The sequence below is a fragment of the Herpailurus yagouaroundi genome, unplaced genomic scaffold (assembly GCF_014898765.1).
Source record: "Herpailurus yagouaroundi ecotype Mexico unplaced genomic scaffold, PumYag 203, whole genome shotgun sequence".
NCBI lineage: Eukaryota > Metazoa > Chordata > Mammalia > Carnivora > Felidae > Herpailurus > Herpailurus yagouaroundi.
In genome coordinates, this window is record NW_024412434.1 from 7004447 (window position 1) to 7075290 (window position 70844).

A 70844-nucleotide genomic window follows, 5' to 3' on the forward strand; every position below is an offset into this window, starting at 1 on the left:
TAAGTGTTTTTTTCTCTTTTTGGGAGGATAGGCTTTCTAAAGTTGGTCCAGGGACCTGATTCTCGCTTCAGAAGCATCTGGTGAGCTTATTAAAATACAAGAGTTCTGGGCTTTACCTGCAGGCTTATTAATCTGACTGTCTAGGGGTGGGATTCAGGAATCTGCGTTTTTTGGAAGCTGTCAGGTGTGCTAAAACTTGAGAGGCACCGCTGAAGGCCATCACTGCATGTGTGTGTGATCCCATGGAAGTCTAGCTTTTCTGAAGAGGTTGTTTTACCACGTGAAAAACACCTCACATAGTCGAGTTATCGCTAGATTATTGTTGCTTTTCTCCCTGGAGAACAGGCTAATGCTTTCTTGCCATATTCAGAATAACAACGACAACAACAACAATAACAATACTAATAATAACTGTTACAGCTGCTGAATTCGCTTATACTAATTTTTTGCTCGGATTACAAAGAGTTCTATGGATTCACAGATACTGTATGTCAATTTTGATTGTGAAGCCAACTGTAATATGGAGTTCTATGAACTTAGATCCTAACCAGCCCACGCACTCAGACACACAGTCATCAGGGCAGAAAAACGCATTTCTCTTCTTGCCACATTTTCTTTAAGTTTATATTTATTTTTGAGAGACAGAGAAACAGAGAGTGAAGGGGTGGGGCCAGAGAGAAGGAGATGGAGAATCTCAAGCAGACTCTACGCTGTCGGCACGGAGCCCCATGTGGGGGCTTGAACTCACAAAGCATGAGATCATGACCTGAACCAAAGAGTCCGACTACACCTACTGAGCCGCCCAGGCACCCCTCTTGTTGCCACATTTTTTAAAAATTTTAGTATTTATTTATTTTCGAGAGAGAGAGTGACAGAGCACAAGTTGAGGAGGGGCAGAGAGAGAGGGAGACACAGAATGTGAAGCAGGCTCCAGGCTCTGAGCTGTCAGCACGGAGCCCGACGCGGGGCTTGAACTCACGAACTGAGCTGAAGTCGGACGCTTACCCAACTGAGCCACCCAGGCGCCCCTCTTCTTGCCACATTTAATACTGTATTTTCTTTGAAAAAGGAAAGGAAGAAAGAACAAAGAAAAGATCCTTTGAAGAGGGAAGAGGGAAGTGAGTTTGCTTTGCCGCGTTGCTTTCTTCTGTGGGTTGCTCACTCTCAGAGCCATCTGCCACTGGCTCCTTTGCCCACCCCTGAGAAAATGTTGCAGCCACCAAGCTACAGGGAGACTGTCTTCCTGTGATCAGAAATGCCTGCCCCGGGCAGCAAGGCAGAGGAAACCAGCCTCCAGCTGGATGAAGACCATTGTCTGGGAACAGTATGATCCTTCCCCTGGGGACAGAGCCCGCATTTCCCCCCCCCCCCCCCACCTCCTCATCAAGCCACTTCTGCTTGGTCTGTGGCAACCCAGCTGGGCTAGGAAAAGAGAAGCCTGCCTGTTGAGCCTCGTAGCTACAGGCTCCGAGACATTAAAAGTTAGGCTTATTCCAATCTGTCCCAGTATTCTAAAAAATAAGCCCTCCATTCAATTCCCTGAGACATAAACTAGGCCTTTATATGGACCTTTCTAAAGAGGCTGGCAAGACCTTCCTAAAACCTCTGCACACTATGTAAAACATTCAATGATTTCTTAGTTGGGTTTTTCCTTAAAAATGTCCTGTTTCTTATCAATTTTAGATATTTTCCTAAGAACCCTCGGGAGATTTGCAGAGGGATAATCCAGTTTACATGGTAAAAATGAAACCATTACCGCATAACTAATGATGCAAGAAATAAAGTATAATAACAGCAGCACTGAAGAAAACCGGAAGGTTTGGTATCTTAAAAAGAAAAGCCACAGCAAGATTACTTTGACCCACTGAATCGGTTCCCCAGGTTTCTCCACGCACTGACCCGGGGTTTCTGTTCCTAACCAGAGCCCAATTCAGGTGAAAGAAAATCCCAACCACCACCAAGTTCTATTCTATCCCCCCCCCCCCCCCCGGGGAGGATATTAAATTTTTTCACCCTATATGCCATTTTCGTCTCTTACTATTTTCTCCATTTAAACGTTGGAATAGTAACCATATTTACTAAGCATTCTGGTTTCCTGAATAAGAAAACCACAGCTCAGAAGGATGAAGTAGCTTTTCCAAATCACACAGCAAATAAAAGGCAAAAAAAAAAGAAAAAAAAAACACATCTGGACATTACATAGCACGAAATCATGTTCTTTCGCCCCAGACTAGTATCAGGAAAAAAAAGATTGTGCAGTTGATTATATTTGATTACAGTATATTTATGGGAACTAGATAAAGCAACATTTCTTTATATTATTCTTCTCTAAAAGGAGCCCCAGGGGCACCTGGGTGGCTCAGTGGGTTGAGCATCTGACTCGGGCTCAGGTCATGATCTCACAATTCGTAGGTTCAAGCCCCATGTCGGGCTCAGAGCCTGGAGCCTGCTTCAGATTCTGTGTCTCCCTTGCTCTCTGCCCCTCCCCACTCATGCTCTGTCTCTCTCAAAAATACATAAACAATAAAAAAAATTTTTAATCAATAAATAAATAAAAGGAGCTATGTGTTACAATAATAACAGGATTTGTGGGTCTAATAAGCTAGCCTCTGAACACAGTTCTGTTATTTGCCAATAACACAACTCTGGCTAAGTGATTCCCTTGACCTCATTTTCATCATTTACAAATTGAAGGTGTTGGATTAAATCACCTCTAACGTCTTTGCTTACTTTGAGAATCTAGCCACATCAACTAATAACACAATTGAAGCACGGGTTTAAGTGATAAACAGTTATTCCTACATGGCAACTTTTGACCTGTATCAGTTTGCCATAATCTACATCATTATCTTTATGTGAGGTGCACATTCTCAGAAAAGTCCTCTCTGATCTAAGCAAAGCCTAGTCCATAAGCCTCTCTCCACCCCCTAACTTCCTCCACCTTGTTCATTTCTTTCAGGAAATGCTGGTCACAAACTATACCCTTGTATGTGTCTCTTGCTCCCCTAGCTATAAGCTCCCTGAAAGCCACTGAGTTTGTCTAGTGCTATTTCCCAGAAGTTGGAAATGAATTTAATACACACTCAAGGATGTGTTAAATGAATGAATGAGTGAGCAGATTACCTTTGAAATAACGTGGTGGTTATTCCTTGTTTCTCACTTGTAAGTTAATTTTAGAAGCAGTTGCCAGAGATAAAGGCAACAAAATCTTAATTTCTGTGAATGACACAGAAAATCAGAACGATGTTCACTCAAACGCTGACGGTCATTATCTCCGATCTGGGATGGGGCGGGGGTGGGGGAGGGGTCCGTGTAAATTTCACTGTCTCTATTTTCTAAAATGTCTTTACCCAACACGAATTGTGTTGCAATCAGATTTAAGTCTTTAAAAAGTACACGCTTTTGATGCGCTAATCTGGTATTCTCGTAGCGGGTACGCTATAACCTGTGCATTGGGACGGGGGTCTTCATGGGAACTGTGTGGCACACTTGGAGCTTCCCCATCTTTGAGTCACTGGGGGTAGGAAGAGGCATCTCATTATTCCAGCCCCCCTTGGAGGTCCGTGCCGCAGACTTTGCTTAGAAATCCTGGATCTGATGGGTGAAGTAGGGGAGCTGACCTGACAGCAATTCACTTGACTAGGACCCCTTGTGGTGAGAGGTTTTGAGAGCAAGCAAGGAGGTGGGGGCAAGCTGGTGTAGACTCAGAGCAGGGCTGCAGCAGAAGTAGGGCGGATTGGCCAGCGGTTCCGTGGACAATAAATAGCCGCAGCTAGACAACGTGAGTTGTGTTCCTAGAGTCTATCAATCCCCATAAGTATCTCTTGAATCAGTGATTTAGCACCTGCTTACTCCAAGAATATCATAATCTAATGCCTACATAATTCTGAAAGCAACACATCTGGGTTAGAATTTGGACTCTGGGGGCGCCAGGATGGCTCAGTCGGCTATGCATCCGACTTTTGATTTCAGTTGAGGTCGTGATCTCACGGTTTTGTGAGTTCGAGCCCCACGTCAGACTCTGCACTAACAGCTGTGAGCCTGCCCGGGATTCTCTCTTTCTCCCTCCCCTCTCTCTCTCCGCCCCTCCCCTGCTCATGTACACGCATTCTCTCTTTCTTCCTCTCAAAGATAAACAAACTTTTAAAAATTAAAAAAAAAAAAGAATTTGGGCTCGGTATATTATCTGAGTAACTTGGGTCACTAATCTCTAGGTCTTAGGTCAAACTACAGCAGCTTTCAGGGTTACTGTATTAGTGATTAAAAACTGATACGTAGATGAAATTATTATGTTTGTTTCTGAACTATTGTAAAATGGTATAAATTCACAATAATTGCTTTAAGTTTTCTCCCAATGTCAAAGCCGTGGGTTGTTATCAGCTTTTGAAATTGTAAAAAGTAAAATGAAAACAGAGTAGCTTTTGTTTTCCTTTCCATACACACACAAAAACCGAAGGCTCCATGACTTGAAGTGATCAGCACAGGGTCACATGGACAGAAAGTGACAAAGCAGAGGTCGGAATCCCCAAAAGCGCTCTATCCCAAAAGCCCGGTGTTTCCCAGTAACATTCTCCTGGAGCTTTCCAAAACTGAGGTCTTTGAGCCCTCATCTACTAAATGAGAATTCCTCAGGCGATTCCTACAGGCGAATGCGGACTGCTGATCCCAAGCCCAGCCAGGGACAGCGTGAGGGTTCAGATTATGAAAGAAAGTGACTTCTCCCACTGCTGGGGACCAGGCCCACTGTGCCTGGACCATCTGATGGCCACTGGTGGTCTTTTCCCCTTCCCAGCTCTGTTGTTAGAATAGGATAGAACTATACAGGAAGCCCTCTACCAGCAGAAGGTGGAGGCCAACCGCCAGCCTTCATCATTGGACATTTTGCTACTTGGGTGGAAATGAGATATTCAGATGTATCACCGCATATTCAAAAAGCAAAAGTAGAACACAAAAACACAATTAATTGGGGTGCCTCGGTGGCTCAGTCCGTTAGGCCTCTGACTTCAGCTCATGTCATGATCTCACAGTTTGTGAGTTTGAGCCCCACATCGGGCTCTGTGCTGACAGCTCAGAGCCTGGAGCCTGCTTCGGATTCTGTGTCTCCCTCTCTCTCTGCCCTTCCCCGCTCACACTCTGTCTCTCTCGAAAATAAATAAACAGTAAAAAATGTTTTAAAAATACACAATTAATGGGGCGCAGGGGTGGCTCAGGCGGTTGAGCGTCCGACTTCAGCTCAGGTCATGATCTCACAGTCTGTGAGTTCAAGCCCCGCATCGGGCTCTGTGCTGATGGCTCAGAGCCTGGAGCCTGCTTCCGATTCTGTGTCTCCCTCTCTCTCTGCCCCTTCCCTGCTCATGCTCTGTCTCTCTCTGTCTCAAAAAGAAATAAAAACATTAGGAAAAAAATTTTTTAAATAAAAAAAAAAAAAACCCACACAATTAATTACCTGAAATGTATCCGAAGTGCCCAAAAACATAAATTTTATCTATAGGCAATGATGTGCCACTAAATATTTAATAACCAGCCTTCTCAAAAGCTTGCCCTGGTTTGTAGCATTTGCTGGTTTCCGTGGTGTGAATACTCCCACCTCAGCCTATTTTAAGCCACCAATGTGAGGCCACCGAATGCAGAGTTGCAAACAACTGTGCTGAAGCCCGTCATACGGTCATATTTCCACCACACACATGGAACAGGCATGGGTAACCTCAGGAGCCTGGAAAATAGTGAAGTGCAACAAAATAATCAGGGGTAAGTTTTCAGGGTTTTAGGATCTCTTACCTTTGTCTTTAATATCTATCTTACTCACTTTTGATTTCATGTAATTTTAGTTTCAATACTGACGGTTCAGCAACCAGTTCTCACAGATCCTGAAAAGTTTAATACTGGTGGCACTGTGAGCTGGTAAAAACAGGCTCTACTCAGCATGTTGGGGACAGTGCTGGCCTAGGGACTGCGCATCTGTGGTAGAGATGGTCGGGTAAGTGGAACCAGCTGCTTGCTGGCCTTGAGAACATTTTAGGACCCAGCAACACCTCCACAAGCCTACCATCACGCCCAGAACGGGGGTGAGTGGGGCAGGAAGTCTCTCTGGGTTCCTGCAGACCCCAAGAGGAGTTACTTTAAGTACAAGCAAAACTGGTGTCCCATATTTGAGGCTTTCTGAGCTCAGTGATCCCTGACATCTCTACCCCTGGAAGACAGCTAAAATTCCTTCAGAACTTCTCCTGTCACAATTAGAGATAAAAGATTAAAAATATAAGCACCTAGGGGGGCCTGGGTGGCGCTGTCCATTAAACCTCGGATTTTGAATCAGGTGATGATCTCATGGTTCGTGGGTTTGAGCCCCGTGCCAGCTTTTGCGCGGACAGCTCCGAGCCTGGAACCTGCTTCAGATTCAGTGTCCCTGTGTCTCTCTGTCCCTCTCCCCCCTCCCAAAAATAAATATTAAAAAATTTTACAAACAACACACACACACACACACACACACACACACACACACACACACACCTGGTTGAGGTATGCCTGAAATCCATTCACATCTTGAGGAAGGGGGCCAGAGGCTGGAGGAAAGGAGAGGAGTGGCCAGGATAGGAAAGCCATCTGGGGCATTTCACAATGTTGCCAATGGTCAGTCCTGTTTCCTTCCAGCTGGCACCTCAGTGCTTTTGCTGTGGGAGGTAACCACGTGCTGGTTAATGCAGAAAGTTATTATTTAGGTTGGGGGTCAGACAGGCATGGGTCAGAATCCAGTTTCTTTGGACACAATACTTAACCTCTTTAAATGCATGTAAATCGCCCCCATGCAAAAGGAGACACTAGTCCCACGTCAGGACTGCTGTGAAGTAATCTAGTTAAAGGGAGTGCCTGGGTCATGGTAAGTGCTTGAAACACAATAGCTATTATTATCGTTATTTTCATATGGTCTAAGCGTCTAGTGATACTTCAGGATTATGAAATCCATCCACCAAAGCATCTTGATACTAAGAAAAAAAGTGATGAATAGTAATCTATGGCTTTAACTAAGGGAACAAGGGTGGCTCAGTTAGTGGAGCATTTGACTCTTGACCTCAGTCCAGGTCTTGATCTCATGGTCCTGAGTTCGAGCCCCGCATGGAGCCCACTTAAAAATAAAGATAGGGGCGCCTGGGTGGCTCAGTCGGTTAAGCAACTGACTTCGGCTCAGGTCATGATCTCACGGTTCATGGGTTCGAGCCCTGTGTCGGACTCTGGGCTGACGGCTCAGAGCCTGGAGCCTGCTTCCGATTCTGTGTCTCCCTCTCTCTCTGCCCCTCCCCCGTTCATGCTCTGTCTCTCTCTGTCCCAAAAATAAATAAAAAACGTTGAAAAAAAATTAAAAAAAAGGGGCCCCTGGGTGGCGCAGTCGGTTAAGCGTCCGACTTCAGCCAGGTCACGATCTCGCGGTCCGTGAGTTCGAGCCCGGCATCGGGCTCTGTGCTGATGGCTCAGAGCCTGGAGCCTGCTTCCGATTCCGTGTCTCCCTCTCGCTCTGTTCCTCTGCTGCTCATTCTGTCTCCCTATGTCTCGCAAAAATAAATAAGCGCTAGAAAAAAATTTTCAAATAAAGATAAAAAAATTAAAAAGTGAGAGAGGAGTATACCCCTACCCCCTGCACACACACTAAAACAATGGAATCTGTTGGCAATTATTTCTAGCGCAGTAATGTAACCACGAGGGCAAAACACAAAATGCACTTAACTCACCTGATTTTAAAAAATCACATGGGGGCCACCTGGGTGGTTCAGTCAGTTAAGTGTCAGAGACTCCTGATTTTGGCTCAGGTCACGATCTTACGGTTTGTGAGTTTGAGCCCCTTGGCACAGAGTCTGCTTGGGATTCTCTCTCTCTCTCTCTCTGAAAAAATTATTAAAAAAAAATCACATGAAGATAAGCATGCCATAACTCTCACAGGCTGTTGAAATAACACGACCTGTTTCCTAACATGCTGTGTGTGAAGAATACTATTTCAAAGGAGGAGTGTTAAAGTGTTTGGGCGGGGAGTATGCTATTCTAGCATGTTTCTTCTACTATGCATTTCCATTTGCGATTATTATTTTTTATTTTCGAATCCCAGTATATTTAAAAGGTTTTTTTAATTCCAGTATCGTTAATGTACATGTTACATTAGCATCAGATGTGCAATATATTGATTCAACATTTCTGTCCATTACTCAGTGCCCATCCCTGTACTTACCTTTTTGAAGCAATGCCTTCCCTCAGCAAACAGTATGTTGTCCACACTTCCCTCACATCACCGGGACGGCCTTTTCTCTGCAGCATTTGCAGGCGATTGCACAGTCCCGGGGGGGGGGGGGGGGGTGGTGGGGGGCTGAGGTTAATAAAACAAGTGACAGGCGGCACCTGTGGGTAATCTACACAAATCCACCTGGGATTCCTCCAGGCAGTTTGGGGGAGCTGCACGGCTGAGCCTTTCTCCTCCTCTTAAAAAAATTGAAAAATGGGGGCACCTGAATGGCTCAGTGGGTTTAGCATCTGACTTCCGCTCAGGTCATGATCTCCGGTTAGGGGTTTTGAGCCCAGCATTGGGCTCTGAGCTGACAGTGTGAGCCTGGTTGGGATTCTCTGTGTCCCTCTCTCTCGGCCCCTCCCCTACAGCCTCTCTCTCTCTCTCTCTCTCTCTCTCCCAAAAATAAACATTTTTTTTTTTAATGTGAAAAATGAAAGCACTCGCACCAGCCTGAAGGACAGAGCTTTGCACAGCTCCTGGGGGGCATCCTGAACCATGTGGCAATTTCGGAAGCCCAAGATTAAGAAATGCTGTACCAGGACTTTCTATCTGGAGGTGGAAGGGAGAAGCATAGGGCAGTTTCTATTTTCAGAGTATGGTTCCAGGACCTCAAATTTGAGGAAGTCATAGCACAAAGCAGTTAATAAAAACATAATACATGTCACACAGAATTACACAATTCAGGCACTTTGAAAGACCTACGTTTTAGCTTTCTGCACAGGAGAGCAGAAGGTCTCTGATTCACACACAGGCCCAGTTTTACACACAGCCCTCCTAGAGAAACAGTGGCCACAGCTCAGAGTATTCCGGAACTTCCCCTCCCTCCCCGTGGCTTACTGGGGGATTTTCCTCCCCTTCCCCCCACGTGAGGCCCCATTTTCCTTGTTCAGTTGCTGTTCCCACTTTGCATACTGCTGACCAAAGTTGATGAGTACAGTATTCCAAAAGGTGAGAAGGCAAAAAGAAGGAGGGGGACAGAGACACGGTCCCTTTCATCCTTGGCTGCACTCCCCCACCAAGAGTCCTAGGGAGCCGGGGAGAGGGCTGCAGGAGCTGAGGGCACAGCCTTGCACACAGATGTGTCCTGAATGCATCATAGATGCTCACTCCTTGCTTCTTAAGGTAATCACGCGCGGCCCAGAGCTCCAGGGATGGAGTTTCATCTGGGATGGGTGCTGCCGGGGCAGAGCAGAATTTAATGACTCACCATGCAGTCTCTACAGGTCTAAGGGGCATCCCTAATCCACCTCAGAGGGTGAGCGAGGCCAAGCAGGTCCACAGCCAGCAGCTGCAGCGACCCAGGCTGTGACAGAGGAATCGGTTTGTTTCAGGTACCAGAGAAGCCTGGCCAAAGGCCCCAGAGCAGTTGGCCGTGGGGGGCAGGGCCTGAGGTCTGGAGGTCCCTGAGCAGGGGGAGTCAGCCCTGAATCTCCTCCTCTACTGGATACTTCATCCTTTAGGCTAATGTGTCTTTTTAGTGTTGTCCAAGCTAACTGCTTCGACGGGGCATGGCTGTTCTGCAGATTGAAGCTTTGTCACTTTGAAAGACTTAACATGAAAAAGTCCAATTATAATTTGAAACTCTCACACTTACCATGAGAAACTTACATACGCCCATGAAGGAAAAAGAGTTACTGGATTTTTAAAACACCATTTCAACTTTAAAAAATTGTTTTAAAGGTCAGGGAGCCTGGGGGGCTCAGTCGGTTAAGCAGTTAAGCGTCCAACTCTTGATTTCGGTTCAGGTCATGATCTCACAGTTGGTGGGTTTGAGCCCCACATCGGGGCTACGCACTGACAGCGAGCCTACTTGGGATTCTCCCTCACTCCTCTCTCTGCCCCTCCCCTACTCGCACTCTTTTTCTCTCTCTCTCAGAATAAATAAGTAAGCTTAAAGAAATTTGTTGAAGAGTATAATGATTCTAAATTTACTCACGTGTCTGCCTGTATAGGGTCTCATCCGAAGTTTATTATCAGAAGTTTGGACAGATCATTATTCAAACATCTTAAGTGGTAAATGTGTAATTGTTACAATATAGAAAAAATTAAAAAGTTATGCTCATGAAATCAGTCTCAAGTTCCTCTTAACTTTAAAAATATCTTATTTAGGAGCATCTGGGTGACTCAGTTGGTTAGGCATCTGACTTCGGCTCAGATCATGATCTCGAGGTTCATAAGTTCAAGCCCCAAGTCAGGCTCTGCTGATAGCTCAGAGCCAGGAACCTGCTTCAAATTCTGTGTCTTCCTCTCTCTCTGCCCCTCCCCCACTCACACTCTATCTCTCTCTCAAAAATAAATCAATAATTTAAAAATATGTAAACAAAATATTATTCAAAGCTTTATTCAAATTCACAAATTATCTTCAAATACTTTGTATTTTACTGTTATTATAATTTAAGAAAATGAAACACATTTTTCACCAAGTGATCTATAGATATCCCCCAACTTATTCCAGTTAATTCCAGGATTCTCTAATCATTATACTTTATGAATATGCAAAACGTTGGAAAGCAGTGTCCTATATTCTGTTTATTAGTAGAGAGCCCCATTGGAGTTACCTAAGGTCAATGCTCTGACTGCTGATCAACCCATAGTTAATCATTTTGTTTCCATGAGTAAATGAGTTCTGATTTGCAAACTGCAGATTACAAACCCATTATTGTCCCGACCTGTAAGTGGAGAAAGCGTCAAGTAAACTGTAACAGGTTGCAACTCAATTTTAAAGTGCATTTTGTTGGCTGCTGAACAGCTTCAAAAGACCTGTTTTGTAATGAACTTCATGATGGTTTCTTGGGTAACTCTCCTATGGGTTGTGCACACGTTGGGTCAGGTGGTTTCTCCTTGTCAAGTTTAAACCTCACTTGGGGGGCGCCTGGGTGGCGCAGTCGGTTAAGCGTCCGACTTCAGCCAGGTCACAATCTCGCGGTCCGTGAGTTCGAGCCCCGCGTCAGGCTCTGGGCTGATGGCTCAGAGCCTGGAGCCTGTTTCCGATTCTGTGTCTCCCTCTCTCTCTGCCCCTCCCCCGTTCATGCTCTGTCTCTCTCTCTGTCCCAAAATAAATAAACGTTGAAAAAAAAAAATTCAAACCTCACTTGGCTAGCAAGCTCCTAAAAAAAGCAGGATTGCTTTTGCAAGACCGTGTAAGCAAGTCCTGACCAAGTAAAATGCAAGGAGTCTGCAAACTTTTTCTTTCCATTCCATTGTTCTCTTTCTTCAGTCTCTTCCAGGACACCAGATCCAATCTTTGTTCGACTTAAAAAAAAATCTTTTTTTTAATAGAATACTTCCTCTCAATTCACCCCACCAGAGGAATTCTACCATCCTAGAAGTCATTAACAGCCAATCAGAACCTTCTGGAGCAGCCATTTCACGGGCTCCTTAAAATGCAGCTGTATTTGGGAGTCTTCTTTGTAGGAAGTACAAGGCTAATACTTAGTTCCCAGAAGATGAGGTGTGGTTTTAATGAGCTCATTCAAAGGGGTGGAGGCGGGAGTGGTTCCATGTTTCTATTTTTAAAATGCTTATAAACATCATCCCTTGCTGCTCAAAGACAACAGATGAGGGAAAGACATCTTTCACGTTCCCACTGGAGATAACAATCGCGTCAACCGTTCCCAGAGAAAAAGCTGGAGAGCAGTTTCTACTTCGGTTTCTGCACACGTTGTCTCTCCCGAGTCATAGCAGCGAAGTCGGTCCCTCCCTCCAAGAGCAGAAAAGCCCGGTCGTCCAGAAGGGCTTCTCCTTACGGCGCTGGGGACCCCTTCACTGCCCGGGACCACCGGGACAGTTCCAGAGGTTCGCATACATCCCGCATCATTCATGTCACAGCACTGCAGTGGCTAAAATAAGGCGGGGGGGGGGGGGGGGGGAGTTAGTGACCAGTCAATCAGTCCTGCCCGTTTTATTTGCTAGCTGGGCTCATTTTTACTGATGGGCTCAGCTACTTGTCAATCACTTTATCAGCCTCGTCCCTGCCTGACCGGAAGCACAAAGAGATTATAGGAGTCAAGGCCCTACAACGAGGGCCGTGCTTCCCGCCTAAGCAGGCCTAGGTCCATCAGCAATTTTCACACGACTTCTTTGCATCGGAACAGCAACTCACTTTCCACAGAAGAAACATGGAAAACTCTAGAGCGGGTCCGATGCAGTTTTGAAACCGCGGGGGTAGAATGAGTGTGGGGACTGGAGAGGACAGGGCGTGGACTCAAAGTCGTGGGGCGTTTGAATCTGGGCTACGCCCGGGACCCCCAACGTCCAGGTCTGTAAGACCTAGAGAATTCCTACCTTACATTCCCTCTCTTTCTCTGGGCTGTCTTGCAGAATATCTAGCTGATAGTAGGTGCTTGATACTAGGGAAGTATTGAGGGACGAGAAGGTGGTGAGTTGCAACTCAGGTACTGTGAAAGGCCGGCAAAGTGGATTTCGTGGACAGACGCGCTATTTTCCCTGGAACTCGCTTCCCGCTTCCCCTGGAGGAAACGCTTTCCCCTCGAAAAGGAAGAATGCTACAAACAAACTTTGATCTTTCCAAGCTGTGCAGAAAACCCCAGACTTGCAGCCGGGGTTAGGAGGTGGAGAGGAGTACAGGTATATTTCCTAATGGGACGGTGCCACCAAATGCCCAGTTCCAAGACTGCCGAGAACAAGACCAGGTTTTGCTGGCGGGGTACACTGCCCCTCTCCGGGTGCTCCTTCGCCAGGTTCTCGCCCACCTGGCGCCAACCTCTCCCAAACTTTAAACGGGAGGCCTTGCGTGCGAACTACTACGGATCACGGCACTCATTGTACGTGGACGTGAACCGAAACCTGGCCGGGTATGCCGCGCTACCCGCAATCGGGTGCACGGACCCGGTTCTGAGAGAAAGAAATCCAGAAGCCCACCTCGGCTCAATCCTCCCGGAACGTGGGAATGGGCACAGGGAAGGGGTGGGGCCGCTCGCCCTCCCCGCCGCGGCCTGGGATTCCGGGGTAGCGCAGACGGCTGGAGCACGCTAGGAAATACGATCTTCTTTCCGGGACTAGGAAGGGGTGCAGTGACACGGCCGCGGGGCATCTTACGCCACCAGGTGGTCGGGTCCCCAGCCCGAGGGAAAATCCCTAGGTGTCCCAGGCCACCATCGGGAGCCGCGGCTACAGTCCGGGGTGGGGGGATGGGGGTGAGGGTAGCGCTCCCCAGGTGGCGTGGCGAGTCCCAGCTCCAGTAATCCGCCAGCGCCCCTCCCCTCGCGGCGCTCCGCTCCTCCCTAGTCCCGCCTTCCGCTCCGCCCGGGCGCCCCGAGGACAAACGGGGCGGTGGGGGGGGGGGGGGACGGAATTTCCCAGAGCGGGTGCTCCGGCTTCCCCGCAACGCGGCAGTCTCTTTCTGTTTACGGAGTGAAAGGGGAAATGGAAAAGGCGGGGAGGCGGCGGCTGGCGTCCGCTGCACCGCCCCTCCGCCGGCTCAGACGCCGTGAGTCAGGGGCCGACGAGGGCGGCCAGGACGTGCGGCCTGAGCTGGCGGCCCCGCGCTCACTGGTACGCTCGGGTCCGGACGACGCGCCACGCTCTGGGGCCGATCGCCCTGGCTCCGGCGTCTGCTGCCGCCGGATCTCGCTGCCCCTGCGCGCCCGACTCCGGTGGGCCGGCCACCAGCGGCGCACCGAGCCGTCGTGGGGCCGAGGCTGCAGCGCTCCGTCCGCCAGGTAACCCTGCATTCGGGGACTTCCGGAGGGGGGGTCTTTGTGGTCGCAGCCCTCCTAGTGGTGCGCCCTCCCCACCTCCGACTGAGGGGCAAACTGCGGGGCTCTGGGAGGTGGGGGCGTGGCCGGCGCCCGCGCTGCTGCGCTTCCGCGGTTCGCGCGCGTCCCGGCTGCAGCCGGCACAGCTGGAAAGCACCTTGCGCAAGGGTCTCACGGGGTGCAGACTCCGACTCCTCCCCCTTCCTCCTCCTTCCCGGATCCCTAGCGCGCGAGCAGGTTAGATCCGAGCAGTGAGCGGGGACCCAGAGACCCGCTGTCACCGCGCCTCCCGCTGCGTAAGCCGCCCGGCCGGCCGCACTCTCCCCGCCGACCCCGGCGAGTGCGCTTCGGAGGCTGGAGACCCGGCAGCCGCCCGCCCAAATCGTGGGGGCTTTTATCATTTACAAGTCCTGGTAGGCTTCCCGGGCTTTGGAGAATAGGAGGAGGGGAGACGGGGTTGGCGGTTGGCGGAGCAGAGAACTTTTTGAATAGCTGAAACTTAATTTCGTGCTTATGTAACCCGGACGCTCTTCTGCGATTAAAGGGTCGTTGTAGCAGAACGTGAATGCTGGGCTTTTGGTCTAAGAGAGAGTGTTAAGGAAAAAGTTATTTCACGGATGTTTCCCGCTGGTCATGCGATATCAGGGCTCCGAAATTCTTCTGTGTCTGGGCGGAGAACGACACTTAGAAAGAACGGCGTGCATAGGATTGTCCCACAAATTGACAAGGAAGGCCAGGAGGTGTCTTTAAGAGAAACGTCTATTTCACTTTCGGGAAGAGATTTTGGCACAGAATTAAGAAGTGCTCCTCATAAAAACAGGGAAAGAAACACTACTACAGTTGCATTAGGCGTCTGTAGCCTGAGTCTCACGTATTTGCCAAGTGGAATATAATCTGATCCCAACTCTGATGGATTGAGGTTTGTATGCCTTACTTCCGGCAGATGACCCTTTAGGACTTTTTCTTTCTTATAAGGCAAACTGGATAGTTGGGGTATCTAGAGGTTTGGAAGCAGATTGGCTGTGCTCGTCTACAGCTAGAATGTGTAATTCTGGGGCTTTTGGAGAAGATAGATATAATAAGAGGTGGGCCCCGAGGGGCAATGTACCGAAAACTGGCAGAAAAATCTTTCGAGTGGGAGGTAACACAAGGTGTAATTATCCTTTGTTAGGCAGAGGCATATGCCGACAACCTTGGCCATTTTTCTTTTTTTTAATTTTTTTTTTTTAACGTTTATTTATTTTTGAGACAGAGAGAGACAGAGCATGAACGGGGGAGGGGCAGAGAGAGAGGGAGACACAGAATCTGAAACAGGCTCCAGGCTCTGAGCTGTCAGCACAGAGCCAGATGCAGGGCTCGAACTCACTGACCGTGAGATCATGACCTGAGCCGAAGTCGGACGCTTAACCGACCGTGCCACCCAGGCGCCCCCTTGGCCATTTTTCATTCACACTTGCTGGGGATTTCTCAACTTTTGTTTACATAAATAGAAGTAGCCAAGAGGGTAACGTTAATGCTTAGGATAGGATTTCCTCTTGCTGATTTCTGAAATAATTCAAAGCAAATAATTTGGGCTGTATCTGCCCATTTCTCCATATCTAAGATTGTTGTGTTTGTCCCCTCCGTTGACAAGTGGGGGCGTCATGAGGATTTTTATAGTAACCTCTGTGGGGGAGAGTCTTTATTGGTGAAATAGAATAGCTTCACAAGCCACGCTTTTTCTACATGGGTAGTCATCTGTAGAACTCCGAAATCATTAAGCGTGTTGTCTGCTTAATTAAGGCCTGAAAGTGCTGAGGCTTTAGCAGGGGCCTTTAGAGGCTGCCGGGTCCTGGGGTTGCTGGGGTGCACTGATTTGCGTGGCAGGAGGCTGTGTTGCTAAGGAATTAAGCCTGGCTTCAGTGTCCTGCACTCCTCCGCCTCCCCTGCCCTCCCTCTCTCCTTCCCCCTCTCCCTCTCCTCTCCTCCTCCTCTCTTCCTTCCCCCCTCCCTCATCAGGAAACTTAGGAGTGTGTGCACTCAAACCTCGTAGGCTTCGGGTATGAATGCTTGAGACTTTCTGCACAGTGTAAAAATCAAAACCTGTCTTTCCTCTCTGGATCATCTGACTTGTAAACTGCGTGGACTTTTTTTTCTCTTTCTTTCCTGAGTCACGTTGCTACTAGGAACTTTATTTTCTCTCCAGTCAGCCATTTGCTAAGTCCAGGAGCCTTGGAACTTTTCAAGCCAGCGGGGGTCCTCAGTCAGGCTGGTTTTGCTTTAACTTCCTTTTCTCAGTAAATTCTACGGGCAGAAACTGCAACCGAATGGCCCAAGGAAATTCAGGGCGAATGTTCCTCCATTAACCTAAGAAATTCCTTTCATAACTCAAGACTCCAAGAGCCTGCATCACAGTCTCACTCAAAGACACAGGGAGGTCTCTGAGAGGAGCTCTCTAGATATAACTGTGGTGGTAACAGCTATCAAAGCATTTCAGAGGTTTCTACCTTTTTTTTTTCATTTTGTCTCTTATTCTAGATACAGCCTTTAGAACCTAACCGTGGGGGCGCCTGGGTGGCTCAGTCGGTTGAGCGCCCGACTTTGACCTCTAGGGTCATGATCTCGCGATCCCTGGGTTCGAGCCCCGCGTCGGGCTCTGTGCTGACAGCTCAGAGCCTGGAGCCTGCTTCGGATTCTGTGTCTCCCTCTCTTCTCTTCACCTCCCCCACTCGCACTTTGTCTCTCCGTCTCAAGCTCTCTCTCTCTCAAAAATAATTAAGCATTAAAAAAAAAAAAAGTGAAGAAGCCCGGGGATTGGTAGCCACATCCCATTTGCAGATAAGAAAGGCCTAAGCGTATCTGCAAAGCCAGGAGTCTGACTCAGTACTTCTTTTATGCAGGGACCAGCAACCACAGATGACAGAGCTTATTAACCATGCAGCAGATACCTTGCACACCTGAACTTCTTTAAACCTCACAACCGCCCTATGAGGTAGGTGCTGTTATGCTTCCATTTTGCAGATAGGGGAAGTAGAGGTGCAGAGTGGTTCAGATGCTTGCCCAAGGTCGGGAGGCAGTGAAGGAGGCGCTGGGAGCCCATCCCCAGCAGTCTGAGCCAAGTGGAGCATCAGACTGCAGGGTGTGGGATTGCTCTCTGCCGACACAACTTCCGCAGCAGAAAATGGTCACGGAGTTAAGGGACTATCTAGCGACACCAGATTGCCTGGTTCTTTTCTCAAATGAAATTCACTCCGAGGCCAGCGGTGGGTTCCTGTGTTGCAGGTGGGTCCCCGAGGTAGAACATTTCCTGGAGCTTTGTACTTGAGCTCCAGTTAGGTGGAGGCCCGTGGCTTTAGCGTGGAGTGTTGGAGGTGTTAAACGGTTGTGCTTTTAAGAACCAGAAACATGGGGGCGCCTGGGTGGCTGAGTCAGTTGTGTCTGACTCTTGATTTGGGCCCAGGTCATGGTCTCGTGATCTCATAGTTCATGGGTTTGAGCCCAGGATCTGGCTCTGCGCTGACAGTCAGGAGCCTGCTTGGGATTCTCTCTTACTCCTTCTCTCGCTGCACCTCCCCTACTTGTGCTCTCTTTCTCAAAATTAATAAACCTAAAAAAATATTAAAAAAGAAAAGAACCAGAAACATCTTTCAGAGAGGCTGTGCCTTCAGGAGCACAATAGTTCAGGGAGACATTCATGCCTCTGAATTCTCTTAGATGTCTTAGGTAAATCTTTTTATCTTTAATCCTCTGGCTAGAACGGAGTTGTTCTAAAATCCCGAGGAACAGCCTCTTTTTTTTTTTTTTTTACCTTTGCTTTACCTTCTTTTTCTCATTTATGGATCCTGAGGTGTAGCCCCCGATTTGCATATAAGAACTGAAATACAATATTAGCAGGTATGTAGTTAGCTGGCCTTACCCGTGTCTTGCTTAGGACTGATTCAGCTTTGCAGGCCTCTCCATAACACCACGACTTCTAGAGGGTGATCAATCGAAGTATTAGATTAACTTTCTTGGGCCATTGAGATACATGTTTTGTGCTGTTAAGGAATTCTGGTCTCAAGAGGAGACGGCTGATTTCACAGGCTAAAAGAAATCTTCCCCTCTCTCACACTCCTGGCTGGTAGGATTTGAAGCTTGTGGTCCCCAGTCTACAGGAGCTGTTTAACTCATTTGCATCAGAATTATTCCTGAAACTTGACCTATCACCATCAGCTTACTCACATTAGAATCCATTTTACATGTTTTTGGCTCCAAGGCCTGAATTGTATTTGCCAAGTGAGCTCCTGAATTTGATAAAATTGTTCTTTTCCTTTAAAGTCACCCAAGGCTGGGAAGCCACAGAGATCTGTGCGGGGAGGGTTGGTCTCTTGGGGGAACGGTAGGGTTGGAAGCTGTCAAGGGCCAGGAGCCTTGGTATTTCGTGAAGGTTTGTTTTCAGTGGCTGTAGCTGATGCCACCAGTTCAGTGAGTGAGTGAGTGAGTGAGTAAGGAGTAAGCTCTCTGGATTCAGGTTTCCCCTCTGTAAAGTGAACAGCTGGACTAAAGGTTATCTAAGGTCCCTTTCTTCACTGTCAACTTGAATTTACACTGTTGACACAGAGCCCTCCTTTCACCAACAGGCGCATGGAAGCCTGTTCCCAATCCTTTTATGTCAGTTTCCCATTGATCTTAGTCGCAAATACAAACACCGTCACTAAGCGTTCGTGTTCTCTTTTGCAGATTCTCTAAAAAGCGCAACAGTGATGGAGTACATGAGCACTGGAAGTGACGATAAAGAAGAGATCGATTTATTAATTAAACACTTGAACGTGTCCGATGTCATAGACATTATGGAAAATCTTTACACGAGTGAAGAGCCAGCGGTTTATGAGCCCAGTCTGATGACCATGTGTCAAGACAGTAATCAAAACGAGGAGCGTACAGAATCTCTGCTGCTCAGTGGCCAGGAGGTGCCTTGGTTGTCCTCCGTCAGATATGGCACCGTGGAGGATTTGCTTGCCTTTGCAAACCATATATCCAACACGGCAAAGCGTTTTTACGGACACCGACCACAGGAATCTGGAATTTTATTAAATATGGTATGTTTTTTCCCGATCGTTGAGTGCTCTGGGTTCAGCTTTGCTACGGCAGCTTCACTTAATGCAGAGGGGCATTTGAACCAGGCTTAGACTGGCTGCCAGGTATGACTTTTAAAAATGTGGTGTCCGTGAGAATCACCTCTGTGTTAAAGATGCAGGAAAGGTCTTCATTAGGAGTTCCACTTAAAGAACCTTTTCCATCTGTCCGTTGTACAAACAGGCCATTAAGAAGAATGTATTTTAACCTAACAATTCATTAACAGGTTCATTCGTTAGTTAGGCAGAAGAAAAAGCCTTAATGAGAATCCTTCATCTGAGAGGGGGATGCCGACTTTAATTAATATTTTTGAAAGCTGAATTTTTTGCTCGTCTCTTACCACATCTTGGGAATGTCCCGATGTTAATACTGGCTAACTTGAGTTCTTGCAGAAATGTAGTTTGCAGGCCACAAATAGCTATCCACAGATTCACTCTCTTTAATTGGCAAAGTATGAATGACAAATGAAATACCTCGTTAGTCATACCAGGTATGCAAATAATCCAAAATGTTGTGACAGTACTTTGTCACAGAGGTTGACCAGATGACGTGTTTGGGTGGGTCTGGGATTCTGGCAAGCTTAGTGGGTCAGAGGTGAATGTAGGTGCTGGGTAAAAGTCACTGAATTTTTTAAAAAGAACAATTGGCAAAGGAGGAGGTAATTAACGTGCAAAGTGTGTACATTGATGAAAGTAACTCCTTTTCCTTTGGTGCATCTGTGTGGCAAAATGCATAATGTCGGGGGAAGGTCAGTGTTGAATGATTAGAGTCTGGACAAAGTACTTAATCATTTCGTTGTTGGGTTTTGCTTGCTTGCTTTCTTTTTTTTTTTTTTTTTTTTGTTTCGTGTACTGCATTCAATTCAAAAACAACACAGCAATTTAGGTCAGCTTTGTAGTGTACTGTTTTGTTAGAAACCAGTCGTGTTCAGCTCCAGCTCAGTTTGGAGCAAGGTTACGTTTTGCATCCTTGCGTGACTTGCTTTGGTTCCAAGTTGTATGTAACAGTTGACGAAGTACTTTACCTTGATAATATTAGTTCTTCTTCTACATGGAGGTAATCCTCAGCTAGGAGCACTACGTGTTTTCTTAACTAAAATATAGGTGGAGAGTTCTGGTTAAAGAGTACCTATAATGAGAAATAATTGTATGTTTTTTTAATCTATGCATATGTTAAGATGGGTATTTTAAAGGAACACACGCAGAATACACAAAATTCTTTTGCTTATAAATATGTAGAGACTTAGGTACATTTCCTCCGGTCCGTCAGATTGATGAGAGATGGGCCATAGAAGTTCATTGGGGGTGTACAGAAAGGAATTCAGGAAAATTATAAAGAATACAAAGAAATAGCTTCTGGAAGGGTTTGAGTGTGGGGGGGGGAGCCAATGCAGAAAAGGGGAGAAACAAAGACATTCAAAGGAAGTAGCAATTTTATCAGCAAAGGCTGAGAGTAGTATGTTGCCAGTCCCTGCCATGGGGCCCGTGCTCTATAAATGAACGGATGCTTATTCAGGAGAAAATTTAAGAATAGGACAGATGATAAAAGCAGGGACCTTTAAGACTTTAGAAAGCTGTTCAATTTAAAAATGATCAAGAACATAAAGCAAGGAGATTTAAAACTGGAGTAGAATAACAGAAGAACCTTAAAATCCACAGGAATGTAGACCAGGCCTCCCTGGGCAAATCAGCCCAGTGGTCGGTGGCTCTCGGGGCTGTGGTTGACTTTTCTGTCACTAAGCTTCAGAATCGGATACCTCCCGTGACTGCTAGTAACCTATGCCAGGCCTGTGCTTTATAAATAATGGCTTAGGAATCGTGATTTGCAGTGCTTGGTCTTTGGCAGTCGGAGACAAGATGAGGAAGGAGGCACAGCTGGCTTGTGACTCCCATTCATCCTCATGTGGTGCTCCCCTGGGAACCATCCCCTGGGTAAGACCTTTGTCTTCCTGTGGCCCTCCTCCTAATACCCTTATCAAAGCTTTTCCACTCGGGGCTTCATTTGCTGCTGTCCCTTTGCTTTAAAAAACGATAGCTAATTATCTAACAGCCGGATAGATTCCGAAGTCAAATTGATCTATGAAGTGCATCTACACATGGACCAAATGCTTTCCTTTCCAGTATTCATCCATTCATTCGCTAGACGTAGGTCAAATATCTGCAGCGTATCAGGTACTTTTCCAGGTGCTATAGATCCAGTATGGAAGAATCTGTGCTCTCGGGTAGCTTACTGTCTGGTGAATGTGGGAGAAAAGTAAACAGGCAATTGCAATGAATGCAGTGTGCTACTTCCCAGTACAACTACACCTTGATTGCAGTGGGGCTGCTCAGACGGGACGCCTTGACTTTACATAGCCATGAGGGTGGGGAGGGGGAAGAGACAATGCCAGACAGGCTTCTACAAGGAATTGGTGCCTGAGCTCTCGAGTTGGAGTCCTCCAGATAAAAGGGGATGGAGAGAGGAGGAGAGTGTTCGAGGTATAGGGAATGGCACATACGAAAGCCCAGAGGCATGGAGACGTCGTGTGTTTCTGGCAACCAACAACAATAAAGCCCGTGGAGTTAATGAGACTGGGCGGAGGACCAGGAATTGCAAAAATATCCCCCAGCCTAGGCATCTAATTGGCCTGCACGTGTATGCAAGTGCGTGCTATTTTTCTAAAAATAATATTCATAAAGATTCCACCCACGTCCAGCAGGACCTGGAGGAGAAGCTTTTGTAGACTAACCTGGGCATTGCTTTGTATGACAGTGCTGTGAGTTGTTTACACTCCAGACCAATTCATAACCGGAGTGGGGGATGAATAACCAAAAATGGGTTGCCAACACCAGACTCATTGGTGATTGTATGGGCGCTGCAGGGCCCCAGAGGGCTTGCTCATGATTTCCCAGGCCTGAAAAAACCCTTAAAGATACTTGAGTCAAGCCCTTTGTCTGATGCTGGAATCACCCCGGTCTATCCAATAATTGTTGGAACATTTTGGTCTGTGCCTGAAAATGTCCCGTGACGAAGAGTTGATCGCATGCTGGGGCATTAAGTTTCATACTTAGCCCATTCCGACTGTAGGAAAGTCCTTCCTTCTAGAGAACTAAAATCTGTCTCTGAGTCCCCTTAGCCCTAGTCCTACTTTTCAGCCATAAAAAGGTGTATATGTTGGGTAGTGTGAGGGTGCAGGCCCATGAATGAAAGTGCCTGGGTGTGTATTTCAGCTCTGGCTTTAGCTCTGTGATATGGGGCTAGTCATTACACCCCTCGATGGCTCAGTTGACTCATCTGTAAAATGGGCAGCATCGTAACACTTACTCTGTGGGGGTGTCGTGTGGGACAAATAATGAAGGCACGTGAGCTGTTTATGTATTGTGAGTGTTGAAAGGATGCCAGCTGTTGTCATGGCCGTTGTTGTCCACAGCTGTTACTCTCCTTCCTTAGGACAGTCTTTCCTATATTTTATTTATTTATTTTTTTAACGTTTATTTATTTTTGAGAGAGAGAGTGACGGAACATGAGCCGGGGAGGGGCAGAGAGGGGGAGGAAGACACAGAATCCGAAGCAGACCCCAGGCTCCGTGGCGCAGAGCCTGACATGGGGCTCGAACTCACGAACTGTGAGATCACGACCTGAGCCAAAGTCGGTTGCTTAACCGACTGAATCACTCAGGTGCCCCAGTCTTTCCAGTATTTTGAAACTTTAATGTTCCCCACATCTTCTCTCCTCTGTCCCAAACACTTCTCATTGTGTCTGCTACTTGTCACTCACTGGATCATTAACTGTCGTTGCCACCTGGGCAGCACCTTCTGAACTCAAGCCTGGGTCAGTGCCTGTCTTACAGCCCAGAACTTGAATGTGGCAGTCCCTTTGTTGTGTGATCAGCAGAGTGGAAAAGAGCCAGCTTTGCCTGTGTTCCCCATAATATGCCTCTTCTAAGTTGTATTCGTTTTGTAGCAGCCATAAACACAGGCTCCCTACGGAGTTTATTCTTCTTAAAATACCTAAGAGTTTTTCTCAAGTCCCGCTGCTGGGCCCAGTATTGTTGAACGTCACTGATCTGGAGGAGATCCAAAGCGTGCTTATATGTCTGCGCTTAATGGTGGCTTTGGTAAGCTGAAGAACTGGCAAAAGATGAGCAGCGTGGACTTCCAGAAGATTATCTTGCAGGGACCCTAAAAGAAGAAGAAGGAAAAAAAAAAAAAAAAACACATTGCAAACCCAAATAAGGGAAGGTCTAGGGCCAGGGGAAGAACTAGGGACTTTGCAGAACCACAGACTAGTTGGTGCTTGCGTATCACGCTGTGTGTTTCGGGGTTTATCATCAAAGGAGAACCGGCCCTCGGAGGAGGGTCCCCAGAACATGCAAGATTGCAAAATCGGGCTGGAGGAACTCGCGGTATTCCCTCTAAAGAGGTGAAGGCTAAGTGCTCAGTGACTTGTGAGTGCAGACTTTTAATAACTGGCTTTTGATCATGGCTTAGCTTTAATTCCAGTCTTCTAGAAGATCAGAGGCACGCAAGAGCTGTGGCTTTGGGGTCAGACAGACCTGAGTTCAAATCCTGACTCTGCCATTGCCTAGTGAGTTACTTAACCTCTTGAAACAGGTTTCCTCATCTGTAAAATGGAGATAAAAATAGTGCTTACCTCACAGGATCGTTGTGAGCCTTTGACGAGGCCGCAGGACAGTGCCTGGTTTGTAATTAGCTCCCAACAGGGGCACCTGGGTGGCTCCGTCGGTTGAGCATTCAACTTCAGCTCAGGTCATGATCTCGTGGTCCGTGAGTTCGAGCCCCCTGTCAGGCTCTGTGCTGATAGCTCGGCACCTGGAGCCTGCTTTGGATTCCGTGTCTCTCTCTCTCTCTCTCTCTCTCTCAAAAATAAACTTAAAAAAAATTTTTTTTAATTAATCACCCAACATACGGCTGCTGTTGGGTTATAACAAAGTTGGACAGAAGTAAAACTTCTACGAAGGCGAATGATACCCTGAAGTGGATAACTGGAGTCTAGGTGACGTGGGATATGTAAATATTTAATAACAAGAAAGAAGCAATAAGCATGTACAGTGGAGTGCCGTGGGTATGGTTCTGTCTAAATGTGGAAAGGGACTAAATTTATCACGTTCTTAGCATGCTGTAAAAAGAGGCCTCCAGTCACTGGAGGTGAGACACTTCTCGAAAGGAGGTCATATTTCAAACGAGGCAAGTCTATGGGCTGTCGTAAGTATTCGTATTCGATTTCCTGCTGGGGCTCCGTGCAGGAGCTGGCTCCGGGGAGTGCTCAGGAAATATTTCATTTTAAATTTAGTGACTTCACACTTCTTAGTATTGGAGTTGTCCTCTGCTTTGCTGCCTGACTAATAGCACACGCATCTGTTGGGGGGGGGGGTGCAGCTAAGATAGGCGGTAATGGAGACGCAGTGAATAACCCTGGGATTATTAGAACTATTCCCGCGGCAGTGACCTTACGACAGGCCCACGCATCTGCACATGAATCAGGTGTTCATTCTTTTCCCATGTGGTCCACGTTCCCCTTTGGCCTCTTCTGCACTTGAAATAACTTAATGTCACGACAGTTTCATAGTTCCTGAATTCCTAAACTGAAGTCCTAATACTGCTAATTGCAGTGAGGAAAAATTTGTATTTTTGAGACCATTTATCCCTTGAAAGAATATTTTAAATCTGTTTTAGGCATGTGCTCCAGGTCATAATTCCCGTGGACTATCTTATTACTTTGTTTTCATTATAATTATAATTATTTCCCCTTGTAATTTTTTGCTCTCTTACAATTGAGATATTCTTGATGTGCAGCAAAATACAGAGACCTTAATTGTCCATTTTGTTGAGTTTTGACAAAAGCACATACCCTTGCAGTCCACACTGCTACCAGGATGCAATTCTTTTATTTATTTTTTTAAGTTTATTTATTTATTTTGAGAAAGAGAGAGAGTGCAAGTTAGGGAGGGGCAGAGAGAGAGAGAAAATCCCAAGCAAGCTCTACACTGTCAGCTTAGAGCCTGACACGGGGCTCGAACCCATGAACTGAGATCACGACCAGAGCTGAAATCAAGAGTTGGACCATTAACCAGCTGAGCCACCCAGGTGCCCCGGGATTCATCTCTTTTTTTTTTTTTAAGATAATCTTTTTTTAAATTTTTTTTAACGTTTATTTATTTTTGAGACAGAGAGAGACAGAGCATGAACGGGGGAGGGTCAGAGAGAGGGAGACACAGAATCTGAAACAGGCTCCAGGCTCTGAGCTGTCAGCACAGAGCCGACGCGGGGCTCGAACTCACGGAACGTGAGATCATGACCTGAGCCGAAGTCGGCCGCTTAACCGACTGAGCCACCCAGGCGCCCCTGGATTCATCTCTTTTAATATTTGAATCGATTGGTTTTGAAACCTCCCAGTGTGTTTGCCTGCTCGGGAGCTCTTGGAGGTTAAGGGTCTCATAGCTGCCTCCTCACCACCGAACACAGTGGCCAGCACACAATCTGCGCTCAGTAAATTATTCAGTGGGCGAGTAGATGAGGGATAATTCTGCCCTTACTTTATTTACGCAGCACTGTCAACTCATAGCCCTGGCATACCACATTATTTTCCAGAATCCTCCACGATCACCAGTTGATTTCCACGCTCTCTCTGTATGCGTCATGTGTGAGTAATAGCTATGCAGACTAACAGGTTAGCACATTTTAATTGGAAGCAAGTCAACTTGCAGTCACAGCTTATATTTATGCCATCTTTATTTTCAGCCTTTTGGTCGCTGTAGTCATGCTCCCTTCGATAAATAATTTTTAAAGTTTTGTTGGACAATGAATTACTCACCAGTAGGTGGAAATACGATCAGGTCCGACCAGGGATGTGTTTCTGTTACATGCTTTCTCTGTCTTGCTGCAGCTCTAAATATAGTCTCTGTACACTGTTAGGATTACACAACAGTGACATTAATTTCAAACACGGCGTGGAGGAATGCAATCTAAAGTAACCAGTCTGAAGGGTGTGTCTTAGAAAAGGAGTTTGCTGAAGTTCTCACCCTCCCACCTTTTTTTGTTGTTGTTGTTGTAGGTAATCACTCCCCAAAATGGACGCTATCAAATAGACTCTGATGTTCTCCTTATCCCTTGGAAGCTGACTTACAGGAATATTGGCTCTGATTTCATACCTCGGGGGGCGTTTGGAAAAGTATACTTAGCACAAGATATGAAGACTAAGAAAAGAATGGCCTGTAAATTGGTATGTACTTTATAACCAGACATCCTGTAAAATGGAGATAAAAATAGTACTTACTATTCGTATGTTCCTGTGTTCGGTATTGTGGGTCTTACTCGTTTGCATTACTCAGAAGTTGTTACCATTTGACTGGATCTCATGTAAGGGTGCCCTGTCCAAAGACACCTTTTCTCTTTTTCTCTTTCTTCGTCTTTCTCTTTCTCTTTTTCATCCTCTTTTCCTTTTGCTGTCTCCTTTTTTTTTTTTTTCTTCCCCCTTTTGGATTTGCTTGCTGCCTGTGGCTGTTCAGCCCCTAACTCTGCTTAAGTGCGTAGTTGGTTTTACTCTAGTTTGCCTTGATAAAAAAGAAAATGCCGCTGGCTTCTGTACCCGGCTTGGATATCATCATCCCTCTTGTGGTAGGGTGGAGTGGAGGGGAGCTATCCTGCAGGAGCAAATCTGTGTGCTGCTCCTTTAATCCCACCCACTGGGGAAGGGGCCAGGTAGGGAAGCAGAAGCTGGGCAAGCTGCCAGGCTTCTCAAGACTGTAGATTAAAGGGCTGAACTTAGGGGCCCCTGGGTGGCTCAGTCAGTTAAGTGTCTGACTTGGGCTCAGGTCGTGATCTCATAGTTCATCAGTTCGAGCCCTGCATTGGGCTCTGTGCTGACAGCTCAGAGCCTGGAGCCTGCTTCAGATTCTGTGTCTCCCTCTCATTCTGTACCTCCCATTAATGCCCTGTCTCTCTTTCTCTCTCCCTCCCCCTACCTCCCTCCTTCTCTCTCTCTCTCTCTCTCTCTCAAAAATAAATAGTAACTTAAAAGAAAATAAAAAATAATAAAGGGATGAACTTAAATAGGCCAATTCTTGTAAAGATGCCATCACTTGTTATTAAACGGTCATTGCTGAGGTACCCCTGCTTTGGACATGTACCTGCCTAAGCTGGGCACGTATACACACCCCATGACCCAGCAATTCTGCTCCTATAGGTACACACCCCATAGGCATGTACACGTGGTCACCAAAAGCTGTGTACTAGAATGTTCATCAGAGCACTATTTGTAATAGTCCCAAACTGGAAAGTTTCTAGATGTTGCAGCATGGTCTCTTTATACAATGGGATGCTGTACAGTGAAGAGAACACATGATTTACACCTGTAGTAACGTGGATGAAACTCATAAAGACATGTTAAGCCAAAACAGCCAGACAGCAATCTGCTCTGTGAGATTCCACTTCTATAAAGGCCCAAAATAGGCTAAATAGACCCATGCTGCTGGGAGTCAGGATAGTGGGTGCCCTTGGGAGGCAGTGACTGGCGGAGGTCAGGAAGGGGTTCCTGGGGTGCCGGTAGAGTTTTGCTTCTTGATCCAGGTGGTGGTTACATGCTGAAAATTCGTTGAATTTGCTAGTTAACCAGTTTTGTGCTTTTTTGTATGTCTCTTTTACTTTCAAAGGTTTTTAGAAGTGCAATAAATTGAAGTCACTTTTGATTTGTTGACTATGGCCTTAGTCTATGTTATTGTAATTAAAAGCTCGCCAATATACTGGCCTCATTTATTCCTTCATAGAGATTTGCTAGAGTATCTTATCAAAAGGAAAAACGGAGGTATTATCAGAAGCCACTTGAAGGTTGCATTTAGAGGAGACGTGTCTCAGTTGTCTTAAAAGAATCTGGGGACATTTTAGAAAGAGCTTAGAACCCAAGTGCCCTGTTGCACAGTTTTGTCAGAAAAGGCATGAAAAAATACCTTTGTTGTTCTCAGAGTACTGACATTCAATTTTTAAGCTGTATTTTTTTGTCTTAAGAACATACAGGGTGAGTAACAACCCCTAGCAGATTCAAAAGAATGTAGATTGAAGAATGAGACCCCTTTGGCTGAGGCAGCTACTGTTAATGAGTTCTGTGTCTTTCCAAATGTCTGTGGACATGTGTATGTATAGCTTAAAAGTTTTTTACAAGTGGGAGCATAAAATACTCGTACTTTTGCATTTTGCTTTCTTTGTCTAACGCTAGAGTTTGGAGACATTCCATTTCCATCTGCACTGAAAGATCTACTTTTTTCTTTATTAGTAACTTTGATTTTCCATAGAATAGATGGCCAGTGCTAGAGCATGAGCTGTGGATCCAAAGGCATCATATTATTTCGTGACAAGTTGAAATATTGATGCTAGAGCCTAAAAATCTAGGTGCCGTAGAAAGTGTATGTAAAATGGATGGGAAATTATCACCCTTTCGATTCAATCATGGATAATTCTTTGGTTGGATTGCTACATTTTAAATGAAAATAATACTTTATATTTTGTTATTTTCTTCTCGTGAATTGTACAAGTTTGTACACTTTGACCACCTTCACCTATTTCCCCAAGCCCCCAGGCCCTGGTCATCACCTAAAGAGGACATAATGTAAATGCAGGTTTGAAGTCAACATTATTTGAACTTGGCAGTATAATTTCATGCAGATCCTTGAGGGATCCTTGGGGGCATTTATTTGCCTTCTGGTTTGTGGGTTGACCTCTATTATAGATATTTTTTCACTGTCCTGGGTTGGTTAGCATCTTACTGGTATTTCTGTGTTCTAGATCCCAGTAGATCAATTTAAGCCATCTGATGTGGAAATCCAGGCTTGCTTCCGGCATGAGAACATTGCCGAGTTATATGGCGCAGTCCTATGGGGTGAAACCGTGCACCTCTTCATGGAAGCAGGCGAGGGAGGGTCTGTCCTAGAGAAACTGGAGAGCTGTGGACCAATGAGAGAATTTGAAATTATTTGGGTGACAAAGCATGTTCTCAAGGGACTTGATTTTCTGCACTCAAAGAAAGTGATTCATCATGATATTAAACGTGAGTAACCTTTGCATGTGAACCTTTTAGGCTCTTAGATAGGAGGCAAATGGACTCCTCCTGTCTTTAATCCAAAGATCCTCAGTGGAGGGGAGGACAGCTGCCCTGGAGCACTTTTCACTGTCCTCCCCTGCGCTCCTGAAACATGTTTTAGAACCCAATAGGGTCACTAAAGCTTTCAAAGTCATAAGGAAGGAGGATTATCCGGTTGTGGAAGATTAGAGCCACACATCTGTTGAGTCCTGACTATGCCCTTGTTAATAAGGCTTTCAAAAATAGTAATTTACTTTAAACACACACAGAGTCCAGTCGTTTTTGGGAAACAAATGGCTTTTTAATTTTGAACACGATTTTGCCAATAATTCGTTAAACAGGCCTTCGCTGACTGCTTTCTAGGGGTAAGAGATGGTGGGAAATACAACACAGAGACCCACTGTAAACCCTTAATATTTAATGCTAAATCGCACTAGTGAAACTATTACTTGAACAAAAAATGGGTATTTTACTTTTTCATTTTAGGAAAGTGGCATGATAATCATATGCTTATATCTTAGAATTTGAAAGCCAAGCTCGTAAGCATTATATTTTTCCAGCTTTATTGACATCTAATTAACATATAACATTGTGTAAGTTTAAGGTATGTGATGTAATGATTTGATGTCTGTGTATGTTGCAAAATGATTAACACAAGGAGATTAGTTAATACATCCATCACCTCACAGAGTTATAATTTGTGTGTGTATGTGTGGTGAGAACTTTTAAAATTGACTTGGGGTGCCTGGGTGGCTCAGCTGGTTAAGCATCCAGCTTTGACTCAGGTCATGATCTTGCATTTGTGGGTTTGAGGCCTGCATCGGGCTCTGTGCTGACAGTTCTGAGCCTGGAATCTGTTTCAGATTCTGTGTCTCCCTTTCTCTCTGCCCCTCCCCTACTTGCGCTCTCTCTCTCTCTCTCTCTCAAAAAATAAAACTAAAAAAAATTTTTTTAATAGACTCAGCAACATTTAAATATATAATACAGTATTATTAACTATAGTCACCCACAGTGTATATTTTACCCCCAAAACTGGTTCATTTTACCACTGCAATTTTGTGCACTTTGACCACCTTCACCCATTTCCCCGAACCCCCAGCCCCTGGCCATCACGATCTGTTGTCTATTTCTATGAGTTTAGTTGTTTGAGATTGCACATACTAGTGGGATTCATACAGCTTTCATCTTTCTCTGTCTGACTTATTTCAGTCATTTCACTTGATCTTCAAGGTTCTTCCATGTTGTTGTGAAAGGCAGGAAGGATTTCATTCTTTTTTATGGCCGAGTAACGTTCTATTATATTGCATATACACACATACCATATTTTCTTTATCCACTCATCCATCATACCCTTAAATCGTTTCCATGACTTGGCCATTGTATCTTGAGCATTATTAGTGTGTGCAACCATTTACGCCCACATCGACTGTGTTCTTGGCATATCTAAAGTGATTTTCACTTAAGTTCTCACCCAGATTTATCCTACTCTTTTGAGTATAATATGATCATCCTGGTAGGGAGCGCATTTTAGTCTATTCTGATTTGGGACTCACTGTTTTGGATGATGTTTTTATTTTATTTATGGGTATATAGACAATTTGATACTAAAAAATTGTCTTCTTTTTATAGCTAGCAACATTGTTTTCATGTCCACAAAAGCTGTTTTGGTGGATTTTGGCCTAAGTGTTCAAATGACTGAAGATATCTATTTTCCTAAGGACCTCCGTGGAACAGAGGTAATTCTATTCCCCCAGGGATGGTCGATGTCTTTTTAAGAGTAAAAATAAAAAATGTTCTAGCGTTCTTGCAGAAAGGACTGAAAAGGGGGTGAAAAACCATTGCATCAAATAGGATTATCACTGGAGCATATTTAGTGAGCACTTGCTCTGTGCCAAGTACTAATTTTAGCATTTTAAATGAATTATATTATTTAATCCTCGTAACAAATTACCTCGTTATTGGTAAATATTGTTCTCGTAGGCAAACACTATTAGGATTCCCATTTTACAATAAGGGAATATGCTTGGAGGGGTTAAAATAAAGGGCCCAAAGTCACTCAGCAAGTGACAGATCCGGTACTTAAACCAATTTTTTTCAGAGCCTAAATATCGTCACTTTTTACGATAACTAATATATATATATATAGTCTCAGTGTAACTTGTAATACCGTCTTGGTTCAAGCATAGCCATAACTGACGTAGTTACTAATAGTATATATTGAGGACCAACCACATTTTAGGCTTACCTTTCCTTCTAGAGAACCGGTAATGAATCTCAAATTTATTATAGCACAAATAAATTGTATTTGAAGATCCAAACTAGCTATAATTAAGTCAGTGGTGAAGCAAAAGCAAAACCAAACCACAGCCATTTCTGGATGTAAATGAGATGCATGCATGAGCTTTCAGCTAACGTATTTAATTTAACGTACGCATGATTAGGCTGAACAGTTGATTCATATAACAAGCGTCTGTTGAGCATAGCTATGTGTCAGGCTGTTGTTGTAGGTATCAGGGATGGACCACTGGACAAGGCCAGCAGGGACCATGCCTTTGGTGGTATTTCAGCAGCCCCCACTCTTTGGTGAAGGGACCTGTTTTAAAGTTACCCGAATTCTTCAAAAAGCAACAGTTTACTTCATAGTAGACTATGATGGGCGTGGGGTTGGATGCAAATGGTAAGGTAAATGGGTATGGAAGCCTCCTCTCTGGTTTGTGTCCACCTCGGTAGGGTGCTTAACTATTAGAACCTCCCAGCCCCAGGTTCTCTCCCTGCTGAAAATGTCCCCAGCAAATGGAGAGAGGGCCCTTGGCTGCACCTTTACCTTAAGATCACCGGGTCAGTCTTGGTGTTCAATCAGATGACAACCGTTAGTCCAGCTGGTAGGCGCAGTGCACTGAACCCAACCGCGGTATAAAAACAAGCAGGCAGACTTCATCTTAAACCAAGATTGTGGGAGCTTTTTCGTAACTCTCTCAACGCAAAGACTTCTCCTGGGCAGCAGCAGAAATTGCTGATAGTACTGAAGTTATTCTGGAAAATACTTGAGAAAGGATCCTTGATAAGTTGTCTGTGAGCAGAGTAATATTTAGAAGAGAAAACTGTAAACTTCTTTTTTTTTTTTTTTTAATTTTTTTTTTCAAACGTTTATTTATTTTTGGGACAGAGAGAGACAGAGCATGAACGGGGGAGGGGCAGAGAGAGAGGGAGACACAGAATCGGAAACAGGCTCCAGGCTCTGAGCCATCAGCCCAGAGCCCGACGCGGGGCTCGAACTCACAGACCGCGAGATCGTGACCTGGCTGAAGTCGGACGCTTAACCGACTGCGCCACCCAGGCGCCCCAAAACTGTAAACTTCTTTAAAAGAATGTTTCAGTCCCCAGATCTTAAGAACACTTCACCAGAGCACAAAATCTAATTAAGACTTAATGCTTACGACATGTTTTTTTTGGGAAATGTTTCAGCATATTTTGGCATTACTCAGAAGTTCAGATACGTGACATTCTACCCTTTTTCCTGGAGTCGGTTTGAGAAACAAACTATTTATGGTATTATAGATAGAAAATACCTTTCTCTTCCCGGCAGTGTGATCAAATTGAACATTTTGCAATGGCTGGAGGAAGATCCGTCTTCTCCGGGATTCTCTAGCAGACAGAGTGTGTGTGCTTGGATGGGAGATAATGGCATAGCGTTTGCTCTTAAATGGTATTTGGATTGAGTTATTTTCAGCAAATGGAAATTGCTTTTTGCAGAGTGCTCAACTGACTTTAATGTCCAGAGTTATCAACTTTCTTCAAATCAGCCTGCATTTACTATCTGTGTATGGTACTCACAAGTCAAAATTTGATGAGTAAGGTGGTAAAGTCACCATTAAAAGCTTTTAGCAAGACCCTTCATCTTTGAAGAGTCGATAAGATGTCATTTGCCAAAGTCAACTGAGCAGAGTTACTTTCCATTAGAACTTGATCACTTGTCGGGGGGCGGGATGCCTGGGTGCCTCAGTTGATTAAACATCTGACTCCAGCTCAGGTGATGATCTCATGGTTTGTGGGTTCGAGCCCCACATTGGGCTCTGTGCTGACAGCTCAGAGCCTGGAGCCTGTGCTTTGGATTCTGTGTCTCCCTCTCTCTCTGCCCCTCCCCCACTCATGCTCTGTCTGTCTCTCAAAAATAAACATTAAAAAATTAAAAAACAACAACAACAACAAAAAAAGGAACTTGATTACTTGGCTACTGCATAGCCAGAGATGATTTCTGATCCCTGCTGTGTAACTCACAAGTGCAAACACTGGTCACCTGTCTTTGATCTCTCTCCCAGCATTCAGATTCAGAACACGGCTAATCTGGCATATGTTCAATCTATTGTTTTTTAATTACACGGCAGAGAGAAAGAATAAATAATGAATGCAAATAGCTAATTGGAACAACTTTTATAGCATGGTTCTTTTTTAAAAGTTCTTATTTCCTTCTGAGTCTGTGTTTGGTCTTACTTGATAGAGGTTAACACATTAATCATCACACGCGCGCGCACACACACACACTTTGCACAGTCTCTTTCTGTTTCTGATACACGTGTTGAGAGGTGAAGCCTTGACCCCCAACCGACAGGTTCCCTTGCTCTAGTGCCCCAGGCCTGAGGGGGTGCAGGTCTCCGAGAGCCTTCCATGGTTCCCACTGGGCCTGTTTCATGCTTGCCGTCGGCCAGCCTGAAGAGTTCTCGAACGCCATGCCCTGCCGCTCTCGCGCTCCTAGAGCTTGAGGAAGCAGGACCTCTGAGCCACGGAACTCTGGGGGACCTGCCCGGCGCGGGCAGCGGTCAGGTCGCCAGGTGGGTTGGGACGCTGCATCCCCAAATCCACCACTGACAGCCTCCAGAGCTGACGTCGCCCACGCCGACGGGCCATACGTGGCCTGATCTTTGCCTAGGAGAGCAAGCCAGCAGGGAGGAGACGAGCATCCTCCATCGACAGCTAAGCCTTCCCGCTGCATCTGTCTTTTCGCTTTGTGATGATATTTAGTAAGAAGGTCTGTTGGGATGCAAAGGCGGTGCCTTTACTTTAGGAAATGCTTGAGAACAGGGAGGGAGCTCAGTGTAGCCTGTTTGGTGAGACAGACAGACAGAATGAGCAAGGGAGGCCAGGAAGTGTGTTGTAGGATACTGTTCAGGATGGTTAGGATGGGGAAACTGGGAAATTTCCCCAGTTTTTGTAAGCCAGTTGTTTTACTTATTGACTCTGAAATATATTCCAGGAACACTTACCCCTTTCTCCATATTCAGATGATGGACAGCATGAAAATTTCTTAATGCTAACTATGGATATTTATATTTATGTCTGTACCAGCCATAAATATGGATCATTGGCTACGAGGGTTTGCTCTCTTTCTTTCTTTTTTAAGTTTAGAAGCAAACGCTTCTTAGAGAAACTATTTCTGAAACTAGCCCTGCTTTTCCAGCATGAAACCAAATAGAACTTACAGAGTGATACAATGTCACACCTTTAATATTTAGTCACCGGCTGCATCGTAGGTAGAAATAAGTAGTTCACATAGGGGCACCAGGGTGGCTCAGTCGGTTAAATGTCCAACTTTGACTTAGGTCATGATCTCACGGTTTGTGGGTTCGAGCCCCGCGTCGGGCTCTGTGCTGACAGCTCAGAGCCTGGAACCTGTTTCGGATTCTGTGTGTCAATCTCTCTCTCGGCCCCTCTCCTGCTTGTGCTCTCTCTCTCTCTCTCTCTTAAAAATAAATAAACATTAAAAAGAGAAGAAGAAAAAGTAGTTCTTATCAATGACAGGACCACTTTTACAACATTACCTGCTATTTTAAGTTTTTCTCTCCCGTGTGATGGGTGTTAATACCCTAGGTATTTCTGCTACCTTTTATTACTGCAGATCATTAGAGGGTCGGCAGCTTAATGACAAACATGAAGTGAAAAAGTGGATTTGTAGTATCCATTTAAATATGCAAGGAATTGGTGTTTTAATAGAAAAATTAAACCAAGGTGGGTGCCTTCCAGAACCTTGGCGAGTGGGTGTCCCAGGTGGGTCCTTGGCTGCCGCGTGTTCAGTATGTTCAAAAGCGGTGCTTTTCTTTTCTTTTCTTTTTTTTTTTCAACGTTTATTTATTTTTGGGACAGAGAGAGACAGAGCATGAACGGGAGAGGGGCAGAGAGAGAGGGAGACACAGAATCGGAAACAGGCTCCAGGCTCTGAACCATCAGCCCAGAGCCCGACGCGGGGCTCGAACTCACGGACCGCGAGATCGTGACCTGGCTGAAGTCGGACGCTTAACCGACTGCGCCACCCAGGCGCCCCAAAAGCGGTGCTTTTCATTAGGCTGCAGAGACGTCTCGGGCCCAAGTTGCTGGCTCCCTGAGGGTGTCTGTGTCACTCTCCCTAGCGTCAGGGAACACAGCAGTGACACAGTCTTCTGAAGGACTGAAGCGTGCAATAAATACGGTAAAGCTGGAGGAGCCAGCTTCCAGAACTGGCTGAGGGAAATGGACCCCCAGACAAACGGAGGGAGTCAGACTGATGTTTTCTGCTTCTTTTTTAGATTTATATGAGCCCAGAGGTGATCCTATGCAGAGGTCATTCAACCAAAGCAGACATCTACAGCCTGGGGGCCACACTCATCCACATGCAGACAGGCACCCCGCCCTGGGTGAAGCGCTACCCTCGCTCTGCCTATCCCTCCTACCTGTACATAGTAAGTAGAGGGTCAACCAGGGCTGGGGGCGCGGGGGAGTTCTGCCCGCTCGGGAGAGCCGCCGTCCCTCCTGTAGCCCACCCGAGGGGAAGATGTGAACTGGTGACCCACGAGACGGAACTGGAAAGTTCTTCCCGTGTGGAGCAGAATCCCATTCCTGCAGAGAATGCATTGCTGGGAATTTACTAAAATCTGCACCGGGCGTCAGTTGCATGCTATTCTGTTATACGTGTCATCCTACAGTGCCACTTAGCGCCATCCGAGTAGCATACATCTCCGAGCCAAAGAAGCTGTGTCTGTTCTTTGTCCACTTTCAGAAAAGACATGTTAGACTATAGATCCCCAAGCCAGCCTGGCACATAGCGAACCCTGCAACTTCCATTTTACCATCGAGAGAGAGCAGATATGTCCCCATTACGGCACGGTGACCCTTGAACATCGTTAACCCACAGAATTCGTTTAATTCGGGGGCTCTTAAGACATTCCGGGCAAACGTGGTTAAGACAGGACTGTAATGGTGCGGGGCGTGTGGTGGGAGGCAAAATGACTTTCCAGGTCCTGGTAACTGGAACGCTTTTCCTGTTGAGGGTATATTTTCGTACCACTGGTGCTTAAGAGAGCTTGTTTGCTGCTAGATCCACAAGCAGGCGCCTCCGCTGGAAGATATTGCAGATGATTGCAGTCCCAGCATGAGAGAGTTGATAGAGGCCGCCTTGGAGAGGAACCCCAATCACCGCCCGAGGGCAGCAGACCTGTTAAAACATGACGCCCTGAACCCCCCCAGAGAGGATCAGCCGCGCTGTCAGAGTCTGGACTCCGCCCTCCTTGAGCGGAAGAGGCTGCTGAGCAGGAAAGAGTTGGAACTTCCAGAGAACATTGCTGGTATGGACACCCTCCTGTGCCCGACGCCCCCCTGCTTCCCTTCTTTTTCTGTCTGCATCAGACTTCTGATGGAGTGCACGAAAGCACTCGGAAACAAAAAACTGGAGTGACTTCTCGAGTGCCATAGAGTTGTTTGAGAAATTTAAGCAAGAAGTTTAGCAAAAGCATTTAAAAAAACAAAAATTGGCTAATCGACCAGCAAATCAGGGCATGGTTCAGTGCAAATGCAGGTAGCCGCAGTCCTTGAGAACTGCCTCTGACTTGCTTTTTTGCAATAGGGAGTACCATGTGCCTTTAAAAATGGATGGAGCAGGGCAGTTTTGCTGTTGGTTCTGAACAGACTTTTATTTCATTCGGTTACCGTAAAGCCACATCAGTCCTTGGTTGGAAACATCAAGATGAAATACTGAGTCTGAAGTCAACTTGCATTTTTGTCTTCCTCTGCCTAAAACCTCTTTGCCAGCTATGAATCTTTCCCACTTAGGAAAGTCAGTACGCATTCCAGGAACACTGAACATGCACGGAGAGTGTTTCTATTTTTATTATTAAGATCTGTGGCATTCTTAATCCATTTAGGTCCAAACCCAGATGTCAAGCCTGGAATGTTTATTTGCATTTCATTGTCTTCTTGTCTGACTTTACTGTATTTAAAGAGAACCATCTGGGGCATTGGAAAATACGCCAGAATTTCTAGCTAATTTCTTGTCATCGGTGACTCTTTTTCGAACCTTTTTGTCTGTGCCATATTACCAAAACTAGCCCATAATGTTCAACTCTAAGCCTATCGTTTTTTAATAAAACCATAGCTCGAACAGTTTTTTCACGAAGACCAAAGTTTCCTTGTACCGCCTCCCCCACCCCTGCAGTCCTCCCCTCCCCAGCCGGAAGGAACAGGTATTTATTATTGAACATGTCACCTGATCATTTATTTAATTTTTTTTCAATGTTTTCCTTTTCAGATTCTTCATGCACAGGAAGCACTGAGGAATCAGAGATGCTAAAGAGACAGCGTTCCCTCTACATAGACCTTGGGGCCCTGGCTGGCTATTTCAACTTTGTACGGGGTCCGCCAACACTAGAATATGGCTGACTGATGTTACATTTTCTCTAAATAATCAAGACTCAGCGTTGGTCTCCTGGAAGCTGGTCCTGCTGAGTCTACACTGGGGCTCTGGATAACGAACTGTGCCATTTGTTAGCTGGCCGTGTGGGCTCCCGTGACTCATGAATGTGACTCCACATGGCTCCCATGGGTTTGATGTGTGAAGCCGCCCCGGTAGCTGCCAGGTCTAAAGGTTCTCATTTCTCAGATGGTATGACTCAAAGGGAGCTGAGGGTTCATGGCAGGATCGTTTCTAGTGACTGATTCCATTCACTGTGCACTTTGCTCACCATTTACAAAATACCAACCACAAGGATAATGTGTTAGCCTGAAATTAGCATTCTTGGTTCTGATTTAAGTACGGGAACTTCATTTAACTCAGAATAGTTGGCTTGTATATATGGGTGTATATTATAACTCCTCGAGCCTTTGTGGGTAGATTCTAGTATAAATTAAAGTCGTCATATTTTGGGTGAATAGAACAACTTGAATCTTCTAGCAATAAGCTGAACTGGTGTCTCAAAAATGGCTCCTTATTCAGGAGCCATCTGACAGAAGCCACTAGTGACAGGTTCTGTTATGTTCCTATGGAAACAGTTTGTACTGTATATGCTATGCTTAAAACATTTAAAACATGGTGTTTTGAATGTGGATAAAACTGTGTTAAACCACATAATTTCTGTACATCCCAAAGGATGAGAACGTGACCTTTAAGGAAAATGAACTTTTCTAAATTCTTAATGATGCTACTTTTGTAACTGTCCTGAACACTTCCTCGTAAGCATTTGTATATTAAAATAGCATACTGTGTATGTTTTATAGCAAATGCCTTCATGAATCTTTCTTACACGTACACATATTTTTAACACTGTAATTACGTCAGTATTCCTACCTAAAGTACGTTTTTACATCAGGCAAATGAAACCGGCACTTTTATCCAGCGTGATTGGTCAAATCAACTGAATAAACTCAGTATTTTGCCTTAATTCTTGTGGAGAGTGCGATTCTCAGCTGGGACCGGGGGTGGGTTATGGGGGTTGGGATAGAGGTGGGAGGAGAACGTATATCATGAGGAAGCAAAGAACACCTGAGCGTTTTGCAAACGGTTCGTTCGTATGCTCCTCGTCTATCACTGCTGCGTTAAGCCATTGTTGTCACCTGGGTTACACCGCATGCCTTCGGCACAGTGGTGCAGAAGAATACTTGTTAGCCCCCGGTGCAGGCCAAGCCTGGTTCTATTTTGCATCTTGTTTTTATACATTTATACTACCTTTGAATATATGCTTGCATGTCCTATGTCTGTCATTTGTCGGGTAAATAACTAACTTGCCTTGTGTTAGTTATTAACTAACCTTACCGTGTGAGGTAGATTTCAGTCGAGGACACAAATTCTAACAAGTGTCAGATAGGAGTCTGATTTGTCATTCACCGAGTGACCCGCGTGACATACTTTTACGTGTGTTATGTGTGTTAGGTTTTGCTAAAGCCGTCTCTGTAACCCTCACAAGCTCATGGATGAAAGATGCACCGTTACCTCCATTTTGGGGGACCCGAAACACCGTGAGGTTAGACAACTTTATGCGTAAGATCCCAGAGCGAGTGAAGAGCCAGAACCCAGGCCTTTCTGTCCCCAGTGTGTATTTTCTTCCTCATACTGTGCTGCTCACAAGTGATAGGCCATCGCAAGAGATAGATCATCTTGCTGCAGAGAAAGCACGATGCTCCCACTGGAATTCAGTTCTCCAAATAAGGGCAAAAGTGGATTCGCCACCAAGCTAATGAAGCTTCAGCCTCGGGGCCCGTCACTTGCATGCCCCGCCCCATGGCCCTGCGCCTCCTTTTATACTGCCTAGATCACGTCCAACAAAACCTGGACCCATCCCTGGGGCAACGTGTGTAATTTCGGATGATTTGCATGAAAAACTAAAACAGTCCGTATGAATTGAGTTCCAGTTAACAAATTCCACTCGGAGGAAAAACATGCTCTCTAAGTAAATTGGAGCTCTCATGGAAAGATCTGGGAATGTTTGCCAAAAGATGGCCATAGGCAGTGGTGGCCGAAAAAGTGGTCATGAGGGCTAGCAGGGCAGGTTCGGGGCTGAGACCTGTGCGCGGAGCACCCGAAGAGCTGTTGACCTAGGAAGCAAAGAGCTGCAGCCTGGGATGGGCCACCAGAGTCAGCTTGAGAGAAGAAGGAGGCCCTGAGTTGGTTCTGAGGAAATCCATCATTTGCTTCCTGAGAAGGCAAGCAGTGGGGCTTTCGGGCTTGGATGTAGCGGGGACAGAATAATCACATCCTGAAAGCTTCTGTCCTTCCCTCCCCACCCCCCCCCCACCCCGCCCGCGAGAATTCCTGTTTCAGGCAGCAAATCTTTCTGATTGTGCGGGGTCATTGGAATGCTTCATGGAAGACAGATGGGGGCCTCTCCAGTTCGGGTCCTGGAGATCACCTTGCCTCAGCCCCCTGTTGGATAAGTTAGTATATAGTTACACTTGCTCGTCATCACATGGCAAATGCTAAAGCCATGTTTTCTGATTATCACCAACCCCGCCCCCCCCCCCCTTGTACTTGCCTCGAGGTCTGTAAAATGACCTGAAACATGATGATGAAGACTGCCTACCAGGAATTTGCTGGACCTCATGGGGATTTGCCCATCCTTGAACAGATCGTTCCCATCTGGGGTCAGCTAGTGACTACATCGATACCTCTGGAGCTAAGTCGTCACCAGATATCCATCATGGCGCTAAGCACCATGATAGGACTTGAAATCAGTGACACTGACTTCTGTCAGCTCCCGTGTTCCTCCCTAGTGCATGCCTACTATCTGACAGACTGAAGCCAATCCATCTTTTATCGAGAGCAAATCTCCGCAGCGTAACTTAACATGAAAGCAATTTGCTGTGTACAGACGTGTTATGATTTCAACTCCATGTTTTGAAAGCTCTTTATGGACAAAGTTGTTTGTGGTTTGAACTTGTTTTGAGTCACTTGTTTTGGTGAAATTGTTTTGAGATTAGATATTAGGACTTTGTTCTCAAACTCTCACACTTGGCGTGGGAGGGACCGTTATGTTATTGACACCAGAGTGACAGCAGTGGCGTCTGTCACTTGAGGGACTTTTAAACTGCAAAAGCCAAGAGGTTTGACCAGCTATTTGAGAGCGTTTGGCCTTGACGAGAGTGCTTTTCCTTGATCTGATTAGCTCTCCAAAGATCTTGAGACACTTGCTCCTACTGTGGCCAGAGTATTCCCGGTCAGCAGTGCTGTTGGACCATACAACAATCTCAGGAAGAGACGGAATGTCTGTTCCCGTCTTGGCGACTCTGTTCCTTGTAGGCAGTAGTACAAGCTGCAAAACAGTCGCTGGAGTTGTAACCAGTGGGACAGCGCCTCCCCCCCCCCCTTGCCTTCCAGTGATGGTGCCATCACCCACCAGCTACACGCCCCAACGATGAGGGACCTCATCTGGCAGCTGATCCCCAGCTTTTGATTGGAAGGACTGAGTCCACTGAGAACCAGCTTGTAGAAAGGTACACCTCAATGAAATTTGGCCTTTCTTACTGTCACCTCCCCTTTGCCTGGAACCATAGTGTAATTAATCTATCACTGGTTTGGAGTACGTTCTTTCTTTATTGCCTTCTTAAGAGGCATTATCTGGTGTGCTATTGACTTGTGAAATAGCATAGTAATTCCCGTAATGAGCCTGTGTCCAATAAACCATTGGCAAAGAATCATAGTCTCTGAGCTTAATTTGCCCTGAACAAAACTCCAGTGTTTTTCTAGAGGGCCCAGGGGGAATTTTTTGTGTAGCTCTGCAGTGTGATTTAGAGTAAAGATTGCTCGATGCCACGGGTCCAGGGCCAGGCCTTCCAGGGTATCCAAGAGGGAAGGCACGGGGGGCGGGGAGAGCAGACCTATCTAGTGGAGGACAGGCCGACTCTGGTGGAGAGCTGAAGCCTTACTGGGGACCCAAGCTGGGCAAAGAACTGTGCTCGTCCCTGCAAGGAGCGTAAGTAAGTGAGGGCCCAGCCCCTCATGAATCCAGTGCCTGCTGAAAAGAAGCGCATTCCACCTTGCAACTGTTCGAAGATTCTTTGTTTTGACATACGGGCCCTGCCGTGTCAACAAAGACTGTTTTGGCCAAGCATTCGCTTGCTGTTTTACCTACTTCCTGCGAGCTAGATTTTTAAATGTCGATGTAATCTCAAATGCACCAGAAAGCGATGATTACAATAACATGGTTTCAAAAGCCCACTTTGGGCCAGGGAGAGGAGAGATGCAAAGTAGCTGCGCACAAAGCACTTTTTGTACTCATCTGTATGCGCCCTCCCCAGGATTTTTGCTGGGCTCCCTGGAAAGGGAGTGCAGGGCGGAGTGAAGAGGGAGAGAGCTCGGTGTGGTCGGCAATCAATGCTCTGGACTCCGCTGCTCAAGGGCCCTCAGCCTGGGAGCAGGCAACTGGAGTTTAGCTCATCCCTCCACACGGACTACAATGCCCTCCCATGTGACCCACATTTAACCTCGCTGTGGGTCATCTGTCCCATCTCCCTTCAAATCAGAGTTAGACGGGAGCAATCCCTTGTGAGATCAGTGCTGGTTTAAGTTCTGGGTACTTAACCAATTCAGACATCTGTTGAATCACAAATGACAGAGAGATAAGAGCTGCTTATCTGGCTGCCCAGAGCGCAATAGCTGATCCTGTGAGGTCCTGCTCTTTCCGGTGAACAGACCCGGGAAGGGGGAAGCCGACTGGAAATACAAATCACTGAGGCATCAGCCAGAGAGCACAGCGTCCTCTTATTACAGTTCTGTGTCTACAGGGAGGTGCCCTGAGTCGGCCTGGTAACTGTGTCATCACACAAGTAACACTAAGGATTAGAGGAGTCATAGAATTCCCGTACAAACGTTGGCTGTAACTCATGCTGAATTTTCTCTCGATGAAGCTTAACATACCCCGGGCCTACCTTTCCCACCCGGGCACGTAGAACTTCAAAGGGCAGGGACTGTCTTGCTTATTTCATTGGCACAGGAAACAAGTAGAGGACCATTTGTAAATTTCAACAGCCTGCTTGGAGCTAGGAGTGGCATTGACTTCCCATTCAGTATCGCTTTTTCCGAAAGCGCCTGTGGGGACTGGGTGGCTGTGAGCCCCTGGGCAGTGGGGGTAACGGATAGGTTACGGGATAACAGGGAGGCCATCAAGGTCTTCTGACAACTTCTGGGCTTGTGTGAAAAGGCATTGGCATTACCCCCACTGTCACAACTGCCCCCCTTTCGGCCCAGGCATTTCTTCTGATTGGAAATTCGGGTCTTGCCCAAGTTTGGGTCCCAATAAGACAGAAGGCTGGGTGGGGACTCGGGACCGAGGGGACTCTCTGTCACTCTTACAGCTTCCCTGTGTGGACTTAACACGTGCGTCTATGCCAAGGGCCAGCGAGCCAAAAGGCCCAATTGTTTCTATCTTAATTCAGTTACGTAGGAAAGAAGGAGAACAAACGTGGTAATTGATTCAGTTTCTCACTGAAACCCAGCGTTCCTTTTTCCGTCTGGCCGGCGGGCAAGAGTGAACAGAAAGATTTGGCAGGTGTCTTCCTCATTCACCATTTCAGCCTTGCCTCTCGCCCCTGACACCTCCGCGCCTCCCAGTTGCCGGGTTCTGCTCTCCAGAAGCAATTGCTGCTCGCAAAAGACGGTCTACGCAGCTACAAACATGGGATTATATAATACCCTTCTTTGTAAAACAACAACAATAAAAGCTGCACCTGGTAGCGTGGTTTACACATGGTTTACATCTTGGGTTTTTTTTTTTTTTTGACAGAATATTTCCCAGAGATTACGGAAGGAAGTATTTTAATCAGAATAATCTCACTTAACGTAAGTCTTGCATTTGTCTTAGACAAAGCCTCTCGCGACCACTTCTGCCACGAATCTGGCTCTCCTTATTCTTTTCTTTTCTCCTCTGGGAATGAGGGGAAGAACTACCTGTTAATGCTGCTTCGGGCCATTGAAACGTGTAGAATTTAGTTTATGGGGAAAGGAAAGGGAATGGCGAAAAGTTAATGGATCTGAGGTCTGAATGTAGTTGTTCAGAGAGCAGGGATGGGAACCAAAGCCCTGCCCTGACTTCCCCGTTGTGACCTTGCCACCAAGAGCACCCTGCAGTCTGCCGCCTACTGTTGCCTTCTGGCTGTCAAGGGTCCCGGGAATCCCACAGCAGGGACAAGACAGCAGTTTACAGCCATGTTAGCTTTGGGGCATGGGGAATAGATAGGAACTATCTGTCTAGACTGATCAAGTTTCCTTTCTCCTGATACCAAGAGGCTGGATCCTGTCTCTAGTTGATGTCATGAGATGTGATCTACGTGGATGAGAATAGGTTCTGGGATAAAGGAGGCAGGGGAGAAAAGATTCCACACCTAGAGACAGATTCAGGGTGATGGTAAAGGAGAAGCATTGATGGTGTTTGGTACGGAAATTAAAGCCATGAGCCGCTCAATAACGAATGTCGATAACAAAGCGTGTTGCTAAGTGCCAGCTGTGAGCTCAAGATCTGGGGATGTAGCTGTGGTTATAGTCATATTCCAATGAACTAACTCTATGGGAATCAAACTCCTTCCCTGTAAACCATACCGTAATTTGGGCATTTAACCAAACTCTAGTCACCAATTCCGATGTAGAAGGTGGTTTCCCCACAACACCAACAATTCTCAGATACCCTCTGGGCATCCTATAACTCAACTCAGTTCTGACACATCCTTCCTGGAGACAGCGTCAGATCCTACAGGGTAAGGGTTCAGTCCGACTAAACTGTACCCCCCCCCCCCCCACATACAAACATGCTTCAGATGCCAGTTATAAGACCAGGTGGTTACCCAGCCTGCTGACTTACTGGCTATAAATCAGAGGTCCCCATGATCCACTCTGTGGGTTCGATTAATACAGCGGCTCAAAAAACTCAGAGAAACATTTTATTTATTAGATTACCAGTGTATTACAAAGACTATTAAAGGTGATGAATCAACAGCCCGAGGAAGAGATACATAGGATGAAATTCTGAACAAAGGAGCTTTTTTTTTTTTTGTCATCCTGGAGTTTAGGGACTGGCATGGTGGTGCCTAAAAGCGTCTGACACAACTCGTGCCTGAGTGGCTCAGTCTGTGAAGCGTCTGACTCTTGATTTTGGCTCAGGTCATGATCTCAAGTTTCGGAAGTTCGAGCTCTGAGTCGGGCTCTGCGCTGATAGCACGAAGCCTGCTTGGGATTCTTTCTCTCTGCACTTCCTCCTCACAAAATTAAAAAAAAAATAAGCTTTAAAAGTGTTCTGGTACACCAAGCTGGAAGCTCTCAGTATCCTATCCTTTTTGGGTTTTATAGAGGTTTTATTACACAAGTTCAGTTGATTAAATCTTTGGCTATTGGGGATTGGTTCACCTTTGGCCCCTCTCCCCTCCTGGAGGTTAGGGAGGGCGGACTGCAACTTACAATCCTCTAACCACACGGTTGAACCTCCCGGCATCTGGTCTCCATCCTTAGGTACTTTCCAAAAGTGTCCTCATTAACATAAACTCAGGTGTGGTTGAAAAGGGTTTGTTGTGACTATCAAGACACCTTTATCACTCTCATCAATTCCAAGGGTTTTAGGGTGGGAAATGGGGACAAAGACCAAATATATATTTCTTTTTTTTTTTTTTTCAACATTTATTTATTTTTGGGACAGAGAGAGAGCATGAACGGGGGAGGGGCAGAGAGAGAGGGAGACACAGAATCGGAAACAGGCTCTGAGCCATCAGCCCAGAGCCTGACACGGGGCTCGAACTCACGGACCGCGAGATCGTGACCTGGCTGAAGTCGGACGCTTAACCGACTGCGCCCCCCAGGCGCCCCAAATATATATTTCTTACTATAAATCCCAATACTGCAGCATTATTATTTCTGTTTAGAATCAGTAGAATCCCAGAATCAATTGTGAATTCAGCAAAGTGATGCCAAATGTCCTGGAAGCAAAGCTCCTCCAAACTCACTTTAAGCTCCGAGTTGGCAGGTATGTTGCGAGTGTGTTTCTTTTGTCACGTGCTTGGGTGGCGGAGACTCAGAGCGCAGAGCCCAGAGTGGATCGTGTTTGTTTCCTAGAAGCCGACCAGAGCCCTGGCCTGGGCAGGGGAAGGCTGTGCTCAGGATTTACAAAGTTTGTTCACTCCGAAGTGGCCCCAAAGTCACTGAACCCTGGTTGTGTGAGGTTTCATATTGTCATGAGTCAACAGCCTCACAAGAAATGTAGGCTGACATTTACTGAGTGCTGGCACTGTGAATGACATCTGGGTGATCACGTCTAGGCATGTTAGTAAATTAGGGAATTGAGACTGAGAGGTTGAGTGACCAATGTGAGGACACGCTGCTAGAACATGGCAGACCTGAGATCTGAACCCCGGTCCCTCGGATTCCAAAGGTCATGCCCTTCTCACTAACCCCAACTGCTTCCCCATATGAAACTGGAGGGATGAGAAGCAAGAAATTCATCTACGAAACCTCATTACGGTGAGAATCCAAATCCTGTGACTCCTACATTATGGCTACCTCTAGAAATAAAGTCACTTGAATTATTATAATATTTGTTACTGGGGCACATCCGCTTCTCCAGCATAAGTAGAACTGTAGAGAATGTGGTTTTAGCTCATAAAAAAACTTTACTCCGTGTATTTGAGAACTTACCTGCGTGGCACGGAGTACTGCACGAGCCCACAGCGAATATAAACCTAAAGTAACAAGAGCTGTAATGAGAGAAGGAAGGAGTCTGCATCAGCTAGGGTCTTTCTTGGGGACCAGGCTCCCTAGGAAACAGAGCATGAGGCAGAGTCTACGTGCCGATGTTTTATGGGACACACAATCCTAGAGCCGTGAGAGTGAGGGAAGAGGGAAGAGAAGGAAGAGAGCAGTAAAACGGGAAAGGCCTGGAAGCGATAAACTGTAATATCACTGAACCGGCCACAGTTTTAGGAAAAGACACAGCTCTCCTGGAGTATCTTCAGAGGGGCCCTCCCGAATGCCACGTCCCAGAACAGCCCTCTGAAGGGATGATGGGAAAAAGACTCATTCTCTCTCCCTCCTATCTCCCGTCTCATTGGCCAAGGTTGCTGCATGGGAGTCAGCTTCCCTGCGTGTCTGGGTTGTGGCTCCAGACACCTTTGGGCAGTTGCCGGGAAGCCGGTTTCCCTGGGCTGCAATTGATCATTTCATCTAAACCCATAAGGGAGGGGAGGGACCGGAGCCTCTTGGGTCCTGTCCGGCGTGGACATCGGAGCTGCTTGTGGCTCCCACCGGAACAGGAGCAAGAGAGGCCATGTGGGAATTTGGTGGAGACTTGGAGAAGGTCAGGGCGGTGGTAGGGGGGAGTCTCCACGAGGAAGAAACCAAGGGCACTGGAGACAAGCGGGGTCAAGTGAATCTGAGGAGGTGTGTAAATTGTTATCTGATACTGAGTTCAAAGACAAAAGAGAGGGGATATTATAGAGTATCCTATTCAAGAGATAAGGTCATCTGAGAAAAATTTATTCACAGTGACAGTCTTCCAGAGATAGCAATGTAGGGGAACCACGGGGGATATTCCTTCACTCTGTTATCAACTCCAGGCTGGAAGGAATTAGGGGAGAGAGCAATGACTAAACTCAGAAAGATAGACATATAGCAGAGGTCACCTTGAAGGGATAAGTGACCTTTGGTCAAAAGACATGGCCAACCCCAGGGCGATATCACAAAGGAGTCAGAAAGTATCAACTCCAATCAGAAGCCAGAGAATGAGAGTCTATGGAGGTAGTCCAAGCAGGTCACCCCTCACCCCTGCTCTGCCCTGGGGCTAAAAGCTGGGTGGAGAAGTGAGGACTTTGGGTCTGGAGGGACATTTGGCAAGTCTATAGCATAGGGTTTCCGAGAGCACTGATCTAGGACTCTCTCACTCCTGCCTTTTTTTTTTTTTTTTTTTTTTTTGTAATTAGATGAGAGATGATGTAGCTTGCTTGAGGTTCTAGCACTGGGAGAGACCTTTGCAGGGTGATGTGGCTGGGCACAGGGCAGCTAGCCACAGGCAAGGCAAGCAGAGGAAACAAATGCCCAGGGGCAGGGATGGGCAAGGCAAGTTTGTGGAGCACCAACGGGGTCATCCTGACCCAACAGAAGTCGAAGGATTGTGAGAAATACTGGTAAATGGGTGGGATCATCCTTTGAAGGGCACCGAAAGCAGGCAGGGCCGTTTCCCCTTGGTGTGGCAGGAAAGAGGTTGCTCTTGAAGGTTCTGAGATGAAAGCAGGACTCAGTAAGATCAGCCGAGGCAGAACAATGAATCCATTTTACAAGAAAGGGGAATTGGATCCAGGGTGTCTGGCTGGGAAACTGTTACATAAATACAGAATGGAGTGATGTGAGGCTAGATTCGAATATGGCGGAGGATATAATCATAAGACGTGCGTCAAAGGGGAAATTGGTAGGTGTTGCATATCGCTGGAGGAACGAACAGGTAACACATAAATGGTTAAGTCTGGGTGACGGGAAAGGCATTGTGCTTCACCGAGAGAGGAAGGTGATGTGGATGGTCCTCTAGGGCAAGCATGGGGACAGAAGTGATGATGGCTGAGACATGTTGACTTTGGGATAACCCACTACTTAATCGCCTCTTCTTGACTTGTGTGACCAAGGTCATCACCCATGAAAGAACAGAGCAATGGTGCACCAAGGCTGGGCCAGCGGTGGGGGGGGGGGGTGCTGGGGGGCTCCAGAGCACAGGGGACAATGGGGTGTGTCTATAGACAACTGACAATCATGAAATAAACTAAAAGTCTATGTGCGTTTGATTATGATTATGCCCTGGTCAGTGATAAAATGCTCCTTCGTTGGTCTAAATTCTAAACAACTGCTGTGGTATACTATTGACTCTTAGCAACACATATAAGCTTAATGTTAGCACATTTTAATCACCTATTCTTTTTTATTTTTTTTTTAAATAATTAGTTATTTTTAGGGGTTCCTGGGTGGCTCAGTCCGTTAAGCGACTGACTTCGGCTCAGGTCATGATCTCGCAGTTTGTGAGTTCGAGCCCTCCATTGGTCTCTGTGCTGACAGCTCAAAGTTTGGAGCCTGCTTCAGATTCTGTGTCTCCCTCTCTCTCTCTGCCCCTCCCCCGCTCATGCTCAGTCTCTCTCTCTCCAAGCAAGTGTTCAGCACAGAGCCCAACATGGGGCTCGAGCTCACAAACCTTGAGATCCTGACCTGAGCTGAAGTCGGTCACTCAACCGACTGAGCCACACAGACACCCCTCACACAGCTCTGTACTTAAACAGGAGAATCAAAATGAACAATGACTGATAGCCCAGCTGTTTTAGAGAAAAAGAAAGAGGACTTGAGACACTTTAATTCTGTCGTTCTTTGTGACCATTTGGAATTCTTATTTCTGTTTAAAATTTTTAAAGTAGTAAAATAGAGGGCCCACTGTGAGCTGAAATAGTTTTGTTTGGTAAGTGTAAACTTTGGCTCATACATGAAATATTTTAAATTTGAAGGACATCTTTAAAATTGAAATCAGGGGCGCCTGGGTGGCTCAGTCGGTTAAGCGGCCGACTTCGGCTCAGGTCACGATCTCGTGGTCTGTGAGTTCGAGCCCCGTGTTGGGCTCTGTGCTGACCGCTCAGAGCCTGGAGCCTGTTTCACATTCTGTGTCTCCCTCTCTCTGACCCTCCCCCGTTCATGTTCTGTCTCTCTCTGTCTCAAAAATAAAATAAACGTTAAAAAAAATTTTTTTTTCATTTTTTTTTTCAACGTTTATTTATTTTTGGGACAGAGAGAGACAGAGCATGAACGGGCGAGGGGCAGAGAGAGAGGGAGACACAGAATCGGAAACAGGCTCCAGGCTCCGAGCCATCAGCCCAGAGCCCGACGCGGGGCTCGAACCCACAGACTGCGAGATCGTGACCTGGCTGAAGTCGGACGCCCAACCGACTGCGCCACCCAGGCGCCCCCCAAAAAAATTTTTTTTTAAATTGAAATCATTTTCTAGTTCCTAATTGTTAGTTTTATTATTTTTTTTATGGAAGCACAATGGACACACAGTGTTACATTAGTAATTGTTGGTTTTAAAACTAAAAAAATAGATGGGGCACCTGGGTGGCTCAGTGGGTTAAGCATCCAACTATTGGTTTCTGCTCAGGTCATGATCTCACAGTCGGCAAGATGGAGTCATGAGCTGAGCTCTACACTTGGGGTTCTCTCTCCTCTCTCTCTCCCCCCCTCCTCAGCTCGTGTGTGCACTCACGTGTGTGTGCGTGCCCATACTCTCTCACTCTCTTTCAAAATAAATAAATACACTTAAAAAAAGAATAAAACTTGGGGCGCCTGGGTGGCTCAGGCGGCTGAGTGTCCGACTTTGGCTCAGGTCACTATCTCCTGGTTCGTGAGTTCGAGCCCCGCGTCGGGCTCTGTGCTGACAGCTCAGAGCCTGGAGCCGGCTTCAGATTCTGTGTGTGTGTGTGTGTCTCTCTCTCTGCCCCTCCCCTGCTTGCTCTCGCTCTGTCTCTTAAAAAAAAAAAATGAATGAACACACACACACACAAATAAAAATAATAAAACTAGAAAACAGATCAAAAACTTTTTTTTTGGCAGGGGAATACCAGTTGAATAACCTGGTTAAGAGGAAAAATCAGCCTCCTACAATAAAAACGGTCCCATCTCTGCTGTTCAACAGAACGGAGAAAAGTATGAAACAGTCAGTTGGCATTTGACAGCTTCATGTTTCTTAAGCGACATGAGAACATAGGTGGTTTACTAAATTTTTTAAAATGTGTCTGTTTTGTTTTTGTTGAAGACTGCTTGCAGATGAGATTAGAAAAATGGAACATTTGACTTTCTAACTGGCTTTAAAACTTGAAGAAATTTGATCTTCAAGGCCTTGAATGTGAGATAGCTCAATCATATTTCTTCTTTCTTGCCAAACAGAAAAGCCCAGCAATGGAATGCAAGCTCCTAAAAATGGTCAATCAGATCTATCAAGTGACAATAGATTAAGAAAGAAAAAGTCGTGGGGCGCCTGGGTGGCTCAGTCGGTTGAGCGTCCGACTTCAGCTCAGGTCATGATCTCACAGTTTGTGGGTTCGAGCCCTGCGTCGGGCTCTGTGCTGACAGCTCAGAGCCTGGAGCCTGCTTTGAGTTCTATTTCTCCCTCTCTCTCTGCCCCTCCCTCTCTCACACTCTGCCTCTCTCTCTCTGTCAGAAATAAAACATTAAAAAAATTTTTTTTAAAAGAAAGAAAAACTTGTGAAAAATTTTATATCATCACTTGAACCAAATTGTGTTTTTAGCCCAACCAAACTTTTTTTTCTTGTGGTTTAGAAGCAGATAGGTCATCCTGAATCAAAAGAAATTTGTTGGCTCCGGTGGGTATTTCCAGACTCAAATTGCAATCTGGTTTTGGAAGAACATTTCGTAAAAAGTAAGCACACTATCCTTTCAGAAGAGAGCTTTATTTCACGCACATTTCTGAAATATTCGAAATCAATTCACTTACCTTCTGGGAAATGACATCAAGTTGAAAAGAGTGGCCAAGGTTAAGAAAAAAAGCAGAATATCCTGGCATTCTGATACTTTTCACTTATTTAATATCTGAAGTGATCAGATGTGTCCTTATGGGAGATGGAAAATTACTTTACAGTAAAGGAACCAGTTTTGAGCATCAGTTGTGTTTCAGGGAAGATTGCTACTGAACACATCAAAGAAATCTTGGAACAATGGATCTGGGTGGACATACCCAACGTAGCATCGGTGTTCAGCAAAGAGCTCAGAGATTGATCGGGTTCTTATTTGGGTCCTTCTTCACATCATCCTCGGCACCTTCACAGCTTACACTTTGGGACATGTTTTTTTCACGTGTGATCTTTTTTGGAATTATGGGAAATTTCATTCATTCTTAGTAATCTCACCCATCGATTAAAAACTCTGCAGACAGTAGGCAACAAATCCCCAAAGCCCTTCCCAGATAAATAAAGTGCTCGGTATGAAGCTGTGCATATCACAAAGACTAATTTTGAAAAATGAATCCCAACTTCGATGCTGGGAGGATCAGTTTAGATTGTATGAAGAAGGCCTTTAACCCTGCAGCAACAAAATGTGACCAAGTCTTGTTGCCCTAACAAACAGAATTAGGGGCGCCTGGGTGGCTCCGTTGGTTAAGCGTCAAGACTCTTGATTTCGGCTCAGATCATGATCTGAGTTCCGTGAGTTTGAGCCCTGCATCAGGCTCTGCGCTCACAGTGCAGACCTTGCTTGGGATTCTCTCTCCCTCTCTCTCCGCCCCTCCACATCTTGCACCCACATGCACAAGTGCCCTCTCTCTCTCTCTCTCCATGGTTACATAGTTGAAGTTTAATAAGAAACTCTTTTCATTGTCTAGGCTTCTTTTCTGGTCACAACTACAATTTACTTCATTTTACGATCATGACTGAAGATGATTCTGTCCTAGAGAGGAAGTAAGTGTTAAAAAGTGATCTGCTCTGGGAGTGATGTTAGGTCTGCCATTGTGATAGACTCATCTTTGCAAGTTGTAGTAAGAGGTCCTTTTCTGCCAAGGTATTCATGGAATAACATAGAATAGCTTCTTAACTCTTTAAAGTATTTTTTTAAATGTTTACTTATTTTTGAGGGAGAGAGAGAGAGAGAGACAGAGCACGAGCAGGGGAGGGGCAGAGAGAGAGGGAAACACAGAATCCAGAAGCAGGCTCCAGGTGCCGAGCTGTCAGCACAGAGCCCGACGTGGGGCTCGAACCCACTCACGAACTGTGAGACCATGACCTGAGCTGAAATCGGACACTTAACCAACTGAGCCACCCAGGAGCCCCATCTCTTGATCAGATTTTGAGACTAAGGCTGGGACTTGAATCTTGTTTTGCTTTAGCTAGATTATGGTAGAGGAGAGGGTGTATCACAAAGCTCACGCATAGTAGGTGCTTTGATAAACATTTCTTGAACAAATGAGTGAACGAATAAGTGAATGAAGGACCCTTCTGTCTGGCAATCCCCCTCTGCACAAAGGAGCATGTGGAATCTTAATAGGACTTTGAAGGGTTTTAAAAATATACTAACAATTACCAAGGATGAGATAGTCTATTAGCGTAAGGTTTCCAGGAGATTTATTAACATTGGTATGGCTTTTAATATCTTGGTTGTACACAGCCTACTTAGCAAAAAATTATGAACTATAAAAACAGACTGTTTCCTTAATTTGAGAGGAAGCTAAGTGGTCAAGAAAGAGAGGCAAACAGCAAGAAAAGTTTGCAATGAGTAGGGAACAACATGGCAAAGAGGGATACCACCTTACCTAAAGAGTTATAGCCAACACGTGTTTTGGGCTCTTTGACACCCAAACCGGAGAAATGAGGTTTAGTAATTTATGACACTGGTGTAAAGCTTCATAAAACTTTTAGTTCAAAGCTTCAATTGTGGATCCATCACATCTGACCTAAAACAGCTGAACTACTCAAGAAGGGTGGTATTTGCTTCCTTCCCCTTCTACACTCACTGATGGTAATTAAGAACGAAGCTGGGATAACTAAAAAAAGGTCAAAAAAAAAAAAAAAGAGGAAGTGTGTGAAAATGGTTAGTGTGAATTTTCAGTACATTTTTGGACAGTGTATATGCTGGCAACTTATATCACTGTGCTTTCTCCCCACTAGGACTCCCAACTCACTTCAGAAACACATGCAGTCTGGTCCATGGGGCTTTCTTTTTGATGTGAAATGCACCGTCTCTCCTGTGATAGGGAGTGCTCCGTTGGAAGTTTGGTAGTGGACGTGGGTAGGTAGGCATCGATGGTCATGAACCAGGTGGGACGGCCTATCTAGCTGCTATTCCTAATAGGCCCTGCTAAATTTGCAGACCAGGGCAGGGTTCGAATTGGACGCATAAAATATGAACTGAAATCGGAAAAAAGAAAAGATAGATAGGGCTGATTACATAGAAGAGGTTGTTCGGTTAGGCATCCAAAAAGAGTTTTAGTTTGCATAGGAGAGAGGCAAAGAGAAATATGTTCACTGCAACGTAATTGTAAAATGTTAATAACAGCAGGGAAACGATTCAGTAAATTATGGGACGTTTACTTATGAGTCTTGTATTATCAGTAGAAATATGTATTAGGAAGAGTTAGTAATTATACAAAAGAGTTGATCTATGCTCCATTACTGTAGCTAGCAATGTCTGATCAGAAAGGCTGATTATGCTCAAAAGGAAGTCTTCATTGATCTTAGGATAAAATTCAAACTCAGTAACCTAGTTTGTATGGTCTGTTATCTCCAGAATCAACCTTCAAACCTTCTGTCCCGCTTCCCTTCTGTCTTGCATGCATGCTATTCTCTTTGCCTAGAAGGGTCTTTCCTATTGCCCAGGCAACTCCTGCTAATTCTTCAGATCCTGGCTTGGGCCTCACTTCACTCAGAAAGCCTTCCCCGACCGCCTTCTCTGAGACTAGACCGGGGCCATGGCACTTGCTTTCTGCACAGTGTCATAACTGTCCCCTTACTTCTGACAGGAGACAGTAGGCTGGTGAGGGTCAGGAGACTTGTATCCTTAGAGCCTGACACAATCCCTCACAGATCAAAAATGCTTAATGAATATTTGATGAGTCAGTTTTCATCCTGAGTAAAAATAGAAGGACCCACACTGTATGTGTGATATAAAGTATTCTTTTTTTTTTTTTGAACGTTTATTTATTTTTGGGACAGAGAGAGACAGAGCATGAACGGGGGAGGGGCAGAGAGAGAGGGAGACACAGAATCGGAAACAGGCTCCAGGCTCCGAGCCATCAACCCAGAGCCCGACGCGGGGCTCGAACTCGCGGACCGCGAGATCGTGACCTGGCTGAAGTCGGACGCTTAACCGACTGCGCCACCCAGGCGCCCCTAAAGTATTCTTTTTAAACTATACCTTTTAAACAACAGGAAAGACATACCTTACAACAAAGCGCTAATATTTTAATTACTAAATTTCTATCGCAACCATGTATTATTTTTACAACGACAAAGAATCACTTTGTTATTTTTAAAATGTAACATAAAAGAGGAAACTCTTTGAATTCAACCATGCAGTTGAGAGTTAGTGTTTCAAGCATAGCGCCAGTAACTGTGACTTGAATTAAGAAGAAAAAAAGCGGGGGTAACCTTTGGGTGGAGGGAAGTGACATTTATATAAACTACCCGTGTGCAAGCCACAGGAGAGGTAGGCACGGAGTGAGATGGGAAATGAAAGCCAGAGCCTGATAGCACCTGCTCACAGGACAGGCAGGAGACCACTTGGTGAGAGGGCAAAGCCTGCAAGAGAGGTTTTCGGCAGAAATGGGGATATACCAGTGGATGCTGAAGAAATGTGAAGGGATGCTAGGGGTAATGTGGAGAAGTCGCAGGAGCAGCCTGGAGCCGATCATCCCCACGGGGACAAGGATGGCCTTGCTTGGTTTAGATCCACAGAGAGAAGGAGGGAGGCGGGATGAAGGGGAATCTGAAGAAATCGAGGCTGTCGTCGGTGGTGGTGGTGGTGATGTGTGGTGGGGAGCGTGTGGGTGTGTGGATCACAACACAGGCAACGAGGCCCTCAAAAAAGAGCCCCAGGGAAATTCAAAGAAAGGTACATGCAAGTTGACAAAAGGGACCATCCAGTTTTATCAAAAAAAAAAAAAAGCAAGGTACCAGAAGAAAAGGTGTCAAAGGTGAAGAAAACTTGGGACTTCATCAAAGATGAATAAATCACCATGAGGTGACACTCAGTTGACTAACCCAGCATGTGAGGGGCACAGTCCCGCCCAAGGAGGCAGGAACTGGAGAAGCCGGCAAGGGCGTGGAAGTGAGAAGTTGTTTTGTTGTGCTGGAAGAAACTGGGTGGAGGTGAGTGTCAGGGACAACTTCTGGCTTGTTTGGTGCTAAGCTGGGGCAATCATGTAATGACAGCTTGTAAGGACCTTCCTAAAATAACAACCTCGCAGCAGCTGACGATAACAAATGAAATAAAACACCACCACCAAAGGAAGCTGGTGGGAGTTCTACTGACAGCAAGCTTTGTGCTGGGCTGGAGAAAGCACCCCCTAGGCGGTGGGGCGTGAGACGTGGGGCTGCTGGAAGGGCTCCCCCAGCTGAGGTGGCTGGCTCCCCAGGGGTCCAGAACACTCTGCGTCCAAGGAGCCTCGGGCCCTCTCAGTCCGGCAAATCCGCCTTCCTGGAAACCGCCCCTGTGCTTCTCCTCCAGCTCTGGCTGGTGCGTTTAGTTATGTAAAGTCAGAGCCAAGCTCTGCCTGGATCTTTGGGCTGGAGACCCACTGCCATGAAGTTAGTTCCCTCGGGGTCAAAAGCATTAAGGTGTGCCGGACACTCAGCAAGCACGTCAGCTAAACAAAATAAGTTCTAAGAATCTGAGAAGGAGCTGAAATCACCAGGGTGCCAGTGTAGAAAACCTATTTCTCGCAGAAGCCTTACGTAACCAAGGCAGGAAATGTCCTGGAGAGATCTCTCCCCTGTATCCAAGCAGAGATCTCACCAATACTCTTAAGAGGGGATATGCCTACACCTCCTGTGTCCTCCTAGCCCTGTGTGACCTCAAGGGCTCCAACTTGTCATGCCCCGACTTCATGTGGAATTGATGGAAATATACCTGTGGCCGTCTGCACACGTGCGTGTGCGCACACACACACACACACACACGCACACACACCACTAAGGAATAACACTTGAAAGCTCAGAAACCACATTTCCTGCCAAATGGTAATGCTTGCCATCATGGACACCGAAGCTGGTGTCCCCAAATAGGACAAGAGACACAGACAGAGTCCGGGTGCCACTCGAGATCTCTGGTTCCGGTCTTCCCTCAGGCTCCGCTGCATCCCTGACCTTCCTACTGTCAAAAATTTACTTAGGTCCTTGAATCAATGAATCCCCCTTTGGAGCTAAACTGGCTTGACTTGGGCGTCTATCCCCTACCCCTGAAACAGTACGCAGAGGCCAGTGGAGGCAGGTGGCACTTGCCAGAAAGGATCTAGCTGCCGAGGAAGAGGGACGGTCCGGGGATTCATGACCCACACGTTCTTGCATGTGACTTTGGGAGTGTCCTGGTGTCCTGGTGGATGCTGCTGCAGGTGCCTGGAAAGTTGGGGGGAGGGTGGGTAAGGGAAGCAGCGAAGAAACCTGGGGAGGGGGAAGGGAGAGAAGGCGAGGAGGCACGTGCTGCTGTCACTTAGCTGAGGAATTTGTCATTTAGGCGGGGACAGTCTGAGACATGCAATCCATGTAACTCAAGAAACCATACTGTCAAGAACAGTGATCAAATCTGCAGGATTAGGACATAAATGCATCTCATAAAAGAAAATTGTATGAAATCTGCGCGGGCTGGTAGGTCGTATGTCTGCAAACACCGGGGTGACCGTAAGACCCCATTTGGGACAGTCTTGGTTTACACCTAGTGTTTTGGCATGATGACTGACGGCACCCTCTTTCTGACTCAAAAGTATCCTGGTTTGAACGGTAGCTTCTGTGGTGGCCTTAGCGAATAGCTCACTTACCACCGTGTCACAGCTGAAGGGAGGGTTGGGTTTAAGGTCCCAACGTGGCCGTTGTTGGTAACTTCTGCTGAAAGGGAGCAGCGAGAGGCAGAGGAGGAGGAAAGTGGCGGCTTTGGGAAGCGAGGGGGGAAGAAATGAAGCTGCTGCCCACCGTTGGCAGGGAAAAGAAGAGGAAGCTATAAAGAAAAAATGAAATGATACGGGAAAAAGCCAGCAGCCAGCAGAACACTGTTGAGGACAGGACAGGTGGAGCTGCTGAGGAGGTCTGATGAGCTCAGAACCACAAGGACATGTGATCCTGGGCACCGCGGGGATGACCTTGGAGGACACTGAAGTGTCACAGATGGAGCCGAATGAGTCATGGAGGTAGAACCAGACCGGGCAGAATCCGAGGCTGAGCAACTTGCTGCAAACAGTCGGATCAGCATGCATCCCTGCCAAGGACCAGAGCTGTGCAGAGCCGATGACAAACAAGTTCAGGACGAACCAAGGTCAAGGGGAGAAGACAGACACACAAGGGGGCTGTTGCTCTGAGGTTCTCTGAAGGATTCATGCTTTGTACTCTGAGAAATCCAGGGGTGCCGGTCAACTCAGCTCGGGGATAGACATTGAATCCTGAACAGATGACCATCTAGGAGCAACTCCTTAACTTGGGCAGGCAGTGCGAAGGAGATCCAAGGGCGTTAAGCCGCTGGCCGTGTCCACGCGGGGTTGAGTTCAAGAGCTAGAACTGCAGTGGCCCGATTCTCAAGGCGGTGCTCAGGTGTATTTTAAAGAACACACTGCTGCAGGGGCTCCTGGGTGGCTCAGTCGGTTGGGTGTCTCACTTCGGCTCAGGTCGTGATCTCGCGGTTCATGGGTTCAAGCCCCGCATTGGCCTCTCCACTCTCAGTGAGGACCCCATTTTGGATCCTCCGTCTCCCTCTCTCTGCCCCCTCTCCCGCTTCCTCTCTCTCAAAAATAGACATTAAAACAAAACAAAACAAAACAAAACAAAACAAAACACTGGCCTCAGCATGCAAGGCTGCTGAGAAGCCCTCTTTTTTGGAAATTAACCATGTACACTAGGATAGTAAAGGGCTTCACAGACCTCGAAGTGAAAAATGGATGTAACCCAGGACTTTCTGAACTTACTTGACCGCGGTACCCGTTTTCTAGGCGACGCAGAACTTTTTGTGATGTACATCTAAGAAAATGCTTTGGAAATGCAATCTATCTAGTCCTTGGCTGCTTAGAACACACCCACTTTCTCTGGGGTTGAGGGTGCCTCTTTGCCTTTGCTTCTAGAAGCCTGTGCAATAGGGGTGTGAACATACGGCCATGCTCTTGTGGTTAATAAGAGTCTCTAGTAGGGAATCCCAGGGTGTGTGTGTGTGTGTGTGTGTGTGTGTGTGTGTGTGTGTGTTTGGGTCCTATGGTCCTTATACGATGCATTCTCCAGGTGCCACTCCAGTGAGTGCCCTCTACGGAGAGGACCGACCTGTACAACCACATTAGCGTGTGTGGCCTCCCTTGTCACCCTCCTTCCTGGCTCCTAGTTGCATTTGGATGAAGAGGGCCAGTGGGAGACGGGGAAAAGAATAAGCTCAGGCTCTTAGTTCCTTGGTTCTGCTCGTACTAAGATCCCAGGTGCTGCCATATGGCCCTTTTCTCCTAGCTTGCTCTCTCTCCAGGCTCTGGTGACCACTTCCTCCGCGTCCCTTGGGCCTTCAGACGGTAATGGAGCACCCACTTCTCCTCACCCGACAGACTGCACTACATCTTCTGGTTTCTCCACCCTCTTTCCACGTCTTGAAAAGCGGTGACTTCGTTAAACTTCCCTTCATGTCAGTTTGTCATGGTTTCCAGCGGGGGCCTTGCGACTGCAGTCCTCTTTCGTGGAGACTTTGGGTTCATTATTCGTTCGTTTCTTTGGCAGATGGCAGTTGGGGCCTGCAGTGTGCCAGGCGCTGTGCTGGGCACAGGGATACACTGGTGAGCAAGACAGAGCGGATCCCTGCCCGCATGAAGCAAAATGAGGGAGAGAAAACCGAGAAGTCAGTCAGTGACTAAACCGCATATCGTCCTGAGTACGAGGAAGGAAACAGGCAGGGTGCTGGCACCGAGAATAACAGCTACCCCTATCTTGTCAGGAAGGTCGGGGAAGTCCTCTCTGCAAAGACCAGAAGAACGAAGTAGGTGGCAAGCCAGAGAATTTTCCAGGCGGACGAAATAGCGATCAGCGGGGCCTCGGGTGGGACAGAGCTTGGTGTGTTTGACATGTTGTTTTGTTTTGTTTTGTTTTGTTTTGTTTTGTTTTCGCTAAGCAGATGCTTGGATGGTGGCATCTGTCCAGCGTGTGAGGTCCAGAGGGAAGGGGAGCAAGTGTCCACACAGTGTCACGTGGCCGTCAGCGAACAGGTTGTGAGTGACGGAGCCTTCGCGTGGCTTCCGTGCTTTGCCGGGTACCAGGAGGCTCCAGGCCACCTCCTCCCCGGCCTCCTCTGCACCCTCTCCCTCCTCCGCGGGGAGTCCTGTCCTACTGGGCCTCGGTCACCAGGAGGCCCGTGCGGCTCTTGGCCTCGTGAAGTCCATGTGGTCCACGCCCCTGCCCACGTGCCAGTGCTCCAGATGCACGGGAACGGCTCCTGGATGCCCGCGCTATTGCTCATGAAGGTGGGGGACATTTTTAGCCCCCAGGGGCAGGATGTCACAGACAGTTGTTTTCACTTTACTGGGGACTCACTCAGCAAAATAGCTGCCGTTCCTGTTTTGGACGTTAAGCATCTGCTCATCTACCTCCCTCAAGGGCATGTGGCCCCTGACACAAAGGCCACGGTCAGGCGGCAGCCAGGGGGCCGGGGTCATAGGCAGCCATCACGCTCCTGGTGGCAGACGTGTGCTGGGTGAGTTGGGGCACATCAGGGCCTGGTACTGTTGGCCACCCTGGGCTGGTAAGAAATGGCAGCGGCTCCTGGGGCGGTCCTGCTCGGGGGAGTTAGGGTGGGTGGGGGCCGGGTCACAGAGGGCCGCCAGCTCTGGGGAGAAGAGCCCTTGGTTTACCTTCTCTGCACCCACCTGTCACCACCCCATCTCGGAGACCTAACTGGGTCCCTCCAGCCCAGACTCCCTTCCAAGCTCTGTTCACCCCCACCCGGATCATCGTGTGTGAGTCACGGATGGATCAGAAGGAAACTTTTCTTCTTTTCTCCTTGGCCACAACTCCTCCCACAAATGCTGTATCTTCTGTGTCTGAATTGTGCCACCCACCCCTGCACTGCAGCCTTTGAACCTGTATCAGACTCCCCTCTGCTTCCCTCCTCCCGCCTGGGGACTCCTGGCAGGCCTTGCCGGCCATGGTCCTTCTCAGCGAGCCCCTCTGTACTTAAGCATGACGGCTCTCCATCCTTTCCACATAAAATTAAAATTCCTTAACCCTGCACATAATGCACAATGACCTTGCCTTGGCACTTCTCCAGGCTCGTTTCCTAACACCCTCCCCCTCGTGCCCTTCCCATTCCAGCGAGACTCATGGCAACCAGCTCTGTGCACGCTTTCTCTTGTGTCCTGCCTTGACCAAGACTCATTTCTCTGCGCTGAATGTCCTTCCCACCCGCCAGCCCCTCCTCCGCCTGGTTAACCACCACGCATTTGGGTTCTTAGGAAACCGCTCAAGCGTCAACTTCTCTAGGAAGGGTCCCTGCCACCTTCTGTCTCTCCTCTGTGGCTTGTGTTCTTTGCGCTGTGTGACAAAGACTGGTCCACCCATCCGTTACCCTGAACTGTGAGTCCCTTAGAGGAAGGCTGCGCCTTTCATTTCTGTTTCCCCTGAATGTACTACTGTGTGTTCTGGGAATTCATTAAGAAATGAACGTCTCCGTACTGAGGGAGAAAAGCAAGGGTAAGGAGTAGAAACACAGGAAGTGGCATGAAAGCGGGGAAAAGAGAGAACAGAAAAATCAAGCAAGGGCCTAAAAAAAATTAACTGCGAAGAAATGGTGAAAGAGGAAAGAGGGCTGTAAATGCACTGTGAAGGCTAGAGGCACAGGCTGCAGGGATGGGGATGTGAGACGGGAAAGACGGAGCATGGTCACGTATTCGGTCACGGGAATTGGAATGAATCAGTTGGAGAAGACTTTCGCGGGGTTAGTGAAGATGGCTTCTCCATTCCACATGCATGGAAGGAAACAAAGATCTGTCTCCTTTAAATGTACCAACTACTATGGAAAGCCGAGGAGCTAGGATCACATTGAGTTGTGTAATCAGCCTTGCATGGTGAGAGCGCTTATAAATGAAAGGGCAATGGAGATATCTGCAGGAATAAATAACGTAGAGAGGAGCGAGCTCCATCGCAGTGCCTTCCCCGCGACTCGAGAATGTTTTGACCTCCTTGTTTTGCTGGCTTTCACTCCCACCTCCAGTGAAACTGGAAGCTGGAAGCAGCCAAGCCTACGTTGAACAGGTGTGAGTTCCTGATTTTCATGGCGACGGTTCCCTCCCCAAGATCGATTTCTTATGAGCCTTATTTGGAATTTCTGGTCATTTCCGACATGAAAGCTACACTCAGAAGGAATCTAACTCTGTGAGAAGGAATTAATACAGTAGAGACACTGAAGCACCAGAGAAAGAAGGAAGGAACACGTAGTCACTGAACGCCCGTGAAGCCACAGGTACCACGCAAGATGCTCCTCTGTGTTTCTATTTGGTGTCTTTCCTTTGCTATGATTGTTTCCAAATCGAGGCCATCTTTGCGAGATGCTTTAATGATTCAAGAAAACACACCCACGATCTCAGGCTTTCCTTTGCAGTGGGAGTAAAGTGTGCGGCATAGGGATGGGGCTGGTTCCGGGCAAATCTGTGATGTGGGCAGAAGGCTTGCTCCTGGTGAGACGCCACCTTCCCCTTCTATCTGATCTGTGTCCCCACAGCCTTCCCTGCTTTTTGGTACCACGTGGTAGACTTATTCATAGTAAAGTACCAGGGAGTGAGTGTGATCTATTTTCCGAGAGTATTTATAATTCGAATGAAAATTGGAGAGAGGGCAATGCTTGACGAAGGAGAACAAATGACGGGCAGCAACATTGCAGGCATTGTAGGGAAGACTGTCCTGCAGGAAGAACAGAGGAATGATTATCCTTCTCAAGCCCTTCGCAGCACACTAGGTTGGCAACCGTATCCCCACGCATCTGCAAGGTCGGTCCACGCTGAAGGAGGTGGGGGGGTCTCAGATCTCCACCGGGCACCTATAGGATTTCTAGGCAACTCTAGGCTTCCATTGGGGTCCAGGACTCTGCTGGGTCCGTGCCGCTGCCCAGAGTTCTGTGGATTTCCCCTGTCTTTGTCTTCCTCACTGGTCTATGTCTTCAAGTTTCCCTAAAATGTTAAGTATTGAGCTTGGGTGTACCTTGGAAATAGTTTGTTTGATTAGCCAAGCACATAAAAAGGTCCCTGAAGCAGCTGAACTCTGAGTGGCTCCGCTACGCCAAGAATTGCAGGCACATCGATGCCCTGTTGCTCTGGACGACTGATCTGTTTGCATTTTTATGAAGTTGCAGGTTTGCAAGTACACGAGCTTCTGGATTTGTACCAAATTTCGTTCAAAGCCTTACGGCTCTCAAAGCTGAAATTCCATTTCAAAAGGAGAGTAGGGGAGAAAGAGCGAGAGTCGCTCCCCCGGCCACTTGATGGGAACCAGTTGGTCAGTCAAGGCCCACAGCCAGGTCTCAGTGGAGGGCACCGGGGACACTTCTGGAAGAGGTGTCTAGGGGAATCACTCTAGCGTGCTGTCCTGTTTGCAGGGCCCGAGAGAGAAATTCCCCTGGACTTCACTGACCACTGTTTACCTTGTTGAGTATACTACCGGTAACTTGCCCTCACCACTTCCTTCCCACGCCTTTTCTTTCTTTCCCTGCCCATCTAGAAACATGATAGCATTGGCATCTAAGTCTTTGGAGAAATGAGTTTTCCTAGTCTGAAAAACAGTGTTGATTCTAAACTGCTGCATTTAGAATTAGCTAGTCAGGACTAATATCGGGATTCAGAACTAAAGAGAACGCTTTAGCACCATTTTGAAAAAAGTCTAAGGCTACAAAACCCTTGAAAAGCAAATAAGGGGGAAAAGATCACTGACTTGCAAAGCAAAAAAGAGACCTTAGGAAGGATTTAGTAGAATTCTGTTAATTCAGAGCTGCTGGGGCGCCTGGGTGGCGCAGTCGGTTGAGCGTCCGACTTCAGCCAGGTCACGATCTCGCGGTCCGTGAGTTCGAGCCCCGCGTCAGGCTCCGGGCTGACGGCTCGGAGCCTGGAGCCTGTTTCCGATTCTGTGTCTCCCTCTCTCTCTGCCCCTCCCCCGTTCATGCTCTGTCTCTCTCTGTCCCAAAAATAAATAAATGTTGAAAAAAAAATGAAAAAAAAAATCAGAGCTGCTGGGACAATCTTCCAAGATGGTCTAAAAGACCATCAGCTGTCAGGAGTCAAAACCAGAATGAAGGCTTTGGCTTTTCTGACTGGTTCTATCCTATTTGTACAGCAACATGGTCCAAAAGACACTGAAGAGAAGCCTCTTATGTCATAGTTTACAATGGGAGGATGAGGCCAGATGGATTCAAATTATAGATATTTTTGAAAGTGAGATATAAGAAATATAATTGGATCAGTGATAGGAAAACCACAAAGCTTTCAGCCTGGTGAGTTTTTCTTAAACAATTTAATAGAATCTTCAGTGGAAGCCCATTTGGCTGGAGAGATTCTTAGGGGACAAACCCTGTCATCCAAGGGTGTTGCGTGCAGTATCTACCATCAGAACTTGGACTTGTGAGCTCTGGAAGAGAAGTAGGCATTTGCTTCTCAGCCTTTTGGCTAAGATCAAGTAAGGTGTGGTGTCCCCGCCTCCGACACTCCGATGTCCAAATACAGACTTTTTGAAAGACGGTACTCTGGTTGAATCTGAATAAAATGATGCAATCGGAAGACAATGTTGTATACAGAAAAGGATTGTGAGGGGTGCCTGGGTGGCGCAGTCGGTTAAGCGTCCGACTTCAGCCAGGTCACGATCTCACGGTCCGTGAGTTCGAGCCCCGCGTCAGGCTCTGGGCTGATGGCTCGGAGCCTGGAGCCTGTTTCCGATTCTGTGTCTCCCTGTCTCTCTGCCCCTCCCCCGTTCATGCTCTGTCTCTCTCTGTCCCATAAATTAAAAAAAAAAAAAAAAAAACACCTGGTTGAAAAAAAAATTAAAAAAAAAAAAAAAAAAAGAAAAGGATTGTGAACTTTGGAATCGGACAAACACGGATCCATAACTTACACCAGTGTGAACCCGGATGGTCTGACTCCCCAGGTCCTTACCTGAAAAGGTGATGTTAAGAGTATTTACCCCATGCATGTGAAGATCAGGTGAGATGATGCATACAAAGTAACTGAGACACAGTACATGTCAAGGTGAGATCATTCGCCACCCTTTTAACATCTTAAGGCATAGAAGCCATCAAGGGAGAGACTGAATGAAGGAGGCAATTGAAAACATCTTCTTTCTGGAATGCAAGCCAATACTGAGGGCTGAAAGGAGTTGAAATAAGACAAGCACGAACAGAGTCCAGGGGAGATAACACAATTTTTAGGGTAGTTTCCCTTAATTTGTTATTGCCTTTGATAGAGACCAGTCTTGGCTATGTTCTAATCGAGACCACGTTAGATTTGATTCGATAGGGTGGGTGCGACCAGGCTTGCTTTCAAGATGGGAAAAAAAAATTGGCCTTTCTATTCTTTATTGGTAGAAGCTACAATTCTGCTCATAATGATAAGAGAATGCTAATGACGAGAAGTTTGACAAAGCTTTCAAAGCTAGGTATCCAATAGTGATCCTTATGCACGTGAAATCCATTGAGTGAGTTCATGAAAGTGCTCCCAACAGATATTGTAGCTTAAGGAAGTGTTGAGATCTTAAAGGATCTGTTCATCAAAGGAAGCAAAGGAGGAGGAGGGAGTAAAGAAAAGAAAGGAAGAAGGAAAAGAAATAAGCAAACAAGGAAAGAAGGAAGATCTGTGTAATTTGCGCATATAGAGAGTTAATGAAGGGGTCAAATGGGAACCAAATGGAAGAAAAGACCCAGAGGGAGGGAAAAGGGACACGGGAGTGCAGAATAGGAAGGCTTTCTTCTGGAACAACCGCAGCCTGGAATTATCAAGGAGTCTTTGAAGCTAGAAATGGACTGCTAAGGGAGTCTGCGTGTTTCTGATACATTGCCCTAAGTACCGCGTAATGTCGTGTTTTTCATACTGCGGGGTTGTCTTAGTCGGCCAGGGCAACTGTACCGAAATACCATAGACGGGGTGGTTTAAACAGCACAAATTTGTTTTCTCACTGTTTTGGAGGTTGGAGGTGAGGTCAGGGTGCCGGCAGGGGTTGGTAGCTTGTGAGAGTTTTCTTCCTGACTTGCAGAAGTGTGCCTTCTCACCTTCTAGCTGTATGGTCACATGGCCTTTCCTACGTGTGTGTCTGTTGGGTGAGAGGTGGGGGAGAGATCTCTTCTTGTAAGGCCACCAGTCCTATTGAATTCAGGCCCCACTCTGATGACCTCTTTTAACCTTAATTACCACCCAAGTACCCTATGTCTGAATACAGTCACATTGGGGGTTAGGGCTTCAACACCTGAATGCTGGTGGTGGAGGTGGGGGACACAATTCAGTTCATTGCGTGAGTTATGAAGTCCATTTAGTGGTTTGCGATTCGTATTTGCAAAAATTTAAATTAAAAAAAGACAATAAGGTGCACTGTAGATAAGGCAGCTAGGTACGGTTTTGTAGGTTGTGCACTGCACATTTTAAGAATGTCATTTGCGTTTTAGTTCATGTGGATGACACCCCCTGTGTTTTTTGTGTATCACCCAAAGGTCATAAGGTGGTGGTCTGATAAGGAATGATGAATGTCATATGAAACTTTCATTTATATGCATGGGTATGAGTGTGTGTGTGAGTGCTGATGTGTGCTGTAAATGTGTTTCTTCTTAGGAAACATTAGGGCGACATTGGTCGCCCGACATTGGAAAACCCTTTCTGGTGTTGAGGAACAATTAGAATCCAAAACTACAGAATCCAAAATGGAAGAGAATATTCTATAGCCTCTCTTCCTGGAGTCCAGGGTATGAAATCATTAGCAAGGTTAGCACAAGTGGATGTTCTTACCTGAAACTTGGGATCTTGAGGGGTTGAAGCGGAGACTCGGGGCAGTTGGAGATTACTAGAGTGGCAGGATGCGGTTGAGTGGTGGGAGGATGGCCAGTCAAAGGTGGAAAGTGACCAGGATCTGGTAGCAAAGGCCAATGGCAGAATTCTAAGCAGCCTGACCCTGGGGTTTGCTCAGCTGCCTGGCCTCCTTTGGCTGCTAGCTGTTTTCAGGTGCCGAGAGCCATTCGCTATGTTTCCAATAAGTTTTGCATAAATTTACCGGAGTCACTTTTCATCGTTTGCCACCAAGAACCGTGATCAAAACACACAGATCTTTCCAGGGAGCTGAACTTTGGATGTGATTCACCCATTCCCTCAGCCTATATTTTCAAGCCCTGGAAATAATGAAATGCAAATGAAGGAGCCAAGAAATCGATGAGAAGAGAACAATATATATTGCTTTCTTTTTTTTTTCCCCCAAAGCGTTATTTAACAAGCATTGTTTTGGGAAGGAAAAAGAAAAGAAGGAAGCATTTCCTTTGAATTGCAGCACACGACCGTAGAAATTGTGGCCAATGTGGTCAAAACCACTGTTCTCTGATTTTTCTGATACCCTATTTTTACTCCTACGAGTTAGCATACGAGTTAGTATGAAGCAGCCTTCCCCTGAGGCATTTACTCTTCATTTACGATCCACAACAATCAAGACAATATGCAGAATATATCCATACAGTCCTTCCAGGGAGCAGAAGTTTGTGTGCACTGAGCTGTGCTGATTTTTTTTTTTTCCCTAAAGGAAAATATTATCATACCTTCCAATCAGGTTTTTTGATGTTGTTTTATTAAGACAGTGTGTAGAAAAAACAGCAGTGGATCAGACTTTTTCAACAACGAGCTTCTTATTTTCACACTTTTAAAGTACGTATTCCAATGGGGCATAATATTATTCGGTTACCCTTTCAAGAGGGCTTGTGTTTATGTTTTTACCTGAGTAGAAAAACATCTCATTTCTCAGCCTTAGGAAGTGGTTTCAGCAGTTGGAAAGACCTCAGTCACCGAGTGTGATAAGGCACACGGGGCAGAACCGGAGGCTCTGACAATACTTACGCCAGGCCACCCACTGGTGGGAGGAACTCTCCAGAAATGACACACGTCAGTGGCAAGGGTAAAGCAATGTGAGAACTTGCATCACTCTGACCAAATGAATGACAAAGAGCCAAAGAACTCACACACAAATGAGTTTCTATGCATCAAACGGTTTCTTATAAACCCGTTGGCTACCACAGTTTTTCACCTATGAAGTTGGGTGTCGAAACGCTCAGAAGTTGAGTGAGTTTCTAGTTGGTCACAACCTCTTTTTTTTTTTCTCTCTCTCTCTTGTTCTTTTTATTTTTCTGCATCATTTGAACCTTCTTCTTGTGCCCCAGCCTTTGTGACCAGTATCACACTTTTGGGACACACACCTGGTGGGGGACTCTGTCCTCCCGCCATTTTTTTTTTTTCAATGTTTGTCTACTCCCGAGGCTTTTCTCTCTCCGTGGCTGAACTCCAGCCCTGAGAGTTCCATCTGGATGTCTGAACTGTGTGTGTGGTGGACCCAGAGGATCTTCCCATGCTTCCAGCGAACCCTCCAATGGTTCCCTTCTTCCCCGCCAGTTTTTCTTTCTCTGTCTCCTTTGGCGCCTCCTCCAGCACTCAACCTTTCTATCACGGCACAACACAGGGCTCCACTCAGGGTTTCACTCCCAGCTTTCTTCCTTAAGCATTTCCCCTCTCCCACGGATTTTAATCACCATCACTCTGTACGTCGATGACCTTCAAATCTGCACGTGTAGGCCAGATCTTTCGTTAAGCCCGTGACCTGTGATTCCAATTGCATACTTGACCCCTTGACTTAGATTCCGATACCTTCAACCCATCATAACTAAAACGGAATTTATCTTTGGTCCCACATCTGCTGCTCCTCAGCATAGGCCTCGTGTGCTTTACCAGTAATTCACCGCCAATCCCCCCAGGGCCTCAAGGAAGACAACCGGCCATCATTTGGGACAGCCCCCTCTTCCTCGCCCTCCCGGACTCGTGTCTCCCTCCAACACATTCTCAGCACCCTTGACAGTGATTTTTTTTTTTTTAATGTTTAGTGTTTTTTTTTTTGTTTGTTTTTTTTTAGAGAGAGAGAGAGAGAGAGAGAGAGCGAGCGAGTAGGGGAGAGGCAGAGAGAGGGAGACACAGAGTCTGAGGCAGGCTCCAGGCTCTTAGCTATCAGCACAGAGCCAGACTTAGTGGGCTTAAACCCACTAACCATGAGATCATGACCTGAGCCGAAGACGGACGCTTAACCAAGAACCCACCCAGGCGCTCCCCTCACTGGTGATCTTAAACAGTAATGTGAGACATCCTCCCACAGAAATCTTTTCAAAAGTCTTCCCGTGGCTCCTAAGTTAAGGTCCTGTGATAATGTGGCTGACAAGGCCCTGTGTGTCCCCACCTGTGTGTCCAGGGTCATCGTGTGCTGTTCTCCTCACTGCTCACCACACTTCAGCCACACCAACCTATTGTTCACTCTATTTCGGACACAGCATAAGCTGTTGGTTCTCGCTCCCAGGCCCCTCTCACCCACCTCGTCATGGCTGATCCTTTCCTCTCTTTCACGGTCTGCTTAGGGCCTTCCTCTTACTTCACACTGAGCTTCCCTACAGTACATTCTTTTGTTTTGCAATGTATTATTTCTTTAATATTTATTTATTTTTTTTTTGGAGAGAGAGAGAGAGAGAGAGAGAGGGAGAGAATCCCAAGAATCCCAGGCTGCGAGCCCCAAGTTAGTGGGGCTAACACAGGGCTCAATCTCATGAGCTATGAGATCATGACCTGAGCCAAAATCAAGAGCCAGATGGTCAACTGACTGAGCCACCCAGGTGCCCGAGCAATGCATTTTTTTCATGAAAGTTATAGTTGGGCATAGTTTAAGAGTTAAATTGTTCTTTATGGTTTTTAATGCAAAAAAAAAACCAGCCCAGTTTCCTAAACTGCCCCCATTCATTATCCGTTTTCCAGGGGCAACTACCTCCAACAATTCTGATTCTTTTGGTACCATTCACCTCATTTCACTGTGTAACATACTTGTTGCTTCTTCATTTTCCTGCTGTAGGCATTAGCTATTGATTTCTTAATATTCAAGCTGAAGGTTTAGTTCTCTTTCACAACTAATCCCTACCGCATTTTTGGAAATTTCCTGTCGCTCTGTTTTTCCAACGTAAGTTGTAACTTCAGGTAGATTACTGTGCGGTGCTTACATTCTTATTCTGTTCTGAGCCGTGTCATGCAGCCAACTAGGCTTTTCCTCAGTGGAGTTAACTACTGCTTTTTGTGGGGTGGGAAAGAGGCTAATCGTCGATGTATTTATCATTGATTATTCCCAGATCTCCGTTTGTATTAACGTTGTTCACTGAAATCAAATACATTGGGTATTCTAATACTATGATCTCTTTTTTTGGGAGAGAGAGAGAGTGAGCGTGAGAGAGAGTGAGCCGGGTGGGGGAGAAAGGGAGAGAGAGAATCCTAAGCAGTCTCCATACCCAGTGCAGAGTCCAACTCGGGCCTCCAACTCAGGACCCTGAGATCATGACCTGAGCCTAAATCAAGAGTCAGGCGCTTAACCAACAGAGTCGCCCCGGCGCCCCGATTGTGTCTTCTTGAAGGCTCTTTTCCAGGAGTTTCTAACCTGTGTTCTGGATTTGGGTTAGTTTGGGTCCTCCAGGAAGTAGACATGAAAATGGTATCTGAGGGGCTCCTGGGTGGCTCGGTCAGTTAAGCCTCCGACTTCGGCTCAGGTCACGATCTCACGGCCCGTGAGTTCGAGCCCCGCATCGGGCTCTGTGCTGACAGCTCGGAGTCTGGAGCCTGTTTCGGATTCTGTGTCTCCCTCTCTCTCTGCTCCTCGCCTGTTCATGCTGTGTCTCTCTCTGTCTCAAAAATAAATAAACGTTAAAAAAAATTAAAAAAAAAAAAGAAAGAAAATGGTATCTGAAGGGTGAGAGAATTTGGGGTGGAAAGGCCTATGGAAAGATAGAGGGTGAAAGCAGGAGAGGCAGGGAGAGCCTTCGGACCAGGATGCGGGGCTGATACGGGAAGGGGGAAGAGAGAGCGTCAACTGCAGTACAGCTCTGAGGAATTCCCTGCACGGTTGGCTGAGAGCCTCACCGGAGGAATCGCATGTTGGACAGAAGTGCTGGGGTGTTGGCCGGGAACAGCCTGGTGACAGCAGGGCCAGGCATGGTAGCTGGAGGCTGTCCCTGA

At 46.5% G+C, this 70844-nt stretch overlaps 1 protein-coding gene and 1 long non-coding RNA gene across 6 annotated transcripts; one reads left to right on the forward strand and one right to left on the reverse strand.

The window, feature by feature from the left end:
- The first annotated feature begins 13836 nt into the window (after positions 1 to 13836).
- MAP3K8 (mitogen-activated protein kinase kinase kinase 8) lies at positions 13837 to 38828 on the forward strand. Of its 5 annotated transcripts, none has more exons than XM_040451083.1 (9): positions 13837 to 13947; positions 16863 to 16954; positions 18682 to 19040; positions 26131 to 26298; positions 28854 to 29115; positions 30778 to 30884; positions 35706 to 35858; positions 36494 to 36740; positions 37700 to 38828. In XM_040451083.1, the coding sequence occupies exons 3-9, from the start codon at positions 18705 to 18707 to the stop codon at positions 37828 to 37830; spliced, it is 1404 nt and encodes a 467-aa protein (XP_040307017.1). In that variant the 5' UTR covers positions 13837 to 13947; positions 16863 to 16954; positions 18682 to 18704; the 3' UTR covers positions 37831 to 38828. The 5 variants fall into 5 exon arrangements, with proteins under 5 accessions (XP_040307017.1, XP_040307021.1, XP_040307016.1 ...); XM_040451082.1 differs by lacking the exon at positions 13837 to 13947 and adding an exon at positions 14153 to 14396; XM_040451084.1 differs by lacking the exon at positions 13837 to 13947 and adding an exon at positions 14434 to 14902.
- Positions 23891 to 32248, reverse strand: LOC121014664 (uncharacterized). Its single transcript, XR_005783342.1, has 4 exons — positions 31973 to 32248; positions 28835 to 29011; positions 25891 to 25984; positions 23891 to 23947 (listed from the first exon to the last, which is right to left on the reverse strand). It is a non-coding gene; the product is annotated as an uncharacterized LOC121014664 (long non-coding RNA).
- Positions 38829 to 70844: the final 32016 nt, after the last annotated feature.

Bases quoted from the DNA above. Each gene is read 5' to 3' on its own strand.
- MAP3K8 (XM_040451083.1), top strand. From the start codon at position 18,705: ATGGAGTACATGAGCACTGGAAGTGACGATAAAGAAGAGATCGATTTA. The intron at 19,041-26,130 runs GTATGTTTTTTC...TTGTTGTTGTAG, and splicing joins CTGGAATTTTATTAAATATG to GTAATCACTCCCCAAAATGG. The intron at 29,116-30,777 runs GTGAGTAACCTT...TTCTTTTTATAG, and splicing joins GATTCATCATGATATTAAAC to CTAGCAACATTGTTTTCATG.